The 72,089-nt window shown below is 43.5% G+C and overlaps 1 long non-coding RNA gene across 1 annotated transcript; it reads left to right on the top strand.

Moving 5' to 3' along the window:
• Positions 1-25,564: 25,564 nt before the first annotated feature.
• Positions 25,565-46,460, top strand: LOC142055784 (uncharacterized). The gene is made up of 3 exons (XR_012660048.1): positions 25,565-25,717; positions 38,942-39,066; positions 44,229-46,460. It is a non-coding gene; the product is annotated as an uncharacterized LOC142055784 (long non-coding RNA).
• Positions 46,461-72,089: the final 25,629 nt, after the last annotated feature.

Raw genomic sequence — 72,089 nt, 5'->3', positions numbered from 1 at the left:
ACTAATTTTGCAGGGATTGGTGTGCAAGCTGAACAACTCATGATCTGTTAAAAAAGGCCTTGTGTCCCTACAGAAACTGGGCTGCATTAGGCCCATGGAGCTGGCACACAAGCAGCACTGACCCACCTCATGGCTGGCAAGCCCTGTGGGGAGTGGGGAGAGTAGGCAGGTGAAGCGGGTTTGGGTGGGCACAGGTGGGCTTTTGCAGCGGTCAGAGCCAGCTGATTTGCTAGCTGGGGAGAGAGAGAACTGCAGAAATATTTGGGATGTGCAGGATAATAGTGAGTCTATCCTTAATCTCAGGTGCAGCTATGCTAGATCTTGCAGGTAGGTGTAGAGGAACTCCTGGGCTGGGGTTATGCTGTGGAACTGACGGTGCTGGGAGGAATGAGCTGCTGTGGGGTGGTGAAGTTTTCACTACATTCTTCTGGGGTAGGGCTGCCGCTTGGCTATGCTCCTGTGATGGGGTGGCCAGGAGCCTGTAGCTTGGTCCCAGGGGCTGCCCTGCGGTTCAGCATCCAGAGGGACAGCTTGCTGCAGTGTGGTCTTACTGCTCACTAATGTATTTAATCAATGATTGCTTCTGCCAAGGAGCTTGTGGTCGGGAAAGGTAAAGCCTTTGTGAGCCTTGTTGCAGGTATCTTTTGCCACTGGGGTGAAGAAAATGGTTATTCTTCTGCCTTTCCTGATAACAGGGAGGCAGTGGTGAGGCTGGCCACTGCTTGACCTGCTAGGGCTAGGGAAGAATGGGCATCCTCAGTGAAGGGGATCTGGCTGGTAGTTGGGACCTGGGGATTCTGCCTGCATTTGAAAATACAAACTTGTTTCAGTGTCAGAAAACTCTGGTGTCTCCCAGAAAAAGAGGTTTCTCTAAGAAGATGAAATTGGCTGGTAGCTTGTCTTAACTTTGGCTTGACTTTGTGAATTTCATGTTATTGAAGGTGGCTGCCACTAGTTATCCTGCACAATCATTGATGCTGTTTTGCAAAAGGTTTTGGCTTGTTGTGTTGGGTTCTGGGCACTGTACTGAACGTGTGCGACTTACTGCTTCATGTGTTTTGCCGTCCTTCACCTTAATGCAGCATCAGTAATAGTAATTGTGAAACTTTAATCATTCTGAGAACTTCCCACATGAAAACTTCTGTTTCAGTACACTAGAAGCAGTATCCCCTACCCTGCCTGAATTTATGCCCACAGGCGTATGGTTTGTGCGACATGCAATTGTAATACTTGTAACCTGGAATAACTATGTGTTCTGGCTGCCCCTCTCTTACTAATATATGGATGGCTCATATGAGTTTCCATCATCTGCTGCTTTTTTGCCCAGATATACGTTGACTATGGTGGGTGGGAGGGAAAAGACAGAAATTTCCACTCGCCCAAGCAGCAGGATTTTGCATTTCCTGTAGTTATGTCTCTACTAAATTAAATGCAGTCTTACCATTGAGGCCAGTGGAAACTTCTGGCTTCTTCCTGTTCCTTTGGTTTGGACACATGCAAAGTCTTAAAAAACCCAACCAAAAAAAACCCACAAAATAGTCATGGGCTGGATGCAGGTTTTTCTTATGCCCTTGGCAGCCAGAGAATCTGTCACCTTTTGGTGGTGCTTCAGCTGCTGTGCAGCTGCTGCCAGGATGCTTGCAGGGTTGGAGCTTGGGGATCTGGGTAAAGGAAAGGGGAAATCCAGGCTTAGGGTGAGACATGTAGGTGGAAGGGGAGCACTCAGTCAGGATGCTTGAGAAAATGAGCCCTGTAACATTTTAACATCTTTTATTTACAGGAACTTTCTTATATCTCTAAGTAGATTATTTGTAGTGATCTCCTCTACAGTGCATAAAGAGCATTGACACAGTGTCACTAGGGTTTGCACGGTGCAGATGTTAACATAAAATTAATGAGAGTAAGTGTGACTACCCTAAGCTAGGGTTATTTTTTAGCACACTAAAAATACCCAGCAACTGGACACTAAGTTGAATATAACGCTAGTGACACCTTCCATTCCAGGATGTGTAAAAAGAGATGAACTTCGGCAGCTGGCCATGCAGCAGTCTCTCTATGTATTTTTTTTATTTATTTTTTTTTTTACTTACAAGCACATTTTTCTGTGTAGGTGAGGAATGGTGCTCATCTTGAAAGCACTTGCTTCTGAAAACCACAGAGCTGCTGTCGGAATGCCAGGGAATTCTGCAAATACGCTGACCACCAAAAATTGGTAGTAATTAAACAGCCCTTGAAAAATTGCCTGTCAGAAGACTAAATTTGTGTTTTTTAAACTAACCCGTGACAGCAAACAAAACTAACTTTTAATTTTAACTTGCTTTTTTTTTTTTTTTTGCTAGAGAATAGATGGCAGCATTCCCTCAGCCTGCTAATTAGTGAGTTTAAGGAATCCCTTTCCTTTACTGTTGAATTTCTGCTGCTAGATAATTAAATAAGGCAAACATCTGCAGTTCGTTGAGAGCTCCAGAAGCTGGTTTCAGCAGACATCCAAGTTCTGGGGTGTACCTCTCCCTTATTCCTTGTATGAATTTGCCCTAGGGAAGTTTGGCTGATGACATGTACAAAGCCCATGCTCAGAAAGGCTGCCAGTACAGTCTAATTTGCTTTGACAGATTTGGTATCAAATGGTTGTTACTCCTCCCCAGTTTTATTTCAACTCTGATTCATGTGGTTGTGGTGGTCCCAGTTAATCTAAGGGTTGAAACTTATTACTGAAATGTGCATTTTCCCCCTGAACCTTGAATTTCTTAAATTAGTGCAGAAAAATATTGCACACAACTCTATTTTTAAAAGAAATTTAGACTCTTACAGATACTTTCTTCTCTGCTTTAGCTCTTGCTCTGCCCCTATGGGATGGGTTACAGTGTGTTACTGCCAGTGAGATGGTCCCCCTAAGTGTACAGGTGTGTGCTGCCAGGCTCACCCTATTCTCTCTGCCTGCAAAAGCATCCATGCTGCTTTCTAGTGCATTGCTACAGGGGAGTGATCTCATGAAGGGACCTCCTTCTGCAGACTGCATTACCCTGAAATGTTTGTGGAAACACTTTGCTCTTTTTCCTTGCGGTGAATTTCTGTAGATACCAGGATGCCACTGTTGGCAAGCATTTAGAGTCAGTAAATAAGGCGGTTAATGTGGAAAGGGTAGTGTCAGGTGAGATGCTGATCCTGAGATAACAGAAAGCTGGAGGATAGTCTTCCCTCAATGAGGATTCCCCACTCCAGAATCCCATCTTCCTGTGTGGGAACGAACTGACTACACAATCTCCATGTGTCACTCTGAAGTTGGGCTTCAGGCAGCTGCAGAACACCTTTGTTGAAGGATGGAGACCTTCCTGATGTGTGTAGCCTGCACATTGTCTGGGCTGTGTCTAGCCCTATCTCTCCCCGTTCTGGAGGAGGGCATGACATGTCCAGGTGGTGCCAGCACATGGAATCTCAAGAAACATCTTCCAAGTGAAAAGTCACATTGCTGATCACTAAATATTTTTAAAAATTTTATTATTGTTGTGGGTTTTTTTGGGTGTCCATGCATGTGTAATGAGCTGAGGCAGAGGCTGAGAAGAGGCAAAGCCCCTTCGCCTGCTCAGCTGAAGACTCCTGCTTTGGGAGAACATCCTGGCCCAGGAGGAAGAGGAAAAGGTAGCAAATCCCAAATGGGATGTGCTGACAGGTCTACAGCTCCTGCTGGGGGCAAATAACTGACTTGTTCTAAGCACAAGTGTGGGTGCAATGGCAGAGCCAGGCAGGAGCAGCCAGCTTGCTCCTGTTGCTGGGGAATGCTGTGCTGATGTGGAAAAAACTCAAACCAGCGTTTATTAATGGGCCTGCCAGCCTGTGAGGAGGCTGTGGTGAGGTTTTTGCTCATCTGTGTGATAAGGTTTCAGAAATGAGCACTGCAGCTGAACCCCTCCTTGGGCTGCCACACCTGAGTGGGTGGTCAGGCTGCAGCCTCTGGCACTGGCTCTCCTCAGGTCCATGCTGCAGGTGTAGCACAGGTGCTCCCTGAGGCACAGAAGCCTGAGTTTTTCTGGCTGCCAGGGGTGTCAAGGTCCTCAAGTGACCACCAAACTGTCACCGTAATTTCTAGAACAAGACCGAGCAGGTTGCTTGTGACAAAGTCCCTCTCATCAGACAGCAAGCAATGCTAATAAAAACATCCCAGGTATTACATATGGAGCACAGACAGTTTCTGTGCTCAGACCTCTGTTAGAGGCCACTCCAATAAGAAAATACTCAAAAATAGATGGTCATTCTTTAGTATCTTTCACTTAATATCAAATGCTTTTGTCTGATAAACTGCCCTGCTGAAGCATCAGGCCTCTTCTTTGGGCTACTGCTACAGGTAATTTCACCAGCCATAGCTAAAACACCTCCTTTTTGCCTTTCTTCAACATAATCAACATTTCTTTTGCTAGACCAAATACTAAAAAACGCATCTAACAAATAACTATATGTTTGAGCTAAGTTTGTATTCACCTGCTCAGTTTTTTTCCCAGCTTCAGAAGTTTGAAGCAAGCAAGTCCATGGGCTACTTCATCACTCTGTGAAGTGCTCCTTCTCCCTTTCCACCCCCTGTAGGGCCATTTCTAGGTTGCAGTGCAGGGGAGGGAGGAAGGGAGTGTGTGGAGGGAAGGAACAGAGCTCTGAGCCTGAGGCTGTACCAGCCTGTTAGTTACACCTGTAACAGAGCACAGGACTGTATTATTGCTGGTCTGCTATCTCCCTCTTGTGGATAGATTCCTCTTTCCTTCGTATAAGCACGTAAAATCATAGTGGTATGATGTGCGGCTCGGCGCAGCTTGCAACTGATAAATTAATTCCTAGGCAAGCATGTTCTGTGTACTAAATATTGAAACACGCTGGGTTACCTTCCCTGGGGTGTAGCTCTTGTGTGAACCAGCCTCAAACTGGCCCCATGAATAAAGGCTGCTGCAGAAGAAACCGACCATTGTATTTGGCAGAGCAGAGCTAACTTTTAAAAGCTGCCTTTCATGTTTCGGCTGTCCCTTGCTACTTTTTTCTGTTGCTAATATTTTGCTTTGTAGCAACTGAAATACTACTGATTCTTACAGTGCTGTGTAAGTTTTTGGATAGTTTAACAAGGAGGAGAACAAAGATAAAAGTTTAAAAAGTGCATATATGAACACTGCAAAAGCAGTAACTTCATATTTGCCTGCGCCACGGTCACTGTTTTCTGCTTCAGCTGCCGTACACATGATCAACTGCAATAATCCCTTGGTTTCTTCTTGTACAGCTGCTCTGCCTCTGAGGCAGCACTTCCAGGATTGCCTTGATGAAAGCCTTGTCCTTTCTAACTCTGCTTTAATGGCATCTATGTTTGTTTTTCTTGATCATTTAAATCTCTTTCTGGAGTTTTGAAGAGAAGAGCTGAACCGAGGACAGCTGACAGCATTTTGCTGGGTAGGATTTCATAAACACAGCAAAGCATGGCAACTCTTGCATTGGTTAACAGTTGAGATTTGGTCTCATCTTTCTGGATCTTAAAGTCTGTGAATAAACACAAATGTTCCTGCTTTAGGTTATTTACTCTAAATCAAGCACACTTAAAATAAGTCCTTTCTCTTTGTATCTCTTAGCCTGTCTGGACTGCAAAACGCTATGGGAAAAGAGACCATGAAGCACCCCTTTGGGCTGGGACGCTCTGCTTTGGCATTGACAGTGGCAAGGGGTTTCCCTGTGGGGCTCCTCAGTGCTACACAAGAGGATTTTCTAGTTTGGAAAGAAGCATCTTAGAAATTGTTATTTTTAATTATGATTTTTTTTAAAAAAAGCCTGTAGGCATGGGGAGGACAGTGTGATGGATGAGAAGAGAGTGGTCCTTAGCCAGCTCAGCCCGTTGCGCTGCTCCAGCTGGTTCCTGTTGCCCTACAGGATATAGGAATCCTTCTCTGGTAAAGGCAAATGCACCACCTCACCGAACGATGCCACACTGAGACATGAGGCTAGGGGGCAGTGATGAGTCGTTGCAACGACAATTTCCACGCTGCAGCGAAGTTTTCTAACGCGTTACCTGCCTCTGAGAGTGTATGAGGCTCCCTGCTAGCCCTGACAGCGACGCTTATGAGCAATTCAGGGGAACGGATTTTTGCGGCCAGCAAATACTCTCTTCATACAGGGCTTGACCATGAATAAGACTTATGAATGTGTTCATTACTCACTGCATATTAATGCAGTTTTTACCTCTATTTTGGTAGGGGGAAATACACCGGGAGAGAAATAATTTCCTCTGTGCAAAAGCTGTATAAAAATATACCCTGAGGCTAAGCACTTTTTAAAGTACGGATAGCTAATCAGCTAAGGAAGATGAGACATGCTAGTTAAAATACTTCTCTAACTTAGGTAGCTTTGTGTTAGATAAGCGTGTGGTTAGCTTAAAAGCTGCTTCTTTTGAAATTGGCTCAGGTTTTCAAAAAGAACATTTTGGCAAAGGGGCAAATCCTTCTGGAAGTCTGGAATATGACTACGGAATCTAATATTAAACTTTGTAATTGCTTTTATTTACTGTTTAGAGAAGAGAGAGCTTCTTTTGCTGAAGAAACTGCCCTGGGTATAATTTTGTGACCTATGATAGAGGAGGGATTATATGAACTAAATGGTCCTAGCAGCGTTCAGTGGTCAGGTAACGAGTACACACAAAAAATCTGTATCAATATTGTTCCTTCCTTTTGTGTCGTTTCCTTAAAGTGGATGATCATCATACCCAGTGTAGCTTTCTGATTCATGCTTTCACTGCAGCTTGTTCTTGTGTCATGCTCGGTGCTTCTCCAGCCTTCTGGGCATTAGGCTGTTGCCAGCTCTAAAAGCTTATTGGGAACAAATCCTCAACCCTTAGCACTGTGTTTTAAATGGGAAGAGGTTGGAAGGTGGACCAGTGCCGTGTGAGACCTACCACAGGCTCAGGCTTAGGACCAAGTTCTTGACTGATACTGTTACATTGACCTCCTGGTAGGAGAAAAGGGCATTGTGGGGATAAACTGCTGACACCTGTCTTGGTGGTCAGATGGATGCCAGCAGCAGGTCACACTGGCACCTGCCTGCTTAGGGGTACTCTGTGCTCCTCTGGGCTGGGTGGGCAGTCCGTAGCACTGTGCCACTGGCCCAGCCTCACATCCACCCCACAGTGCCCCTGGGCTGGGCTTGTGTGAAGTCCCTCTTTCCTCCTAAGGTGGAGCAGCCCGAAGTTCAGCATAACCTCCTTGCCAAAGTGAATACATGACACCACTTCAGTGCATCTGCAGCACATGGTGTGGGTATCGCTTCATTCTGACGCAACCTGGTCAGGTCAGCCGATCTCATGTTGAGTGGACTGTGTTGGTGGCAACCTGCCAAGGAACTGCTGTTTCCAGCCTCTGCAGCAAGAAAAGCAAAATCAAGTTTATCTTAGGCAACTTTGAAACTGTGTGTTGTTCTTGTTCCACTCCACAAGCTGTTAGAGACGTGTTTGTTTTATTTAATTCACAAAAAGCCCTGTCTTCTATCTGTAATGGTTACAATGGCTTTTTCTTATCCCTGCTTTGCCCCCACTTCCTCCCAACACCTCCCCTCTGCACAGGCTCCATGTGCTTCCCCCTGGACAGGGAGCCCTTAACTGCTGTTCCATGGGGGAGAGTTGTCCATGAAATGGACAACTAAACACCTTTTCCCTGGAAAACCAAGCTAGAATTTTGAAACAAAACTAATTTATTTGGCAATCCTTTTGTCATAATTCCCAGGGCAGGCTTTGCCTTTAGGGCTGGGGTAAGAGCAAGGCATGTCAGAGAAAAATGTTTCTGGAGTGAGATTTACTTATATTCACAGTGAGCAGGCATGTATTGCTCTTGTCTCGTGCGTTTTGGTTTTTGGTTTCTTGGCTTTTGTGTTTTGTTTTTTTTAAGGGCAGGAAAGGATTTTGTAACCTTCTGTGAATAATAGCCTCTCCTTCTGGAGCTTTGACTCACAATGTTTGAGTTTCCTCCCCTGAGCTTCCTCCAGGAGTTGTTTCAGACACAGATGCTTTACATATGTGGGAAAAGCATGTATGTATTCAGGAATGGAGCACCTTGGCCTTCAAAAACTTTAATTGGCTTTTTATTGGCAGTGCTGCTTATAAATTTATTGTTCCTCAGATGACAGGGTATGAAACATAAAAAAATGTGAATTTTCAAAATTAGTAAAAGGGTTACTCTAAGAAACATGTATGTTTAGCAGCAAGATCAAAGAACAAAAACCGGCCCTCAAGCACATTCCTCCCTCCTCCTCTTCCCCATCAAGCGTTGAGGTTCCAGCCATCCAACACAACCTTTCCCAAATGTTCATTCTCATTTGCTAAGGAAACAGCACTGGTGGGGTTTTACTGGCTGCCCATTGATCTGCTGATCAGTATTATCCTAAAACCTTTTGAACCTATTACTCGGTTTGTTGCATGGGAGCAGGAAGGCAGAGATGTCCTAAAGGTGAGGAAGCAACTGAGACGTGAGGAATGGTCTCACTGGGGAGAAGACCTGGAGTAGGTATCACCAAGCAGCTGCGGCACGCCTGTGAGAGCCACCCCTCTGACCCTGTGTGTGCTGACCAGGTGTCTTAGGGTGTGCTGGAGTACGTAAGCAGGAGCATCTGGTGTGATGAGAGGGTGTAGGTGCACAGGCTTGGCAATCTGTCTGAAACTGGGATATCTTAGTTCTGTTGTGCAGGGAGCAAGTTACCTGTGCTGTGTGAAATGCCTCTTTCTACCCCCACATGTGCACTTCTGAAGTCAAGAAAACTGTAAGTAGAGAGGATGTGTGGTTCTCCCTGTCGGCAAAAGGGTATAGACTTCACCGAAGTTGAAGTAAATAGAAGGAAAATCAAAGGCCAGAGCTAAAGCTCAGGTTTGTTTTTTTCTTACATGAGTATTACTAAGACAGTTACCTACTTCTTTCTTCCCCACAAAGATTTCACCTTGATAGTTAATCTTTCACAATAAAGCCATAATTGTCTCATACAGCTTGAGGAGAATGCTGATCACCAGGTTGCCTGTGAGTTTCAGAAACTACTGCAGCTCTTGAGATTATTTATCCCAGCATGAAGTGATGGGACTGGTAAAATTCAGACTTGTCCCAGGTAAGGACAATGCAAGCTACTTTTTGAGTCTTTCCATAACATTAATAATAATCAACAGACACTGGGAAGAGCCTGAGGGGGAGAAATTTCTCCTGGACAAGTATCTTTGGTTTAAGCAGTTATGGAATATTCCTAGCGCTGCTCTGCCTTGCTTTCTGCATCACTCTGGAGCTTCCGTCTGTGACCTTTTCTAGGCCCTTCAGTGCTTTGTTATGGGGTTGAAAGGCCCTTGGATGGATATCTAATGCTTTGTCATTGTTTATATACTACTTTCTTCTTGGTGAGACAAAATGTCTTAATGAGGATTTGGAAGTTACAAAGCAACTTAACTTGAAAGTTAATAATGCTTTTAAACTCCAGCTAAATAGTTGTTCATGAGGGCCAGGCTGAGGGGATGGAAACTGGAGTCAATAATGGGGCTGGGCAGGAATTCACTGATAAAACAGCTTTTGCTTGTGTGGGAAATGATGTTTTGTCAAAATGGAGGTGTGTGGATGAGTGGCAGGTAACGCCCTGGGAGGGGAGTTGTGCCTGGGTGTCCCTGGGGTAACTGCCTGGGAGGGTGCTCCTGTGCTGGGAGTCTCACAGCTCCTGACTGCAGCACATCCAAGCCCCATTCCAAGGCTCCTGTTTTAGAGCTGCTAAATTTTGGACAGAAATGCTTAAAATTATTTCATGGATATCTTCTGCAGCAGTTTTGCTTGGTTTGGATTCTCACTTTCATGAGGAACTTCTGCATTCCAAAACTGAACGAAAATGTAGTTTGACAAGTGGAGTTCCTCAAATGAAAGGGCACAAATCCTGGCTGTTTAATGCAGTGGGGCCTATGTCTGAAGGAAGTGCTAGAAAATAATATGTCATAATAGCAGAAGAAATAAGACATCTTAGTTTTATTAATACAGGTATCATACAAAAGTTGAAGAAACTTTTTTTTTTGATTGAGCAACATGGCCTGTATACCAGCACTAACCATATACATTACTCTGACAGCCCGTAGCTATAGCTGTTGACCTAGCCAGGTAAATATTGCATCTAGGAACCAGATTATGTCTCCATGCAGAAGCCATACACATGAATTGCCAAGGATATGTGTTTGACAGCACCATAGCCTGCATAATTCAGATTACTCTGTAAATTAATCTTTCGGAACGATATATGAAGTCACTAAAGTAACTAAACAACACCCAGCTACCATGCTGAGGTTCAACATAAAATGCAAAGTGTTTGGTATGTCATAAGGTACCAGTGTCCTCTGTATAAGAAGACGTCCTTGCTTTGAAGAAGCATTGATTTTACTGTATGCAGCCTGGAATGCTACAGAGGCTGTGGTAAAAGATCCGGAAATAAGTCTGTGGAATAGCAACTCCAGTCTAACTCTTTTTAATTGAACCAGGTTAAAAAGACCTACATGTGGTAAGTAACAGGTCCCAAGGTACGCAATGGTCATGCTCTGAGAGCTAGAATGTCATTATCTTGTGAAAATAAAATCTGGTTTGTTGCTGTCCATCTGATCAGATGCAAGCGAGTACTTGTTTAAGCAAATCCTCCAGGAAGTTCAAAGCTGGAGCCCAGCCAGCCTGTGCTTCCAAGGAAGTTCATAAGAAAATTCAGAGGAAGGAAATGTGAACTCGGGTATAGCAATGAAGTTGCTTGGTAGGTTCTAAACCTACCTGAAAGTAAATGGTTATGTAATGCCCGGTATTCAGTGTTAAAGCAGATTTTTTGCAAAGCTATTGAGAGTTTTGACAAAACTTGAGAATAAATCCACATGTAGCAGAAATGCAAGCCTCAAGATATGCTTGAGGTGAATGGCTGTGATTTCAGCCAAGATCAACTGATTATTCAGCTTCACCTATTGCAAGCTATTTGTCAGCCAACACAAATATTGTGATAGTATGTTCAGAAATACCTTGGATTGTTCACCTGAACAAAATGTCAATTATTTTTTTTTTTCTGAGGGATGAAGAAAAAGCCAATATTTGGGTAGCAATAGCAATCTACTGGAAGCAAGCATTGCTTTAATCCACAGTGAGGCAGTCATGGTTTACCTAGTGTGTGGCTTGTTTTAATCTCTCTAACATGTATGCAGGGATGAAATGGAAGTTTTGCAACATGTATCACTATTCCAGAGAGATTCGTGGTTTGGAACTTTTTTTCACGAGTATAAGTTAAATCTATTTAGTAGCGCTGAATAAGCTTTCTGTCCATTTTATTAGGGAAGTCTGTTAACCACATGTTTTTCCTCTATTAATTGTGGGGAAATATTGATTATGTGTGCCTTGTTAGGGAATTACTACTTACACTAGGGTTTCATTTGACAGGATAGCTGAGCTGGGACATAAAGCAATGCTTCACTTAACTGTTGGGCAAGGATGAACTCTGCTTTCTGGGGTGTATTGGCTATACGATGTGCTGCTTCAAAGCAGCCATTTGAAGGTACGGCTCCAGCAATGTGTACTTAAGGGAGAAAGCTTTCGGCACAGTTGCTGAAGAATAGCTGGCCTGGGAATACTGTGTGGTTTCCCGTGTCCCACAGCACACGACAAGGTTTTTAGGAAAAAGAGAGTCAAGGGTCTTTAAAGGAAAGACTTAGAAGGACAGGGACAAGGCTTCTGTAGATAAACTTCGATCTCCAGGTAGTGAGTCAGTATTAGCATCCTACCGAAAAATAAGTATTAATGGGAGAGGCTGCTTGTGCTTCCCAGAAGAGTGGGGGTAGGAGAGACTCTCTTCTTTTAGATGAAGGCTATGTCCAAGAGCAGTGAGGTGCCCTGACTTGGTTACTTGCTGTAGTTTAATTTTGGCAGAAAAGAGTTGTCTCACTTGCTGCAGACTCACAAAGCATCCTTTAGTACTGCGCCTTCCTCACATTAGGCCTTGTACTTGCTATTTACTCATGCCAGCGCATACTGAAACTCGTCTGGTTTTACTGCTGCAAAGAGACTCTTCGGTTATACAGCCCTGGTTTGAGTGTGTTTGTGCTTTGTGGTGCTGATACCTCTCTCACTTCACGCTAGTTGCAGAGCTTAGAGCTGTGATTGGCCTTCCTCCAGGAGCTCAGCTATCCATATTTTAAGGGTGGACATCCAAATGCGTGCAAGCTGGAAATAATTGTTGAAATGTTTTTCCAGTGAAAAAAATGGATGCAGCATAAGGTTATTTGCCTGCAAAAGAAAATCAAAGCATTCAAGTGGAGAGTTGCTAAAACTACCGCCTTGTAACGTATATTAAATATAGCATGCTGAATAGTTTTAACTTGCTTGAGTATGAATTATGTCAAATTGTTGCCTCATATTAAAAATATTCATGGCATGAGATATCTTTTTCATGAGACCATATGTCTGATTGTTTGCCTCTTCCAGGTTGTAGTCTGTTTACGCTCCAGCACCTTGCTGAGAAGTGTGCAGTTTCAGGTGCCCACGTTGAGTCGTCTTCAAATAACAGTGTTTCTGGGCAAGCAAAATTTCCCTGACACCATGCACAACACGGAGCTGAGGTCTTAAATTGCTTACTCTTTGGAGGAGAGACTTGTTCCTTCTATTTATATCTAAGGCATCTGTTGACGTAAAGTGTCTGCTGAACTACTGTGTTTTACAAGAGGACCTGGCTACTCAAATCTAGACCTGGGACCTTGTGATGTCGTGCGAGCAATATGAACTGGTTACTGTTCCAAATATTCATAATCAAATATTAAAAATATAGTGAGTTAGGAGAATATCTGCTCACCAGCGTGGTTATTTTATCACTGGAACACTAGAATAAATGCCCACAGAACTTTGCGATTTAACAGTGTCTGGCATAAAGAAGCATGTTAAAGAATCTGTTTTCTGCCTATAAAAATCAGCTCTGTGAGTCAAAGTACTACAGTGCTGTGTCTTGTGAAACATATCTGTTCTATTAATACCTCATTTTAATAAAGTGGAAAGCACTGAAAACTGTCAGAAGGTCAAATGGGCTGGATAGCTGTCATATTGTTTATTGGTATTTACTCACTTGACTCTGACATAGTATACTTCTAATTGGCAGGCAGGCAAATGAATTGGCTATAATTCTTCCTGCAATGTTCTCAGCAGGATGCAAGGGAACAGGAGAGAAAAGGAGAAGCTCAAATAGTATCATGCCTAGGGGGAAACTAACAGGACAGAAAGCCCAGAAATCAGAGCTGAAAGAGTAAAGGAAACTTCAGAGGAGGGAATACTATGCGTACAGAAAGTTCCATTGATCTGATAGCAGCTTGAGAGGAGGAATTGGGAACAACATTCCCTGTTCCCCAGGGGACTGACTTTTGTAATCTCTTTTGTGTGGGGATCTCTCACAGAAAGCAGTGAGGAGCTCTCTGTGCTAAAAATGGCTCTGAGCCTGGAGCTATGATGGGTCCAAGTTGTGGAAGGTTTATTTTATTTAGTATTTTAAATTGTCCTCAGCGTTGTGGCAGACCCATGCCAGCCTTGACTTTTTTACGCTTGGATTAATGTGGAGCATGAAGAATCCTCTAAGCTAACATATGGTACAAGACAGTCACGTTGTCTTTTGTGTGCATAGATACATGTTGTGATTTAACCCCAGCTGGCAACCAAGCACCACACAGATGCTCACTCACTTGCCCCAGTGGGATGGGGGAGAGAATCAGAAGAGTAAAAGTGAGAAAACTCATGGGTTGAGATAAAGACAGTTCAATAGGTAAAGTAAAAGCCGTACACGCAAGCAAAGCAAAACAAGGAATTAATTCACTGCTGCCCATGGGCGGGCAGGTGTTCAGCCATCTCCGGGAAAGCAGGGCTCCATCACGCATAACGGTTGCTTGGGAAGACAAATGCTGTCACTCTGAACGTACCCCCTTCTTCTTCCCCAAGCTTTATATGCTGACCATGATGTCATATGGTGTGGACTACCCCTTTGGTCAGTTGGGGTCAGCTGTCCCAGCCATGTCTCCTCCCAGCTTCTTGTGCACCCCCAGCCTACTCGCTGGTGGGGTGGGGTGAGGAGCAGAAAAGGCCTTGACTCTGTGTAAGCGCTGCTCAGCAGTAATGAAAATATCCCTGTGTTATCAACACTGTGTTCAGCAGAAAACTAAACCATAGCCCTGTACTAGCTACTGTGAAGAAAATTAACTCTATCCCATCCAGAACAATACATGTCCATGTCTCTTAATTAAGCTGCTTTTGAGTTTTGAGGTATGCTCTTCAGTAATCACATTAAAATCAAAGGCGAGAATTTGATAGTACTGGGATGCAGTCTTAGACCTAGGATACAAATTGCTGCTTCCACTTGAAAACTGCAAACCAGCAGCATTTGGCAGTTGGCTACTGTGTCTTACTGGGTCTTGGAGCATGGAGTGATTTAATGTGAATGCAGTGAGTGCCCATGGGACACCCAGTTGCTTCAGCACTGGAGAGGCTTAATGGGACCCAGCCTTCCTTCCTGGAAGGAAAGGCAAAGAAACTGAAGACAAGTTCTGCTGGTGATACTGACTTTTTTAAGACAGAAAAGAGCATAAAGAAAGAGACCAGATCCTGCTCTGTGGGTAAGGAGATTGGGGGGTGGGGAAAGAAAGGGAAGCACAAGAGGGTTTTAGGGACTTTCCAGAAATTTCAGTTAACCACCAGAAATCCAGATGTATATCAGCACTGGAACCATGTGCTAAGGAAAATGTTTTTTTTTTTTTAAAAAAAGAAGGAAAGTAAGTGGTTCAAATCAGACTCCTCAAATGATATTAAATGTTCAACTTCTGGTTCCAGCATTTGAAAATGACTGCCAAAACCTTGTAATGCCGGTCCGTTATGATGGCTACCACCTCTATTAACCATTCTCTTGTTCATTACCCTTTATCTCAGAGGGGAAAAAAAGAGCTGTTTCATTAGTGGCATTTGATGTTATATTCTTTGTGAAAGCAGCAAGCAGAGGCGGGGTGGGGGTGGGGGTGGGGGGTAGGATGGGGGGTGACCGCTGTATTTACTGCCTCAGACACTGCTGCTTGTTTATTTCATGACTAACAGACTTCCAGAAGGGAAGCAGGGCTTAAGGAAAGAAATAACTTCTCATAGACATAACAGGTCTCAGAAGATTAGCCTGTGTTACTTTAAATTTGATTAAACTCATGCCAGGATATTGCTTTCAGATACTCTGTTCAAGGGGAAAGTGGTTTAAAAAGTGTACGGAATTTGGGTCACAAATTAACAATTTTTCCATTGTTCTCCTTCCTGTCTGGTTAATAACTGTAGCATGATTTGGAGAACTCATCATGTACAACAATTGCAGGAATAGCCCATATTACAATCTGGTGACTCTTCCATGCAAGATGCATGCTGTTTGTGATATTCTTTCTGCTTTATCTCAGTCACCAGCTGTGTAACCTCTATAAGAAAGATACTCTTACTGAATATAACTCTACAGGTGATGTGCTCATTTCCACTGCCGTTCCTCCCCGATTTTTCCCAGTATGATCATCACTAAAATATATATCTACATAATGTCGGCTGCCATTTTAAGTCCGAATCTGCTTTGTTGGGAGAAGTTTATTTTATTGCCATCTTCTAGCATTTTTTGTAAAAAGCTTGGAAATTGATTCTCAAAAATGTGCTAAGTTATAGTGGGAAAATGCTTATGATGCAACATGGCTTCACCCAATATCTTTTTCAGGTATTTTATTCTCCCAATACCTCTGCAGAAAAATTGGACAAGAATAGGCTAGATGAGTCCTGCTGAGGTTAAACTGGAGGCTTGTGGCAGGGCATAAACTAAGCTCAGGTATCTCATAGTAGAAGCAAGCATCTTTTTTTCTAGATTTTTAACAAAGTTGCAGAATTGCTTCTTGTCTTTTAAAGGTGCATCTTCGATGGTTTCCATTAGGCAAAAGCACAAGCTGGTGTTACAGTGTGGGAGGAGTGTAAGAAAAGGAAGAAACAAAAGACAATTTTCACAATCCCTGGAAAGCTTTCAAAAAAAAAAAAAAAGTATTAATGCACAAGGGGGAAAGTATGAAGAAAGCACACACAGCTGCTATCAAGTAAATTATGCAGGGCTGATCAGATGACAAAAATGTTGGAATATGCTTCAGGGACTATAATTGCATGGCCAAAGGAAGTCTGGTAGAAGTTCCATACGTAAGCAGGAGTTTTTTGTTGATTAAAAAACTCTTCTGCTGATGTACTTTTAGTTATAAAATGAATTCAAGCTCTCCCTGCTGTAGAAGGAGGCACTTCTACACACCTGCTAAGCTAAGGAAGTGTTGCGGAAGGTGTGGCTTATCTGTTGACACATGGACAACTGTCACCCAGAAATGTGAAGAGCCTTTCAGAGGTGGGGCTGAAGATAGCTGTTGCATGCAGGTCATGACAGGTCTGCAGCAGTATTCCAGGGGGAAAGTCGTACTGCAGTGTGTTTTCTGCAGTGTTGCTGTGCATAGCTTTCAATGCTCTCCTGATACTTACCTCTCCAGTACCGAGGCCCATAGGAGGAACAGGCAGGACTTTTCGGTAGATGTAAGCTTTGACTTGGTAAATTTACTTATCTGAAAGAAAATCCATAAGCCAGGAGGAAGTGGGCACAAACTGAAATACAAAGTATTCCATTTAAACATAATAAAAAATATTTTTTTTTTGTAATGAAGGTGGTCAAGCAGTAGAACAGATCATCCAGAGAGGTGTTGTACAGTCTCCATCTTCAGAAATACTCAAAAACAGTCCTGAGCAATCTGCTGTAGCTGACCCTGCTTTGAGCAAGAGGGTGGGACTAGATGATCTCCAGAAGTTACTTCCCAACTCAAGTTATTTGATTTTTGTGAAGTAGGATAAGGCCTAAGCACTTAGCATCTTATTCATCTATTGAATAACCAGTCCTGGTGATATTTCAACATGTCAGTAAGTGGAAATAAACAAGAACAGCTATTGGCCAATTTCCAAGTGACTAATGTTGAGGTGAACAGAAACATAATACTTGCCTTAAAGTCTCCCTCTCCAGTGACAGATTCTGTGAAGTGAGTTTACAGGAAATGGAAAAGCCCCATTAATTCACAGTTCTTGGAGTGAGATCCTGAATGCTTGTTTTGACACCAAAAGCAGGATTCCAATGCTATTTAGTTGCCTAGATAAAAGACAGCAAGCTAGACAGTGCACACTCAGTGGCTGCCTAGCTAGAGATGTGTAAAACTAATGAAGCTCTCTGGCCCAAAAAGTTGTGCATGTAAAGTTGGATGTGCAAACACACCCTCAAGTAGTCAAGCGTGGTGAACTGGGTTGTCCCTTGTGACAACCTGGGTGCCTTTATGACCTACAACTGAGGTAGTGCCTGTGACTGAAAGCTCCTGAGGAGTTGGCTCCCCTTGATATGCTCAGAGTACACCTGAACGCAAAAACCCAGCTGCCCATGCTACTCCCACTCAAAAAGGCAGAGAAGGAAGCAATGTTCACCTCTTGTATAGTGGCTTGGCAGCTGCTTGCAACCCCTCCCTAGAAAGTGATAGCTCTGTGTTCAGCTATTTCTGCGGTTTATCTCCCACTTTCCAGCAACATCCCTAACTCATAAACCGGGAAACTGTCCAGGCTGGACCTGGACTCTGGACTAGTCTTGCTGCAAGAAAGTAATGAGATCAAATGATGGCCAAACAAAAGCAACATAACTCTGCAGCCTAGTGTCAGTGGTAATTTCCAGGGTTATTTCAGCAGCGTAAAATGTGCATTCAGCCCTGGAAACACCCAGTCAAATACTTTAACCATAGGGCTGTCATGCTAAAGTCAGGTTCAACTGCTCTGTTTCAACAAGATCAAGACCAGCAGAGATGAATGCAGAATCCCAGAAAAGTACTTGCTGTGTTGGATGTCAGGCAGCTGGAAGTGCCTACACTGTGGGTCTAATACAATTGTTAAGTCCAGAAAGAATCTAGATATATATCACCACATTCACTATGGGCAGGTCCAGTAACTTGCTATTCTGCATATGCACTTTCTGGGTTACTCTTCAGAGACTAGTTTGTCTGTTGACTCCCTGAAACAAATTATGCAGTTGTGAGCAGACACAACTAGAAAGAGACAATCTGAGTCAGACCTAAATCTATTGTGTTTCTAACTGTAACTAACAGCTGATGCCTAGGAAATAAGGATAGGAGCAAGGTATAGATACTGCTTCAGAGTGCCCTCACAGAACAATACCTGGATGTGTTTGAGTGCTCATGTCTCTAGTGAGATATTGGATTAAGAAGTTTGCAGAGATGTTTTAGTTGGATTGCTCTCAACATCTGAGACAAAAAATCTTTGTTACCCTAGGAATCCTTACAGGCAAACCCTACGTTCTGTGCAACACTTAGAACCTCAATCATACAACTCCTTCCTCATCTGTGCAAGAGGTGTTGCCTTCTGCAAATGTATTCCAAATGAGCCACATTACTCTTTAGTAGTCTGATTTCAATGGGTTATATGCAGGGTTTTTGTGCTACTGAGGTACACTGGAAAGATTTTTATAGGTTTTGATAACAGTAGGAAAGTGTTTCAGGTTTTGGCCAGAAAATCACAGGCTTTGGTAACTCGAGGGAGCTGAAGCTTTTTATAGCAGTGAGAATAAAAGCTTCTCTTTCCCTTTCATTCTCTTGGCTGGGGCAAACGCAACCCATGTGGCATCGCACTTTGCAATTTCTACTCACTATCCAAGCAGTCATGGTTGTAAGCCACCTTGTCACGGCATTCATCTGTTGATCACCTGATTAGAACAGACACTTCAGCCTGATGTTTCTGCTGTGCACACTGGCAATGAAATAACTAAGACTGCCATAATAGCAAGGACCAGCAACCTCATAGCCACGTTAAAGTGTGAGGCAGCAGGTCCCGTTACAATAAACTATTCTGCAATTTGAGCTCACTGGCTGCAGTTTTGGCCTGCCATTGACTTTCAGCTGATCTTTGGTGTGTTATCTGTCATAGTAATAGGAGCTGTATATATTTTTTATATAGATTATTAACATCAGAGTATAGATTTTGTGGATTAAATTTCCTCAGTAAACTGTTCTCAGCCTTCCTCACTGTGCTTGAAGGACACCTAGCTGATGGGTGCCTGATCCAGGACTGAGGTTTGCAGGCAGAGTTGCAATCAGGTCAGCAGCTCTGTTTTCAGGCAGAATTTGATCATACTGGGTGATGTAGGAGGGGGTTATCCTTCACTGCTTTCCCACAGTGCAGTGATAAGGATAAATCAGTTAATGACAGTACAATGATAATCCCTTCAGCAGGTAGATAGGCTGAATTCAGTATTCCTGTACCTGTTATGTCTTTTTTTCAACTGCAAATAAAAAACCCCAAATGAACACCCCAATAACATTCTCAGATGCTTTTGTAACTGCTGACATTCTTGAAAGAAGATTGATAAAGTTGTGTCTAGGCATAGCTTAAGGTTCTTCCATTGACACCTATGAAAACTGTCTAATTTCAAGGTGGTCTGTAATACCCACTCTCGTCGTATTTCAGGGCTGACTTGTAAATTCAGTAGTGTAGCAATGTGTGTGTCTAGAAGTCAGATCTGGCTGGGATTTTAGGTAGAAGTATGAGAGCAGCTATCTCTTTGAAGGCACGAAAGTGCCAGCAATTTAAAAGGAGACTGTAACTGTAAAAGGAGACTGTATGAAGTGGCATAAAACCAAACCTTCCATGTAAGAGGTAGAATGTCAGATCTGTGGGTCATTCACTAGTATCAGAAGAGCTGTGTGCTTACTTATGTGAGAATATAACTTACAAAAACACAGTACAGTTTGGACTTTATTTTCCTGCATGACTGCTCTTCACTTTTTCTTACAGTCAATGCTGGCTTGCATTGACTGTAAAATAGGGTCAATTGCTTTGTGGTATTCTGGTGGAATTCACTTTACCATGTGTGTTCATCTGATGACCATCACCTGTTACCCATGAGGACTGAATAACAGAGCCACAGAGCTAAACACGTTAATTTTTGCATCTTCAAGTAAGAATTAACAGGCTTGCTTCCTGTGCCATAGGCTAATCTTTCATTCTTAATCTGACTTTAAAAGAAACTTTAAATATACATTTTTTTTCTTTTTCCTATTGGGTTTTACAAAGCTGAGCATTTGAAAGCTGTGAGAGTGGTTTGGATGGGACGTGAGCTAAATGTTAACTGGTGTCAAAAAGAAATAATCCAGTTAAGAAGTTACTTCATAACTGATTATTGAAGCTTTTCTTGCTTCCCTTCAGAAGCTGATGGGTCTGATATAGGGTAGAAATTATTGTGTATTTAAGTTCCTTAATTGTAAATGTAACTCTTCTCATTTCACGTTCCAAATGGACACTGCTGACTTTGTGTAATACTTATTCTGAAAAGAAAGCAGTCAGGTTTCATTTTCTTCCAGAAGAGTTAAAGAAAAATGGGGCTTTACATCAAGAATATTCTAATAAATATTTTGTTTGTTTGACATTTTTCCTTGCACAAGCATAAAAGCTCTTCTAGATTTAATACTCCGAATTCCAACATTGCTTTTCACCCTGGTGCCTGAGTGCTTCTAAGGACTTGAGCGTCAGAGCTTGGCTTCAGTCCCTGTTTGCAAATACTAAAATTTAGTGCTGAAACAGCAGGTGCTTTCTTCCTGAGGCAGATTCATTGACAATATAATACAGAATGAAAACTGAGCTGGATAACCCTGCAATTGTGACACAATAGAGCAGATCCTGCACTTCCTGAGTGCCCTTTATGTAAAATACTGCAGGCAACTTGGAAGTTTCAAATTCGCCCAGACATGGTGAAGCTAAAATGAAACTATTATGTTTTATGTAACCACTGTGTATGCAATTTCTTTAATGAGGACTCTGTTAAAATTTGTTTTGTTGAAGTAAATGGTTCAGTGTATCTTCTATGAAATGTAAATAGAAAATGACAAACTTCTGAGGGCTAATTTGCACTTAGTAGCAAGTTTTTAAAGCTGGATGATAAGCTAAGGATAGAAGAATAAATTTGATAGTCTATTATCTAGCACTGTTTTGAGTGTTGCTGAACAAGGTCCTTTATAAAAATGAATCATAGAATGTCCTGAGTTGGAAGGGACCCACAGGGATCATCAAGTCCAACTCCTTTCCCTGCACAGGACAACCCCAAAATTTACACCCCATCTCTGAGGGTGTTGTCCAAGTGCTTCCTGAATATTGTCAGGCTTGGTGCCATGACTGCCTCCCTGGGAAGCCTGTTCCAGTGCTCCACCACCCTCTGGGTGAAGCACCTTTTCCTAATATCCAACCTAAACCTCCCCTGGCACATCTCCCTGCCATCTCCTCGGGTCCTATCATGGGTCACCAGAGAGAAGAGGTCAGCATCTATCTGCCCCTCCTCCTCCCCTTGTGAGGAAGCTGTAGACCACGATGAGGTCTCCTCTCAGTCTCTTCCAGGCTGAACAAACCAAGTGACTTTAGCCTCTCCTTCATATGGTTTCCCCTCTAAACCCTTCACCAACTTCGCGGCCCTCCTCTGGACACTCTCTAGTAGCTTTATATCCCTAATGTACTGTGGCACCCAAAACTGCGCAGAGTACTTGAGGTGAGGCCACACCAGTGCCAAGCAGAGTGGGACAATCCCCTCCCTTGACTGGCTGCAATGGAGGGCTTGATGCACTCCAGGACTTGATTGGCCCATGTTCAACTTGCCATCAACCAGAACCCCTAGGTCCCTCTCTGCAGAGCTGCTCTCCAGCCTCTTGTTCCCCAGTCTGGCTGTACAGCCAGGGTTGCTGTGCCCCGGGTGTAAAATCCAGCTCTTGCCCTTGTTAAACTTCATATGGTTGGTGATTGCCCAGCTCTCTCATGTGTTCAGATCTCCCTGCGGGGCCTCTCTGCCCTGAGTGACATCAACTTTTACAAACATGGAAGTGGTACATGAAAGTTTAAATGAAAATCATATATGCCTTTAATGACAGAGCAAGGAGTGAAACTTGCATCACAATTTCTGGACCAAAGCAGGAAAATTTGACAGTTACACGAGTCTGAACCTTCATTTAATCTGGGGTGTGGGGAGGGTAAATTGTTGTAACAGATGGTGAGCTCTTATTTCTTGCTTGTGTGCTAAAGTTGATAACAAACTCTATGGGTTTGGCATACAGTTATTCCTAATACCATTAACTTCAAAAGAAGTTACTATTGGGGATGAGCAAGTACTCATTTGTTTAGGAGATCTGGCCCCATTCACACTTTTTGTAATGGCAGAAGGAATTTTTCATGCTCTAGCAGATTGAGCCAATCAGAATTAGCCATGAAGACACATTGAATGTGATGAATAGCTTCTATTCTCTCAAAAAAGGTGATAAAGAATTCTGGAAAGGACTGAATTTTCTATTTTAAGTTTGGGATTCTTGTTTTGTTTCAGAAATACATTTAATCAAAAGCAATCAGGAAAAGTAAACCTCTCAAAATGAAGAAACAGTGCATCAAACAATTTTTTAAAAAAAAAATCCAATTTAGCAATAAATCCCAGTCCTGCTAACTTGCCCGCTACCTCTAAGTTAGAGATTTGATGAGCTAGTAATTTATCAAAAAGGCTAGGGCCCCAGTAGTGAATACTGAGACATTTACACCCTTATGTGAATCAAAGCCAGACTTCTCAAAGCCCAATGCTCCAGCTGTGTTGAAGGCCTGGAAAACATTTTTCTTTGGCATCTAGCACCAGTGAAGCCCCTTACAGTAGAATTGTTCCAATTAATGGCCATCCTGGTGGATTTGGACTGCCTCCACCTGAAGCAGGGTGAAACAAGGGACACTTGCAAACTGTGAGCATTTTTCTGTCTTTGCTGAGAAGATCATTCTGATTCAGATTAGTTCCCCCTGCCCCCTGCCAGCAACTGGATCATGTCAGAAAGGAATGCAACATCTCTGGTTGAATTCAGTGGGTAATCTCATTGGGTTTGCAGAGTTACTTGGAGAACTGAGAGCTTCAGTCTGTAAGATGGACTAGTGCCCAGTGTGGCTAGTAAAAGTAAGAACCCTGTTAAAGTCATTACCAGAGAAAAAACATACCAGCCAACTTCAAATAGGCTGTTGGTTTCTTGAGACAGGGCCAAGCTTCTTTTGATACTGAGAATCGTGCCAGTTATCCACCCTTTATATATACGTATATATAAAATGTTCCTTTTTAGCCTGAACTGCTAAGAAAACAAGACATATGTGAGCTCACTGTCTGTTTATCCAGCCCCATTCCTTTCCATCCCATAGCTTTTAGCCCCACTGCTCAATTTCCACCAACTTGGAAAGAAGGTTTCAACAATCACTAAACTCCCACTGGTTTGGGGGACACAAGGAACTGATTTGAGGAAAGACCTATTACTGCCCCTCTGGCAGAAAAGCAGGGACAGCCCAGGACCCTGTGTGGCAGCAGGCCAGTCAGCATGCTGGTCACCTAGAAGGTGACTGGGCACAGCGTGGGCTGCCTCTCACCCCACCGGGTGCTGGGTGGATGCTGGGGGAATCTGGGCTGTTGCCAGGAAAGGTGGTTGAGAAGTAATGCTCACAGTGTGCCAGTAGGAAACCAGGCTTTGCTAGCTGTGCTGCACGCAGAACAACTTCTTAGTGAGACAAGGAATGGAGATGCATTGCTCCTGACTTTTTCAGTTGCTCAGTCATTTGCTGTGCCTGCTTTGTTGCTTCTGGTTGTGCACAGGGCTGCACTCATCTTGCTGTTCAAATAGCTCTCATGCTCTGAAATAACAGCAAAAAAAGTCTTGGCCACACTTAAGCCAACAGCAAGGCTTTGATGGCCTTCCCATTGTGTTTGGCTTCACCTGAGGGATTATTCATTTAGCCGTTGAAATTGTTGTAGATAACATCAACTGTCTTGTGACAGGGATGACTGGATTTGTGTTTAAGGGCTCCCTTTTCTGATGATGAGGTCTGAGAAGGGGAGATTTCAGGTGATGACAAATTGGCGAAGGTCTTGTGGGTAGAAATCATAGGATCTTGTTTGGTTGTTGCTCCCTCCTATTCCCTTGTATGTATGACAACCCACTTGAGTGTGTAACTTCTGGTCTGTAAAAATTATAGGCCACGGGTTTTCTCTTCAAAGGTGTGCAACTTCAATATGTCTCTGAGTTTTTGATTGTGGCTTATTCTTACTGAATGTTGCCACCAGAAATTATTTGAAGAGAGACCATGTTCTGTGAAAGGCTCTGGTCTGTGAAATCAGTTTCTACTGCTGGTCTAGCAATGGGAGTGTACTAGTCAGGGCAGACAACAAGATGACATATCTTGCCTGATGTTACTTATCTGACTCCTTATCTATCAAGGAGAACCTACTGAGATGATACTGTTTTCTCTCAGCTTCTGGACAAATATTTGTCTGGGTTCTTATTTTCTATAAATTTTCATTTTTTAAATATATATGAACATTCTTCCTTCATTCTCTTGGAGCAGAAGGACAACAAACCAACCAGCAATTTTCTTTTTTGTTGTAGAGATGTTTACATGACTTGCAGTCTCACTGTAAGTGGGGTGGAAAGACACATGTTGAAGTGATTATGTATAAAGAATCTGTTCCAGCATGTAATCCCTACACTCCTTTTATAAACAAATACTAATTCATGCATTCTGTCTTATGGAAAGCATTGGTTAGGATTTAACAGATTTTGGGAGGAAAACTGAGTGGAAATCTAAGAAGGAAACAGTAAAGGAACTGGATCCTGACAAATTAACGTGAGAGAAAATGGATCATGAAATGTTTACTGGAAGAACAATCTTCCAAACTAAAATGACTTAATACTTCACCCTGGCAGTCTCCACATGGGCCTGAAATGAAGCACTTTGAATTGAAGATGTGTGTGTATGCTTTGAAATGAAGAAATTTTATTTGTTGCTACCAAGCCCACAGCTGTAGTATCACAGAAATAGTCTGCTGTAACTGGTAGAAATGGCTGCAAATCAGTAATTCCATTCAGAGGGAAACTTCTGCTTCAACACTTGCTTTTTCACCTGTCTGTGCCTGGCTCAGGCTGACCACACGTTGCACCTCTCTGCACCAAGGTGTCATACCACAACAGTGGCCCGTTTCTGGCAAATACATGGACACAACACCCAAAAATGTACTTGGGATGCATTATCCCCTTCAACAGAAAATTAAAAACCTTAGAATGAACAACATTAAATATTTTACTTCTAAAACAAAACTTTTCCCAACTATAAGAGGAAATTCCTGTAACGTATTTTTGAGACATGCTGGGATGTTCAGTGAAGGTTTTTGTTGGGTTTTTTTTAAGTCTTCAAAGGGTCTTTCTGAGGGTATGGAGGGACTGTGCAAGTACTGTTACTATGTTAAAGGTGAGTTGTGGAAAAAGTAAGGGATTCAAGAAGTAACATCCTGGCATTTAAATTTCCAGGCAGCTGTGTGAGCTGCTGTTTCTTCCTAAATCAGCAGTGTCTCATGGGAAATTGCTGGGACAAGCTGCTGGGTGTTTTTACGTCACTGTAGTGAATCTGCTCTTCCTGAAAAGCTGGAACCTATTTATTTTTAACAGCCCCACTTATTTCCCAAGGGTCAGCATGTTTTCACATGCTGCATTTTAAAAACTTCTGAAGCAGAAATGACGATTAGACCTGTCAGTCCTTTCACAGTGGGAAGATTTTGTTTTCTGCTGGCTCCCTCGCCTCCTTTCAGGCTGGTAAGCCATAAGGTTTTAAGATGAGAATACAGTAAGTGATGTATTTCCACTTTTTGACACTTGTTCCACTTTGCTGTAAAAACCCAGTTCTAATACCCTCTTGTTTGAGCTAATCTGGCAATAGAAGTTAGACGGTAGCATATACAGGGTGAGTATGTAGATAGAGAGGTAGTGCAGGCAGTCTACCTCAGTATCAATTGCAGGTTTCTGGGCTTCTAATTAATCTCTTATGTGCTAATTGATTTCTTTTGCAATTGGGAGCCCCCCTTCTTCCAGGGGCACCCCATGCACGGTGCTCACTGGTTCTCCTGTTGTGGGCACAGGTTGCCATGGCATGTGAGGAAGGATGTAGCTGGGGCTCGGGCTGTAGAAGAAGAGAGGGTTAAAGGCACCCAAACTGCTGTTCCCATGAAACACAACAACCAACCAAGGGTATTAAAATGAAATGGAATAGAATGAGCTAGTTTGCTCTTTCAGCTGACTGCTTTCACAACTGGATTGTGAGAAGATCTGCAGTTGCGGTTGTTTGTTGTAATATGGGACAAAAATGCATAAAAGGATTTTCCATAAGACTGAAATTCTAGTTTGTAGTCAGCTCTAATAGCATATCTTCTGTTCTTTCTCTGCTGCATATTCTTGGCGTGCAAAGTGTGGGCTCTCACTACAGAGATGTTTATCAGTAACTGCGCTGGTCTTCCAATATGCATGGATATTTCCATGAAACTGTGAAAGTATGTGACAGTCACTATTTTTCTTCTGTCTACATCCTACGGGAATTAAAGCTTCAGCAAAGTACAGTGTTTCCTAACACCATAATGAGGTATCCATCTAAGCCTGCTATGGAAGGAAGTAGTCTTCATTTAAAAAAACAGGTAGCAGATAACTTTCCCGACTCTGTCATTATTGCCTTTCTTCTGAAAAATCTTATTTCCAGTTAATTGTAAATACTTTTAAGGTGGTTTTCAAGCTTTGAGTACAACACTTACTCCTGCCCACAGAAACATCTTTTATATGTATATCTTACTAAACAGTTCTAAATATTTTCCCATTTTAATTAACTGTTCTTAGAACTATATTCAGGACATATTCCCTTCTGCAGATATATTAGGACATTAGATGAGTATTCCAGAAGGGCAAATAAAAGTGATTCTAAAGGCTGTTTAAAATAATTTGTGGCTGAAGTGAATTAGGAGATTAGTAGTATTAGTAAAAGTGGGAAATGTTTATATATTAAGAGTGCCTCTACTGTAAATGTCGGGCTTTTGAAAGAAGAATGAGTTCCATCGCAACCCAGATCATGGTTGCTTTTAACTTATTACTTCAGGAAAAGAGCTAACTGAAGTACTTTGCTGCAGCAAGTAAGTTGAAAGGTTAGGCGATTGTTTGGTGTGGGTTGTTTTGGTTTTTGTTTGTGGGTTTTTTGGTTGCTAAGGGTGGCTTTTTGTTGTGTGTTTGGGTTATTTTTTTAGGGGGGTTGGGTTTTTTGGTGGTTTGGTTTGGTCTTGGGGTTTTTTGGGGGGGTGTTTGTGGTGTGTTGGTGGGGTTTTTTGGTGTTTGGGTTTTTTTTAAACTCAATATATACATCCTGGCTGGATATCTACAGGGAATAGACAAAACACCCAAAATGTCCTGTTCCAGAAGCAGTCGAGTATAGAGTAAAATCTGGGATGGATCATTTAGGTTTGGTCTTTGTTTCTTTGCTTTGGTTGTTCTAAAAGCCTTTCTGGAACACAGGGATTTTTTTTCCTCCTCTCTTTTCTTTTTTTTTTTAAAAAAACCAAACCAGTGGTAAAAACAGAGACAAAGGCTCCTATTCTTGTGTTCCTAGCTTTAGTAAAACACCAAAACAAGTTATTTCAAAGACACTAGCACACTCCATCACTGATAAAAACAGTTCTTATATGAAGTCCCAGCCTGGTGGCTCTCTTCCGTGACAGTCAAGAACCCAAGGTAAATGTCTTCTTGGAAGATCCTGTTGATTACAGACTTCCCAAAATTGGAACTAGCTCAGAACTAGTTTATAAAGCAATTTCTTAATTGAGATGGGACAAATTATGAGGTAGATTTATAGCTCCATCTTTGGCCCTTACTGCCATGAGAAAAATAAAGCTGTTCTTTGGAAACTTAAGACACTCGAAGGAATTTCATGCATGAGGCTGAATGCTGTTTTCATACACAGCATGAAAAAACTTCCTTAATTTCATTTTTCAAGAGTCTTTTATGGGGAATCCTTCACTGGTAATGGCATTTTGAAGGCAATAAGCGAAGTATCCTGAAGGCACAAGCACTGAGTCAAAGTCAAGGCAGTGGTAAAACATCATTCCAACACCCTCCTGTTGCTACTGTGGGCATTGTCTCTGTTACAGTACTGTGTTGCACTGGATTAAGCTTGAGTACCCTTAATTGTCACAGTGCAGTAGAGCAGGTACAGGAAAGAGCTACTGCGAATTCAGTCAGGTGGTGAAGATTCATTCATAGTACAATAGACTTTGGTGGACTTGCATGTGGCAAGGTAGTATACCAACTTTGAGACTCTAGAATAACTTGACTGCCTAGATCTGAATTTCCTGCAAAATTTCATTTTCCGCTCTCTCAAGAGCAGAAGGAAGGCTTGTGCTTTTAAGTCAGAAATGTCTGCTCTTAGCACACCTTGCCCCAGACAACAGACACAATCTGTGTAGTGGTTTTAGTCTCCTCTCTTGTTAATGAATGAATGGGCAAGATTGTTCCAGGTGTGACTCAACCTCAATTAACTTCAGTGATCAGGGATTATGCTGGTCCATTGAGTTCCTCTCAAGTTTGGTGGGCTGCCAAAATGAATCATGGCAATATGAGGGATTCTTACAAGTAAGGCTTGAACTCTCATTCATTCATTCATTGATCTTTCTTTCACTGGCAAACCACACAGTTGCTTACATTGGCACCTGCAAACAGAATGGTGAGAATCCTCCACAAAGTGTTTCTCTCCACGGCTTTCTTGAGAATGTATCCCTCAATTTCTTATTGCCCTAGTCATTGGGAGAAATATTCAGTTTAAATTTTTCCAGGTAAAGCTTAGTCTTATGTTCACACTTCCCTTGCAGAATAATGACCTTCATGGTTAGCTCACTTAGTGATCTGACAAATTTAGTTCTGGTTAAAAGTGTTAAGCCTCATTTATATTACAACGAATACACCTGATCTTGGAAGCTAAGTGGTTTCAGACCAGTCCAAGGCTTGGGGAGACACATTAAAACCCCAGGGGCTAAAGGCGCACGGCAGAAAGTCCTAGCCAAGCTAGTAGATCTCATTCGGCCCTTTTGCTACTCTTGGGCTGATGCAAGGAGGAAAGGAGAAGGGGGGAACAGCAACTAAATCAACATCCCTGGAGACTGAAGTCTTCCTTCAACAGAAAAAGCAGTGGATACTGCAGTGCAAGCTTCCTTGCCTGATATGATGCCACAAGGCCACACTCAAACTCATTGTCAAGGGAGCTCTCCAGAGGAGAAAAGTACTTGTTCCTGCACCTGTGACCTTGCTGCTTACATTGTCAGAGACAACTGCAAACTCAACCAGTTTTGAGGTTGAGGTGCCTTCCTTAGTCTGAATTGTGGACCTGATGTTGCTCCTGACAGAGGTACAGGCCCTGGAACACAAGCTACCTCCTCATCTAACAAAAAAAATAACACTGCAGATTTCCTTCTGCTGGTGATATCCCTTCCCTAGGAAAATCGAAAACATTCCTCTGAAGCGGCTGTTGTTTGGGGCGCATTAATGTTTGGTACGCATTAGCATTTGAGCCTGGGCCAGTATTCTTATTATCGTTCCTTTGTCGTGATGTCCTAAATCTCCTGCTTCATTGTAGATGCATGTCATTGTCTGAATACTGGCCTTACCTCCACAGTCACAGGGATTATTTTGTTGTGATTAGATAGGTGTAACTAGTACAATCCCTCTACTTTCTTACGTAAAACCTGTTCAGATCTTCCCAGTTCTTGTCTCTCCTGGAGAAGCATATACATGGAGTTGAGTGGCCTTTGTTTATTGGGTGATGGTAGGGAACAGCTGGGCTCCAACTGCAATTTTGGATAGTTCCCCATCTGTAGAGTCATAATTTGTGAGTGTAGAAAGTCTGGTTACTGCTGGAGCTAGCATGTGCGTGTGTTTATGTGCACTGAGAGCAGGCACAGGCTGAAGTTGGAAGGAGATGTGCTGAGAAGCTGAAGAAACAAGGCTGTAGCCTTACTGCAATATCCTGCTGCTGATTGCTGCGGTCCCAGAGATTGTGACAACTGGCTGCAGGAGCTAGGAGCCGTACAAAATGGGGGGTGCACCTGATGTTTTGAAGCCCTCAAGTACATATGCAGCAGGTCGTCTTAGTCCTCAGTCCCTCAGCTGATGGTGTGTTTAAATCTATGCTTGCACACGTGGATGTGGTATTTCAGCAGGCTCTAGTTCATGGACAAAGCCCCAAAGGTATCTCTGCAGAGCAGGGTACTAGGCAGCTTGCTGTGCCTCTCCTTGTGGGGATGCAGGTGTGACATGCTACGTGCAGTCCCATCTTGCTGTGGAGCCTACGTGTTTGCTGAGCCTCTGGAGATGTACAGGCAGGTTGGAACTGGCTCTGCTTACAATGTAAGGGAGAGTATACAGCAGTAATGACATATACTTCCCCTTTTTCAGACTTTCTAATTAGGGATGGGGTGCAGCCTGAACAATAGCAATCAGGCTTATTCACACTGTCTCCATCAGCGCACTTCAGTCCTCTTCAGTTCTGGATCAAGGAGGTATTTTCAGCATTGTTTCTCAAGGCAATTTGCACGTTCAAAGCTGCTTTTTAAGACCACATAACCAAAACTGCCAAAATAAAAAGCTCTCTTAAGAAACCAAACTTAAGGAACTAAAGTTTGGGGAAGGCTCCAGAGAGAACAAGGGGAAATGTAAACAGTACATACAATCTCCCCTCCATCCCAGTTTTGTGTTCTATTGTGGCAAGGAAGGGCTTGTTCACTTTCTCTTAAAGTTGTTATCTATAGACTCTCTCCAGAGCCAGAATTTCCTGATTCACATATGCTGTTGGTAGACAGAAGGCAACTAGATGTCTCCACTCCACTGCAGTTCTCACCAGATTTTGCATGGGTATTTCTTTGGTTTAATTCCACCTTTTTCCTAATCCAGCAGATGTGAGGGAGGACTGCAACAAACCAAGGTGAAGCCACTCCCTAGATTTTATGTTGTTTTCTCTCTCTCTCTTCTCCTGTAAATTTGGTTTTGTGTCCAACAACCTACAGCTTTCTTGTGATAAAATGACACTGCATGATTTGATAGTTATTTTTAAGATCTGCGTGCAAATCATATAGCTGCAAATGTATGCAAAAGAAATTGAACTTTGCTCAAGGGAAACCTTACCTAAGAAGTACAAGAGTAGACTAATCTACACTCGCTGTTCACCAATCATCAAGGTGCCACAGGTTCACAGTTAGAAGGACCATGAGGATAACAGTCTGACTTCCCAAACAGTGGGGCCTAGAGAATCTCAGCTAGAAACTTCTGCAGCAAGATCATAATCTCTAGAAGGATATCCAACCAGTCTTGAGTTAAAGACTCCAGAGTGAATTGTGCCTTGGGGAAGCAGTTGCAAGGCTTAATTAGTTACTCTAAAACACAAAAGATTTTTGTTTAGCTCCATTTTTCAGACACTGGCTCCCAGTCTAACTCTTTAATATGTGTTATGCTGCTTAGTGTTTATGGTCAATTTTTTAAATCAGTGTCACATGGAACTGAATCCAAAAGACTTACAGAAGCCTGATATCTCAGGTTCTATTTCAACAAATGCATTTATAAACTGAAAGAAAACAACAACAAAAAAAAAAATCAAGTATTACTTATGAGGCCTGTTAGGCTGTTTCTAAAAAAACTATGGTAACTGGCATTGATCATGTTACTCTCCTTTATTTTCCATAGTTACCACATCCTAAAATGTTACAGTTGTGCTAGGTGAGCTATAGTAACCATGTGTACATGCTCTTAATCAATGGCAAATGAGAAGGAATACTGGCTACGTTGGCCAGCAATGAGAAAGAGGTAAGATAAATCCAGTTATTTTCTGTTTGTTGCGGTCTCTACCGATTCACATGACAACTATGACAATTCCGGTGGCATGTAATCGATGACCCTGTGTCTGCTCCTTTGCTCTTCCACGGTTTTGCCTGGGATCAGTGCCAAGCTGAATGACCAAAGGCTACATCCTGTTTATTTTTTTATTTTTTAAAAAATATTGGCTCTGCAGTAGCTTTTCTCCAGTAATCTGGAACTTCCAATTGACTTTCCATTGACTTCAGTGCACTTTGGATCAGATCTTAAAATGAACATCTGGTTGCAAATTCATTAGCCAAGGCCTTACAGGACAGCCGCCGTGAAACAAACCCCTTTAGACCTTTTGCTTTGATGATCTTTGAAAGTCTTACTGTAAAAATCTGGTGGTCTCAGGAACTGTAACGCAGTGGCTCCAACAGCAACATCAGCATGGCGTTGACAATGTGCTCACCTGCTGTTCTCTGATCCTGTTATTTCCTCTTCAGAAGTACAGCTCAACATATTTCTGGCTCTGCTGCCCAATACATAGGATTTACAGCTCGGCTGAACTAATGTTGGTATTGGAAGGTTACCTTCTTAATTTCTCCCATCCCCTTTCCATTTAGTCAAGACATTGTGCTGCACTTTTCTGTAACGATTCCAGGCTCTCAGTAGGTGTTAGGAGGAGAGTTCCCTTGCTCTCCCCCCGCCAACAGGTTAGCAGCAGGGGTTGGCACCATCATTTTTATGTAACTGTTGAGTCCTCTTTTAGAACTTGGAAGGGATCTAAGTGGTATTTTAGGCTTTGAGGGCTCATTTCATCCACAGAGGAGCTATTTAGCTTTCTAAAATTCCAAATAAATGGGAGTCAACCTCAGCTATATGTGTTTGTATTTATTATTATAAATACACAGGCTCATAAAACTAGGGAGAGTAAAACCTGACCCACTTAATCTATCCTGTTTTAATTTGCTTCCAGTAGTTTACACAAGCAGGGAAATACATGAGGACACAGGGGAAAATAGGCTTCTAAGGAGGTTGCATTAATCTGGGGGAAAAAAAAAAATTTAAAAAAATCCCAATGCACATTAAGAAAGGCAAATTTGATAGCTCATTTAGCAAAGACATCAGTGCCTGTAGACACAGAATTTTTACAGCTCTGCAGGATTCCACCCTTTAAAAGTTTTTGTTGTTGTTGCTGAAACCATAAATTTATAAATGTTATTCTTGTCCTTTTTTGGACTTTCTCTATTTAATCAGTTTAAAGTATATGCAGATCATCTAGATCCCTCCTGGTGTGGATTTTTCTGACTAGCAGTGCGTTTATAGTTAAACAAGTGAGGCATTTGGACTGTAGTCATTTTGATTTATAGCAGCAGGAACAAAGCGAGAGAGTACAGACGTCAGTGCTGCTGCTGCTGATCTGGCAACAGAGACTTCCTAATGTACAAATTACGTCTTTCACCACACAATTCCCTCTCTACCCTAACTAGAGACAGGGAAGCGTGCTTATTTAATGCAGTGTGTGCAATCTATACGAAGGTGTATGTACAGTACCAAGTGGATACTATATCGCTCATTTTAGGCATACATTTTATAGTTCATTGTGCTTTTGCATTTTAAAATGAATTTTCCATAATGGCAAATATGCAGTAACTTAGTTTTCTTGCCTCTTCTAGACAGAACAGTCAAGTGTGAGTTAAAGCCAGTTGTGGAGGTGGTTGTGTTGCCTTGCCCCTACAGAGAAACTGCAGTGAAATTATTAATTCATTGTCTATAGACCACCAAAACACCATGGTGTTTTGTCCACATCTGGCCCCAGAGGCCCTTGAATGACTACCCCATGGGTGAAAGGCTCCAGATGTTCACGCTCAGCTCCCTGCACCACCAAGCGGAAGGAGGACTGTTTTGATAATTAGTATTGAATATGGGTGGGGGAACAAAGCAAGTCTCTGGAGAAGATCTTGTCTCAGTGGTGGCATTTCGAATTCCAGGGCTTAGTGTAGCTGTCTATACCTACTTCTATTCTGTATGTAAAGATCCTGCCAGTTTTCCTTTTCAAATGGCATAAAGTATTCCACTAACCAAAAACCAGACTCGGCTCAGCTGGATAAAACAAAATCTTCTGGCAGTCATCACGCCCAGGGACCAGGCATCACACGGCTCTGGTTAATAGGTGGCTGCATTTCATTAGTGCCTAGAGTGATTCCTGTGCATATAGCACCATAGCCTGTATATCTGCTAAGCCTTTAAAGCACTTCGGGATGAAAATAGCTCAATGCAAAATAATGGTCTCAATTTAGCACTGCAATCTGCAGCCAAAGACTTGGAGCAACTCCCAAGGCAGAGCAAAGATTGACTTGTTTCAAACCTGCTTCTCTGAAGGCAGATCCAGTGAGTGCAGTGCCGTATTCTGTGCACGGGCAGGGAGCTACCTCCCCCCCTCTTCCTTCCCCTCCCCACCCCCCCAATAGGCAAGCACCGCTCCCCTCTGCAGCCCTGGCAGGAAAAAGGGGCTGTTCCTGCACAGACAGCGAGGCCACCTCCTGCTCCGCAGGCATCATTCCACCTTCACTATCCTATGGCATACACTGGCAACAGGGTACCCTTGTTCTCACAAGGTCAGCTTCTAATGTGGGGAAATAAACAGTGAAGTCACCCTTATTAATATGTCCTAGTGCATGCTATTTGTCCCGTCTCCCATTTAACATGCTTGGATACTGAGAGTTGCATCATTCATAACATGAAAAACAGGCACAAATGAATCCCGAGGTCGGTTTTGCCAGACTGAAATGAAATAGTAAAAAAATTTATAAGAAAACGCAGTCACAGTGGTAGAATGTAAATGACCGCGGGTGAAGGCGGGCCATTTGCCATCTCTGGGACTCTGCAGGAGCCTTTCCAAAAGCCTGCCTTTCCTCCCTCACGTGTCCCGCGAGTAGGGCAGATTGCTGAGCTGCTTGCATGCTTGAATCATATCTGGTACGGAGAGTCAATTCCCTGAAAACCTCTGTCCTGCGTGGCTTTGTGGCCTATCTGTTAAATGGATATTTACTGAGGAGAAGCCCTGCTGATACAGTTAAGTAAAATATAGCTGAACAAAGAGGTAACATAAATGCAGTTTTATGCATAAGCTGGGTATTAAAATAAGTAAGCGTGTTCCTGTTGTCATAAGGTTCCCTATTGCCACCCAGCATTGTTTTTATGATACTGGGTTTGTTTCCCTTTTTTTGTCAAAAAAAATGCAAATAACAATAAGTTTCAAATGCACAGTGAAGCCCTTGCTGTGCACAAGTTATTCAGATGTTAGATTCCTTTTTCTCTTCAGAAATCTAGTTTGTGGTGTAATTGCTTGCCCTTTTAAAATTTGTTTTCCTTGTATTTTGAAGAAAAATGGTTATTCAAAGTAGTTGGCGCTACAGAACCAAACTGTTTCTGAAACTGTTGCTTTTTGCATCGACAGAAAAAGAGATTTGCTACCATTTGGTTGTTAATACACCCAAGTCCTGAGCTGGAGGAGAGCAGGGATATGTGCAGCTGGGAGGATGTAAAAATGGCTGTGCCTCATACCACTGGGACTTGGACGGCACCAGGCTCGTTTGCAGTCTAAATTAATACAGTCTTTAGGCTGCTCTAATTTACCCAGCCAATCCCTGACCTCAAAGGACCTTTGTCTGCTGGGGAGGAGGTGGAAGCTAGTTTCGGGTTCCTTGCATGGCGGCAGCAGGGAGATGCAGGATCTGTTCCAGCTGCTCAACGTCACCAAGGATTCCTGTATGGGAGGGCAGGGCTGCGCCAGCAGCACAAGCCAGCTTTGCAGCAGCCTGGCACGGCTGCTGTTAAGCTGAATTGAAACGGGGCAGGGTTTGGCCGGAGCGTGGCTGCATGCTCTGCCAGCCAAATCCAGTGACGCCTGAATTCACTGATTCCCATTGACTTTAATAGGACCGGGATATCGTCCTCTCTGCCGAGCTAAGCACGGATACGTCCTGAAGTAGGGCAAGGCCCGACCCCACAAAAATCCGGGGAGCTTTGCCATCAGATTCTCCTGAGGAAAAGAAAAGGGGTGGAAGGAGACAGGCGGGGAGAAAATATAAATAAATACGTTTTGGGTTTAACTGTGCCCTTAAGACTTCCCTCTGACCTTGACGAGCAGGAGAGGAGCACGGAGGGGAGGCTGGGGTTACGCGTGCAACCAAGGACATCCACAGAGCAACCATTTTATAAACCGTTACTCCTTAGAGCCCACGACTTGGTGATTAATGGGGTGGGGGAACACGGCAGTGGGAAAGGAAGAGGAGAAAAAGCGGTGGGTGTGCAGATAATGCAGAAATGCTGAACGAGTAGGCTATTAAGAGGGAAAAAAAAAAAAAAGGTTGCTTTGTTGCTTTTCTGGTAGAGAGGGAAATCCGTTATAATATAGTAAGCTGAGAGTGTGCTGGGTACGGCCTCCCGCTTGCAGCCTCCCCCTGCGCCGCAGTGACAGGGAGACCGGGGGGGTGGTGTGTGGGGGTGGTCGGTGCCCGGGAAGACCCACGTATGCGTGTGACGTGTGACCCGTGTGAAATAAATGAATGAAATTGTCATTATTGATCAGAATTATTATTTTAAAAAAAATTTAAAAAGGGGGGGAGGATGGAAACCCACTCCCCAACACACAAAGGAACGGTTAAGTGTAAACGTGCCAACGGCACCCGCCAGCCGGCCTGATTTATAAGCGGGATCATTAAAAAAAAAAAAAAAAAAAAATCCCATTAAAGCGCCTCATTGAGGGGAAAAAAAGGAAAAAAAAAAAAAAAGGCAGAAAGGAGGAGGCGGTTGGGGGTGGGGGAGCGCAGAGCCCCGGTGCGTGTCACTGAGGCAGCATTGACGCAGGCAGCTCTGACGGCAGCAACCGCCGCGGCGGGGATGGCGCGAGGCTGAATGGGAGCGGCGGGCGCGCGCGGGGCGGGGGGGGGGAAGGGGGGCGCCGGGAGCGCGCGCTCTCCCCCACCCCTTCCCGCCTCACCCGCGCGCACGCTCGGAGGGGGGTGTGTGTGTGTGTGTGCGCGGGGGGGTGATTCTGGCGGGCGTTGCTGCGGCGCTGATCGGTGTGCGGGGCACGGAGCGGCGCGGGGGGGGGTGGGGGCGGCTCCGTCCCGCCGAGCGCCGTGGTGGGGCGGGTCACCTCAGGGCCGGGTGAGCGCCCCCCTCCCGCCCTGCCACGCCACGGGCAGGGGCCGCGCCCTTCCCGCTTCGCCCCGGGGGTTGCGTGGGTGGGTGGCCTTGCGGGCTCACGGGTTACCTCGGCACCTGCCTTCGCGGAGCGGGCCGGTGGAGGCTGAGCGCCGGGCGTAGGGAGCGCTGATTTTCTGGTCGTTACCGCTCGACAACTTGGGAAGCAAAGGTTGGCGCTCGCTACTGCAAACCGCCCGCTCGTCCCTTCCGTCCGTTTCTCGCAGCTTGTGGGGAGTTTGGGGACTGTGGCCTTTGAGGGGGGAGAAATTTAATCTTCCCTGCGAATTTCTCAAGGCTTTTCCCATACAGCCTCTCTGAGAGGCAAAAGAGAACGATGGTTGTACTGCCGATAATACAAACACTTAGGGTTTGCTTTTGCCTTTGCAGCTGACTTTTTTTCTCCGCAAAGAAAGGATAACTTGAGTCCCATTCCCAGCCTTTTCTCTGCAACTACAATGTAATCTTTTGTCTCCAGGACCTGAAGACTTTTCATAAAACGGTGAAAGGTGGCAACACTAAATTTTTTGCTGTGCTTCTCTGCCTTTGGTGTTCCAACTGAAAAACCAGAGGCCAGAGTCAGTGGCAGAATCTGTGGAAGGAAACTGAAAAGAAGGCTGCTGGTGGCTGTGTCCCAGCCCATGCCGAGCCCTGCAGTACGTTAGTTTTTCTTCAAGCAGGCGCGACACTGGTAGGAGCAGACATGAGCCCGTGGCATCTGGTTGTAGTCTCACATCTGTCAGAGCAATTCGGGGGATTTTTTTTGTCAAATGTGTAGAGTAACACTGGTGGAAGAGGGGAATCCCTTCTTTCCTCCTCTCTGCTCTTGTCAGGGAGGTCGCTGTCCTGTGTTCTAGCTCCTCGTTCTACCAAACTTGTGAAAGCAAGGCTCCTGCAAGGCAAATTCTGTCTTTGAAGAAACGAGGTTTGCTGAAGGTTTTTATGGAGTTTTCAAATCAAAAGTGCTCTCTGGAACATCTCTGAGGCTTGGGACTATGAGTGCTGGTGTTGCTGTTCCCACCTCACGTTTTCACTTTTGCACAGATGCAAGTAGTGAAGTAGCACAAATTGCCCTAAGAGGACCAGTTCCTTCAGCCAGATACGGTTTAGCTGCATGGTCACACAAAAAGTGACGGCATAACATTTTGATTTGAAAAAAACCCCAAACCTCCAAACAGTATGTTTAAAAAAGCCTGAATCTATTCCCATTAAATTCACTGGTGAAGATACAAGTGAAAAGAATTTACAGAGCAAGATTATATGTTCAGTGGGTGGGGACCTCAGAAGGTGTCCAGTCCGAGCTCCTGCTCAAAGCAGGGTCAGCGAAGAGGTGAGACCGGGTTGCTCAGCTCACCCTACCCTCTTCTCTCATGCAGAGTAGTTTTAGAGCACGTCTAACAGTGCTGCCACTGGTCATAGTTCTGAACGGTAGGAGCCACAGTCTTTCTTCTCTCACTTACACTAGTTTCATACTTTCTGGGAGCAGATATACTTACTCTTGCTCTATACTAGTATAAGGGCGAGGACAAACCAGTGCTATTGAATCAAAATGCACCTTAAAGCAAAAACTCTTCTTTGTGTTGGTCACTGAATTGCATTTTAAAGACTATAAATATTTTGTTATAACTACGCCTTTAAAGTTACAGTGTATTTAGACAGTACCCTACATTTGGCGTGTATTTTGTTTTTCATTTTTTCTTTCTGTTACCAAACATATTCAGATGGAAATACTAAAAATTATTCTCTGCGAGCCAAAATAGGAAGTAGGAAGGGTAGATGATTTGCTGTAGAGTAGGATTCATAATAGGAATTGCACTTGTTTCTGATGGCACTTGATTTTATTTGGAGTTCCTTAAATAAAGGGTTAAAAATCATTGGAAATATAGAGTACAGCATATCTTGCAGAAACATGCAGTTAGAATTGATTTTTTTTTTTTCCCCCTCCTCCTTCCACAGAAAACAGTGAAGAAAGAAACCTGTAGGTTGGACACCACGGCAGGGGTTTAAAAGCATAACTCCTGTGAGCCGCTGGGATGGTTGAGGAGATGTAGCTGGAAAGCAGAATGAAAGCTGAATGAACAGTAAGTGGAAACTGTGTGATTTTTCACAACACTGGAAGTACTCATTTAGACTAAAACATTGGTGTGCCCCTAGCCCCCCCCCACCCTTGGACAATCTCAAATGAAGGTTTTTTTTAACTGAAAACCAAGGAGAACCTGATTTTCAGTTGCTTATGCTTACTCCTATAACAATTATGCTTAATCAAACACAGGTTTTACCCAGGTGAATTTGAGAGGGTTTTACGCCTCACTGCTCAAAACATTTGAGCACCAGAGAGACTGAGGCAGGCTCTGTGCTGCAAAACAGGCAGGCCAGAGGAAGCGGGGAGGCAGAGCAGGTGAACCACCTCGAGGCACAACAGCTTCTCAAGTAAAGAGTGGCGCCAGTGCAGCCCTGCAGGCCCCAGCTGGCCGGCGCTGCTGCGGGGGGCCTCCCTGGCCCACCTCCCAGCCTGACATGGGCCTCCGTGTCTTGCCCTGAAGTGCAGACTTTGGCCTGTTAAGGAGGCTGTGAGGAAAAGGGCTGTAGAAGTAAATAAATTAAACAAACAAACAATCAAAACAGATGTTGACTGGGAGAAAGTATCATGGAAGATGGCAGGGACAAAGCCCAGAGCGACAATGTTTGAGGACAAGAGGCCTTTGAAGGCTCTTTTCTCCTATTCCAGCCTTTTTGGTTATCCAAGGTACCACAAACTGTTTTTGAAGCATATAGAGTTTCATATATACCCATCATGGAAACTCTCAGTATTGATGACCTTCTCATGCTGCGCTAGCGTTTAAGTACCTAGAAACTTGTGTGAACTGGACAACCCGCTATGTCTTCTACAAAACATAACATAGTTAGAGTTTCCTCTCATGTACACCATGGATGCTGCTAAGGCAGGTGCACACTTTCTCAGCTGTGTAGGGGACAGCGGATTTTACCTCCCAGGAGCAAGGGAGTTGTGAAATTCCTGCTATGGAAACAGAGGACGAAAGGAAAGAGCTGGAGCAGAGACAGGGTAGGGGAGAAGTGCTGGAGAATGAGAGTCGCTGCCACTAGGAGGTGGGGAAAGTTTCTGTACAGACACCCTCTCTGTCTTGAGCAGTAGCTGCTACCCTGAACACTTCCATCCTTCTCAACAGAGAGGTGTTTGAAAATCCATTCAACAAATTCACAGTCCTAAAAATTGGTAGTCTTAAACTGTGCAGAATAAGCCCCTGTATTTGTTACAATTAAAAATGCCACTAGAGGATGATAGCTAAGGTTTACAAGGAGACATGGATCAGGACTTGGTGGCCATAAGTGTTGGACAAATATGAGGTGTTTGCAGAAGGCAGAAGGAAAAGCGGACAAAATAACTTTATTATTGAAGGCGAGAACACCCTCTAACTTAACAGAGCAAATTCAGCAAGGCATCTCTAGATAGAACAGATCTTCACCTGCTCTGTGAAAATACAAAGACTAATGTTGTGAAATTAAAGTACACATTTCCTGCTGAAAGAACAATATAGAAAAAAAGTAAACAGAGACATGGCTTTGTCTCTTGAAACTGACTTAGTACCACCTTCCTGCTAGTGCTGAATTTCACGAAACTTGTAAATGCGCCTTTCGCCCTCCTGCTTTGAATTGTTAAATTACGAGGTCAAAAAGGTGGTCATTTTCATAGCATAAGAAATTGGGAACTGCGTCAGTCCTCCGCGTTTTCTTTGTGCGATGTGTCAACTTGCATTGTATGTAATGTCAGTGCGGTAGGGCTACTTGATCATTATTACTACTGTAAATTAGCTTGTGGTGTGGAAAAATGACAGATACAGTGGTAAGTTCTGGGTTTTGTTTTTAAATTGGGAAAGTGGGTGAAGTGAAAGAACATGTGTATCAGAGATACTTCAGTTCTAAACCTGCACTAAACCCTCCCCATGGCCTTGCTCGAATCACTTAGTGGAAGACCCCGTGATTTTCAGCCATATCAAACAGTACCTTACCGTGCAAGAATTCCCACCGAAAGCAGCGGAACCAGCCAGGGATTAAGGCAGTAATAAAGATGATAGAACAGGCTCTTCACCTCTCTGCTGCTGTTTCCGAATTTATAATATGAGGATAATAAAATTTGCCAACTGTTCTGGGTGTTGTAAGGGTACAATAGCTCATGCTAGCAAATCACTTTGAAGACAAAACCAAATGCTATACAAATGCTAAGTATTCTGTCAAGATGTGCAGGGGTGTATTCGCAGTTCAGGGACACCTACCAAAATAACTGCTTCGAGCGGGGAGAGGGCTTTTGCAAGAATTCGGCTTTGATGATACGGGTGTCTACAAAATCTGGAACAGTGTGTTATAAGTCACATTATAAAGACATACAAAGAAAAAATGACAAACTGCTCAGGAAAAGAGATAGCGTGGCACTGTACAAAGGAGGATTGATTCTCTCGTCATGCTGTTAAGTATTGGTTACGTATTGCTAGGTCAGACAGTTCTAAACTGAGTCAGCCATGTGAGGAAAAAGTAAGAGAAAGCAAACTTGCAATGTAAGACCTCTCTCTTACCACTGTTGTGTTTGATTGTTTGCTGTGCCTGTGTGGTGCGCGTTGGGCAGAGGGGGGTTTGCCTTAACCAATGCCATATCTATCTCCTCTGAACTTTTCATTTTATATCCCTTTAAAATATGCTGTATTCAGACTGACGAGTCACTGCAAACCGCAGTGAATGGTCCTTTGTGAACATGATTGACGGGGTAGGCTGGTAATGCTTTAAAAAATAAAGCAAAAAGTAAAGTGTTTGCAAACTGAGCTATATTTATTGAAGGTCTTTTGCCTGACGATTTCAATTATTGACTCATGCGAGGCAGATACCCAGTCCAAATCCAGAAGCCTGAAAACACTTCAAGTCTATCTCTGAGTACAACTGTGTTTAGCAGGGCTGTAACTCCAGGCTCCAAGGCCTGTTTCTGGAATCCCACCGTGATGGATCAGTGAGCATAACGTAGGGATTCCTATTTACCTTCACAAGTTTTGGATCAGGACCACCTTCTCTTCTCATGAAAAGCCTTCAGATTTGACATACGGAATGCCACTTGCTTAAGTTTGGTGACATAAGTCCACCAAAAGAAAACAGCTCATGTAATTCTATCCAAAAGAAGTCACTGAAAGTGGGTAGCATTTAAATGAGTCTCTCCAACGAGACCTGGACAGGCTGGAGAGCTGGGCTAAGGGGAACCTGATGAAATTCACCAAGAGCAAGTGAAAGGTCCTGCACCTGGGGAGAAACAACCCCATGCACCAGCACAGGCTGGGGGTTGACCTGCTGGAAAGCAGCTCTGCTTAGAAGGACCTGGGAGCGCTGGTGGACAGCTGGCTGACCCTGAGCCAGCACTGTGCCTTTGTGGCCGAGAAGGCCAAAACTATCCTGGGCTGCATTAAAAGGAGTGTGGCCAGCAGGTTGAGAGAGGTTATTCTCCCCCTCTACTCTGCCCTAGTGATGTCACACCTGGAGTACTGTGTCCAGTTTTGGGCCCCCCAGTTTAAGAAGGACAGGGAACTGCTTAAGCAAGTCCAGCAGAGAGTTACCAAGATGATCAGGGGGCTGGAGCATCTGTCTTATTAGGAAAGGCTGAGACACGGGTTTGTTCAGCCTGGAGAAGAGAAGACTGAGAGGGGGGATTTCATCAATACCTATAAATATCTAAAGGGTGGGTGTCAGGACAATGGGACTAGCCTCTTATCAATAGTGCCCAATGACAGGACAAGGGGCAATGGGCACGAGTTGGAACACAGGAAGTTCCAGCTAAACATGAGAAGAAACTTCTTTCCTGTGAGGGTGCCAGAGCAGTGGCACAGGCTGCCCAGGGAGGGTGTGAGTCTCCTTCACTGGAGACATTCAAAACCCACCTAGCCACGTTCCTGTGCCCCCTGCGGTAGGTGTCCCTGCTCAAGCAGGGGGGTTGGACAAGATGATCTCCAGGGGTCCCTTCCAACCCCCACAGGTCTGTGGTTCTGTGAGTAACAGCACAGAAATTAGTTCTTTTTCAGAGCATTAAAAGTGAACCAATAGCAGAGCTCTCTGTACCGTATTAGACTTTTTTCCTTGAGGTCTGCCTGAGTTACAGGCAATCACAGTGCCAGGCAGAGGTAGAAATCAGCATGCATCTGGAAGTGGGAGTGAGAAGTGCTAGAATTCTTACATGAAAAAAAAAATCACTAAATAATGATGATACACCAAGAAACTCCAAACTCTGGTAAATTATTTCACACCGTTACTACCCCTACCCCAAAAGCTTTCTCTTTACTTTTCTCCTCTGGACCATATCCAGTCAACCAGCAACAGGCCACCTTCTCCCCTTGTTCTGTTTCCCTCTGAGACTGTCCCACAACGCTTTAAAGTGCACAGTCACTTCTGGACTGTGAGTGAAGACAGCCAGCGTTGGTACAGAACATGGAACCTGGTACCGCCTTCCCTTTTTTTCTTCCTCCTTCACTCCTACTGTACGTGTCAAAGGGCTTAACTACAGAGAAGGTAACTCCTTGCGATGGTCCAAATCTTGTTGTGTGTAGTGGGAAGGAATTGAAAAAAGAGTGCTTAGGAGTAACTGGGTGGAAAGCTTTCCTTTGGCAAGATCTGTTAGAGAGGGTGGAATACAATTCCAATGGGAGTTAGACTTAAAAGTTTGGCTTGCTACAGCCTCAGAGATTATTGTTTATGGAGTTATCTTGTTAGCCCCATATCGTCCCCCCAGGAGATGATCTATTCCATATTCTCATCCCTGATTTCTCTGATATGATACCATGATGAAAACCTGACCCGTCATTATGTTAATAACTCAGTGGAAACTCTTGTGCAAAGGCAGACCTTGACAGGAACTTCCTAAAACACTGATGTGGGATAATGCGATGTCTTATATTGTGATAGATATATTGTGATTTCTGTGTGCTGAACAGGTGGAAAAAATACATTTAGAAATGTAGTACTTAAGATAAAGTGAAATACAGCATAGCAGAGGATTGCCCCTAAAGCTTGACAAGTATATTCAATTCTGTTCCCTGTAAATTTTTTAGGCCATCTCTCTGAGGGAAAGGGGTGTGCTGCTAGGTACTGAGAAGCTCCACTAATCATTCACAAAAATGAACGCCTTGCTAAACCTGACTGCGTAAGAGCGCAAGCATCTCCTGCTAGTGATCGGAAATTCTCCTCTTTTACTTTGCAGCCAAATGTTACCAAAGCCTCGTGTGGGAGATTCGGAGGTATCAAAGGCCACCACGAATGCCACACGTCACGCCCATGCCAGGGAGAGAGTCTGTATGCTCCCTCTGCCCGCTGGGCGCTCCGGGGCGCTGCCTTTCCCTGCTCACCAAGGCAAACTTTGACAAGAGGAAGAGCCCGGCACCTTGTGGGTGCTTCCAGCGGAGAGTGAGCCCGATTCCAGCTTGCAGTGGTAACCACTTACATCACCAGCATCTAAAATTGTTCCAGCAAGGAACTGGCTTAATGGTTTGGGCAAGTAGCCACGTACTGCATGCCGTCACTCGGGGGCCGGACACACCGTGCCCCAGACCCGGCAGGACGCCGAACGAAAAAGCAGGGCACTGCGCCGGGGCTGCAGGGCGAGGGCAGAACCCCGCATTCCCGGAGCACCCCGGGCAGCGGGCCCAGCCACACGAGCTGGGCCACGCACCGCCGCACGGCTCCGCGGCAGGACCACGGCGCCCACCCGCAGCGGGATCCCCGCCGCCCTGCCCCGCCCTGCCCCTCCCTTCCCCGGGGCCGCCCCCGCTCCGGCGGGGACAAGGCGCGGAGAAGGGGCTGCTTGCTTTTCTCCGCGCCCGCCTGCGGCTGCGGCTGTGACTGCGGCACGGCCCGCGGGCGCGGCAGCGCGGACACGCGTGGGCCGGAGCAGCCAGGAGAGGCGCTGTCCCCCTCCCCCCCCCCCGCGGCGGCGGGGCCGGGCGCGCTGCCCGCAACGGGAGCGCGGTGCTGGCGTGCCCGCTGCCGCCGGGGGCCGCCCGCTGCTGCCAGGCGGCGGCGGGGGGTTGGTTAACACCCGGGCTGTCATTTCTAGGCCGGCAGCTCACGGGAGGGGGCGGGGAAGGGTCGTGTGAGTCTCCCCCGTGTTTGCGGCGCCCGCGGGGACCAGCAGCCCTGCGGAGGCGCCGCCGCCCCCGCCGCCCCCGCGCCCAGCGACCCCCGCCGCCGCCCCGGTTTGGCGGGGCTCGGAAGCGCGGCGGCCGGCCCCGTATGCGGTCAACACCGTGACAGGGGACTGTGATCCCGCATGGAGAGGAGCCGGCAGCTTCGCACCGCCTTCCCCCCCCCACCCCCGTAAGCATCTACCAGTGCTTGGAAAAAAAAAAACCCACACAAAAAAAAAAGAAAAAAATTTGCCGCCTATACAGCAAGAAATTGCTACTTCAGAAGATCTAGCCGTACACCAGGAACACTTCAGCATGTACCCGAGCCGAAATATATTTGGAAAGATGGGGGGAGGGCACTTTTACCCGGCTTTCGTCAGTGCCAGCTTGAAGATAGACAGAAATAATTAAGAAAGAAAAAAAAATCCCTCCCCTCCCCCCGCCCGAGCGGTCGTAATACATTGAAATTTCCCAAAGTCTAGTCAGCTGCAAAAAATAAATGTTTCTGGAGCTAGAGGATCGTGTTGCAGACGCGTGTGACTGCGAGACCTAGATTCCTTTCCCCGCTCCCCCGTCTCTTTCCTTAGGTGTTTTTTAGCATTATTATTTGTTTTGGGAGGGGAGAAATCATCTTCGCTTCAGTCTCTTGCTAGAGGTCCAGACTGCTTACGTCTGAGCGCCCCTTATCATTTCAGTGAATGGCAATTGCAGCCTTGGTGCTGTTATAGCAATGAAGCTACAGACGTCATTGCCTCCTGTTGGACGTGAGATGTGTCCAAGCATCAGCCCCTTTTGCTTAAGAAAAACTCTTTAACTTCCACGCAGCCGACAGGCAGGCTTTTCTAAGATCCTGTGGACCCAACCTTGTATTGATAGAGTTATATCTTTTTATTTATATATACATATGCACATACACAGGTGTGCGTGTGTATGTGTGTCTGTACGTATGTACATAGAGAGACAGAAACAGATAAATTAAAGCTGCAGCTCTATTGCAAGCTCCTCCAAAATTTCCTGCTCGTCAGAGTAGCGCTCTGCATCGTTTTGTTAAATACAGCCCGGCGGGAAAGCCATCATCAATCAATTTCGGGTAACAAGGAAGACTTGTTGAACACCTTGTTCTCCAGACCCCGGGAAGATGCTGGGCTGCTGGAGCGTGGAAGAGCCAGGATTGTGCCCCGAACTTCACCCACTTGGCAGCCGCTGTTACTAAACCATTTCCCCTCTCCTCCCCTGCCTCTTTGCCTCCCGGACTGAGAATCTGCTCTTTAAAGTTGATCTGAAGGGGAAAGCAGAGACGAGCTTGTGCATAGTTTGGAGGGTAAGTTGTGTCCTCGCCCCCCCCCCCCCCCGCGAATTAAATACCCGCTAGCGAGCCTTGAAATCCGCCAGGAAAGGGGGCAGGTGTCGGGGAGGGGGGGACGGGGCTCCCCCGGGGAGCGGCACATCTTGCACCCAGGACTGAAAGGGTTACAGAGGGAGCGAGAACGACCGACCGACCGACTGCGGGGGTACCGACTACACGGCGGAGTTCGCAAGGTGCGAGTTGTTCGTGAATATTCCCCGCCGGCCGCGGAGCCCGGCAGCGCCGCTCCCGCAGGTGCCGGGCGGGGTGGCCGCAGCCGCAGCCCCCGCAGAGCCGAGCCGCCCCCGGCCCCTCGCGCTCGCCCGGCCCCGGCAGCCTCCGGGGAGCCGAGGATCCCCGGCTCCCAGAGCACATGACCCCTGCAGGGAATTTAGCCTCCCTGCACCTGCAGGCTCTTGTCATCCCTCCTCCTCTGCTCCAGGTTTTCTTTTTAATCCTCTCATCCCCCCACCCCCCATCCATTCAGCTTTTACCTTTTTTTTTTCTCCCCCCCTTTTTAACCAGAAGGAATCCCAACAGGGAAAAATAATATCAATCATCTCCCTCCTTCTTCCCCCCCCCAACAAAAAAAAAAAAAGCACCACCCGCTAACATTTGGACAAACAGCAGAGGACTGTTGCCTCTCTCTTTAATTTTCACTCGCACACTCGGATGAATGAGCAAGGAAGGGGGAGACCTCAGCAGCCCCTTTAGACGTGGGGCTGAATTGATGGGATTGTGATTTGTAGGATTTCTCCACTTAGTCCCTGCCTCCTACTTGCTCTCCAGCCACTCCAAAGTCTCTTCCCCTCTCTTTAAGCAGCGATTTCTTTCAATCTCTCTCTCTCTCTCTCTCTCTCCCTCCCTGTGTCTCTCCCTCACACTCTCCCTCTCTCTCCACATACACTCATCTCCCCGGAGAGAGAGGAGAAACTCAACTCCCAAACACCGACCAGATGTCGAAGAAACGCAAAGCCCTGGAGGGTGGCGGAGCCCGGCTCCCCCCCGAGGACCCCAGGGCCCGCTTTGGGGCCGGCGAGGAGCAAGGTAGGGCGGCGGAGGCCTGCAGGTGGCCGGGCGGTTGGCAGCCGGGAGCCCACCGCAGGGGCGCGTCAGCCCGGCTGGCCTCCCGCAGCCCACCGACACCGGGGTGACTTTGGCGTTTAGGCCAGGCTGCTCTCACCTCCGGGCTGGAAACTGCAGGGCTGGTCCCACCGCACCGACAGTGAACTTCTGAGAGGGGAAGGGTTAAGGGGGGCAAGGGGAAGGGAACAGGGAAGGGGGTGTGGGAGGGCGGCCGAGGGGGGTGGTGGGTCTGCGTAGCGGTCCAGGCTCCCTTCCCCACTGCAGTTTGTCACTGGCATGGGCATAGCCACGCTGCCTCATTGATTTGTAGCTTGTGTAAATCTCTGCTTGCAGGGCGCTCCTAGCTTGGGCAGCGAATGAGCTATAGGCACCTAATACATACGTTGTGGTTTTGCGTGGGTCCAGTTTCCTTCAGCAAGCCCCCATCCCTGGTACGATTTCGGTTGCGTCATGTTGAGGCTTCAGATGCTGCACTTGCAGCGCACTTTGCATCCAGCTAAAGTTGTTTTTTCCCCAGCCTTGCTGCTTTGCTGTAATTTTCAAGCTCCAAGTATTTGTGGTGAAAGCTGCTCTGTACTTTTTGACAAGATAATATCAATGTAGCAGCCGAGTGGTGTAAAACCAGCTATGCACACAAGTGTGAGGGAGTGCTGCAGCCGAATTTCTTGTCGTTGTTCAGCCAGCCCAGTGGGTTCTCCTCCTTAGTGTTTATTTTTACTGAGTGGGCCCAGATGAACCAAGCTGAGCTACAGGGCTCTGGGCTTGTGGCTGTAATGCAGAGAAGAGAGGAGAATTCTGGTTGGATTCAGAGCAGTGTTTCAGGCTGTTGCGAATGGCTCTGGAGGCTCCGGTGGGAGATGGTGGGTGTGTGGTGGGCTCAGGTGACAATGTGAATATGTCTCTGTGCATGCTCGAATTCAGAAATGCGGTGCTTTTGCATGGGCAGGTGTACACAGGACAGAGAGGGATGGAATGAGTGTGTTCTCCAACATGGAGTCCGTGGCCCTTCTTGTAAAGGATGTGAAGGATCATAATGTCTCAAGTCACCCAGATCATGAAATTCACTCTCCACCATGGATGTTTATGCTTTTTGCAAGGAAATGTCTCCAGAACAGTGGCTGGTGTGCTCTTCTGGTTTCATTAGAAAGGAGCACTTGTAGTGATTCACCATCTCTCTCAAAAGATATGGTTTAGGGTTTATGTGGTTGTTAGTTTTAAATAGCTTGGCTCTCCCACAAGAAAATAAGACCCATGTTCATATTTTCTTATTTCTTTGCTTAAGATCTGTCTTTACATGGGAGGGACATTTTAAGACCCTGTGAATGACTTTATTTGCATGACAGCATTCAATGTTTTTGCAATGTGGAATTTTGCTATTACTAACCTGGAAAATCTTACCTCTTTGTCAGCAATGGAGAAGGTTAAACACAGAAAGGGCATTCAGCAGAGACCTGAAAGTTGGCTATAGATTACAAGTAATTTTAATTTAAATGTATGCCAATAGTGGGTGTAGGAGCACCTTACACATTATTGTGATGCAGTGATGTGTGCTTGGTTTACTTTTTTTTCTTTTTTATACTCCACAGTAGTATTTCCTATATCACTTCTGGTTATGTAACAAGAAACAGAAAACAAAACATAACTTTAAAACAGGATTGTTTTTTCTTTATTTCAGTGTGTACAAAACAAATGATATGGAAAGTGAAAAAATGTTTAATAAAGCATTGATGTGTATCTAAAGAGAGTAAATAAGGTATCGTTTTCCTCCTAAGGGGACACAAGGTATTTTGTAAATCAAACTGATTGCAAACCTGTGCTTGCACCTAGGTAATCCAGGCTTATGTCGTCTTTGACACAGTAAATGATGAAATTAAATTAAAAATGTAGTCTTATTTCTGAGCTCAAAATTTCCTTGGTGAACTTTTTATTCTGTTTATTTTCTCCCTCCAATTTTACAGGAAGGAATGTTGCTTGTTAATTACATTGTCTGTGGCTACGTAACTGTAGAAACCATTAAGAGTGTGCAATGTATCACAATGTTGTAGGGAGTGTATTTTTGTGTGAGATGGTGGATGTGAAGCTTTCTTAAGGCATGAGATGTGCAGGTATTTTTTTTTTTTTGATTAGTCTGAAGTATTTCACTAAGAAGCACTGTGCTCTTACAGCAGGTTTACTACTTCTGTAGAGAAGGCATACTTGCTAGTTTGGAGGGAGAGTGTGTAATATTTGCCCAGAAGTATGGAAAAGCCATGTAACTCCTGGGTTTTAGTGTTAAAACGTGTGTGCATTGGGAGCAGGGAGGCGGGGAAGGGGAAATGGGCATTAGTAAACGAAGGGAAGAAAAATAGAGAGCTCAGATTTCTGGAGGCTGCCAAATCCTGTGTTCCTGCAGAAGTTGAATGCAGAAGCCCTGCTGTCCTCGGCTAACGAGGTGACTCCTTTCAGTGGCAGAAGCGCGAGTGCGTGAGAGCCTGAATCTGGGTCTGCCATCTTCTGTCACTGTGTCACCTGGTCAACTGAGGGCATGCATTGCTAACAGATGAATCTCTTCTGTTTTTAAATCTTAAGCGACTGCAGACTAGTTCTTAGCAGCACCAGACTGTGTTGGATATTTGGCCAACTGAAGTGTGTGCGGAGTTTCATTCAGCTCTTGTTTATCCTTACTTGGCAAAGCTGTGGGTGGACAGACACTATGTAGGCCACGATACGGATTTTTCAAGCTTCCCTGGCGTGGTTTTGTTTTTACTCTCTTTCAAAGTAGTTTAAGAAGGACTCTGTAATCCATACCGTAACCTTGCCTTTTATTACGGGGTCTGATGCTAGAGGTTTCAGGCCTCACTGGTGTGGAGAGGAGATAAGGGATGAGGATACTTAGCATCTTCCACCTTCTCCACAGTGAGAGCCTGAACCTGTCTGTCTAACTCAAGGCACTTCACTGCTTCACCTTATTAAGAGGTGAGCTCCTAAGGCTCATTCCCGTAATCTGTGGAGACATAGTGGCGTTTCCAAGGAGAATTCAGATTTTTACTTGGGCTGAATTGCCTCTTGGAGGTGTCCCTTTCTTTCCATTGACCTTGCCTTGCACAGAGCCTAGGTTGACTACACTGGTTTACTTGTGCCAGTCTAAATGGCAGAAACTCCAGCAAAGCTGATGGGGTATCAGTGGAGAAAACAGATATGGTTCAGTGTGGTACCCAGCATGGAGAAGGTGTGATTTGTCTGCTGAACCACAGCTCTCTGGACTCCCTTTATAGTCAGGAAGCACAACATTTCTAGGGAGCAATTAATCTGTGGATTAATCTGTGGAAGTCTACATTTAGTCAGCAGAATCAGATCTGAGAAGTGTTGTTTCTGCCAATTGAGTATAAAGGTAGTCCAAACATCTAGCATGGATGTAGACAACTGTATTTCAGCAGATGACTCCTCCTGCCTTTTGACCAGATCTTTCAGGCTTCAGTGCAAGTCAAATGGCAAAGATATTTTTCAGCTGCATTTGAAGCAGAGGTCTCCCTTTCTGGCAATAACCCTTTTGCTCAAAACCGTAGCACAAAAAACCTGAAGAAGGATTCTGTTTTCTGTGAATCGCTGTTTTCTATGAATGTGTTGGAAGCTAGTGTGGAAGATGTAAAAATGGAGGGTGTTGGTTTAAAAACAAACAAATGGAATGTGGACACTTTTCAGGACTAAATGCAACATGACATTGTGCATAAATGATTTAGTAATGCTGCTCACAATTATCCAGCAGTTCCTAGACATAGTATAATGTGGTATTTTGGAAATTTTCTTGCAGAGATTTTTGAGCATGATGGATTCAGGGAAGGAAGAATCTCTAAATTCTCATTGGGCTGCTCTTTCTCTCTTTGGATTGTGTATGAAGATAAAGAAGTGCATTTCTCCTTCCACATCTCCCTGTGGTCCAGTTGTTCAGTGTGCTGAATGGTCTCAATTGTCACAGATACGAGGGATAGTTGAGAGTTTTCTGCGCTTTACAAAACTGGTCTCTAAAGAGAGAGCTGCTGCAAAACTCTTTCAGGGCCAAAGCTGAACTCCTGTCTGCCCAAGAGCAACTTTTAAGATGCGATTATTTTCTTTGAGTTCGATGGGACTGGCCACGTGCATAAAAGGGAACCATGTGCATAAGAAAGTGTTTGCAGGATTTTGAGGGTCTTGAGTTATTATTAACAAAAGCCCTCTTGAGGGTCACTTCCACACAAAGGATGCTTCCCTAGTAATTACTAGGGGGAGCACTTTATACTAAGCTATTCTCCCTGACTAATACTAGATGATGCGTGTGAGCGTTTAGCATTCACGTTTATCTTGAACTTTGGTGTTATTGATTATTATTAAATCTTAATTTTGGTTCGTCAGACTCAGGAAACCAAGTTCTGTCCTGTTAACGCTATGTGATGTGATGGAAAACAGAATTGAACCCAACTTCTGAATTACAGTTTTCCCCCCCATACTCAGTCTTCATCAATACAATTAAAGTAACAGTCTTTACTCCATTTGTTGCTTTATCATGCAAGTGACTATTGGGATTGCTTTGAGCTCTGCACACTGTTGTTCATCTTCATGTTTCTCTGCTACAGGTGGAAAAGCAAAGCAGGTCTTCCCTTATGTGAGCAATTTGAGGCTTCAGTTTCTCCCACACTTATTTTCTCCATCCTCTGTGTTCTGGCCATTCTTTGCTTTCCACTTAGCTTCTGATCCCTGAAACAAACAAGCCCTCTCTGTCTCTGGATCCCACTCTGGAAGATCTGGCTACTCAGAGTTAAGGTGTTTAGCAACAGAGGCTTATGTGTTTGTGAGGGCATGGGAAAGAGAAAGAGAAGGGAATTACTCTACAAGTTGGGGATTTTGCTGATACTGTAATAGCACAGAAAAAAGCGATCCTTTTGACTATGTTCAGAGGAAAATGTTTGTGTCACCAAAAAAAAAAAATGCAGCAAGAGCTTTTTAAGGGCTTTGTTAATGGAAAAGAAACCATGCTTTCCAAAGCTGATTAGCTCAATGGTTACTGATAGTTTCCTGTGTTAGGTTTTGACTTTTTGATCTCTTTCTCCCAAGATGGTCAAGGTTCTGCCTTCCCAAAGCTGTGAACGATAGATGGGGTCTAACTTATGGGTTCAGAGGATAAAGTTTGATGGGCTGAAAACGAAGACAGTTTTACCAACCCACTTCAATGTAGGTGAAGCTTCAAACTGAGAATGCTGGAAAGATGTAAAGCTAAGGAAAATTCAAAATGCTTGGAAGAGAGCGTGGGGACAAGGTATATACACTGTGAAACAGTGTTGTAAGCACTCCCTGGAAAAAATGTCTTCCTTGGGTGTTGTGGCTGACTTGCCTTCCCATCCACTGTCTCATAAAGACTGTTGAGTAGCTTTTCCGTTCCCATTTGTTTCAGAAAGGTATGTTAGTGTGTGCCTAGCTGTAAGTTTATGAGCCTTGTTTGAAGTAAAATACAAAGGCTAACGCTAGAGTGTTTTGCTGAGTAGGTGTTTCCACTTAGGAGGGGACTTTTCTGTCCAGCAGTGCAGTACTGCCTAGCAGTTCTTGGTCTTGAGCTGCTGCTAGCAAGGCATGAGGTCAGTATCTGCATTCTAGGGGGAAAAAAAGCTATCCCAACTGATGTCATGAGGCAGAGCCATTTTAAGGCTCTGGTGACAGGTGACATTTTGAGTACTTGACATAGTTGCTTTGGTTGGAAAGTGTGACTTAGGGTGAATTACTGACTTGCCCTATAAATAAATTTATCCAAACATTTTAAAAATGGAGATGACTTTTTAATTATTTGTGGGCACTTAGACATTTCAGCTATGCAGGTCATGGGGCGTGTATGGTAATGCTATAAAAATGCCTAGTGAGTCAGGAATTGAAATTTCAGTGAAAAGCAGTGAAGTCTCCTGAGTGACTTTTAAAAATGGGGCTTTGCTTAAGTAACCAGCCTTTCCAGGAAAAGCATCTCTTGAAGCTTTGTGATAACTATTTGAACTATTTGAGACTCTGCTTTGGGCTCCATGAAGTTGTAGGTTAGTTACCATGATGAGGGTGCTGCAGCCCCATTTCCATCTGGCTGTGAGTGCAAGATGCTTGCTAGTCCATCCCTCCTGGCTGGCCCCAGCCTGCAGACAGCGATACTCCAGTGTACCAGTAAGCGTTAACTCAAGGTAGCAACTCCTGTTAAATGGAGTCAAGTTGTGCAGTTGGCCGAGTCTACACCTGGTGGTTGCTGTCTCCCTACCTAAAGCATCAGTGGGGAGAGAGTGGCTCTGAAAAAGATCTTCAATGGAGACATCCTCCTGATGGCACAGGGAGCCTGAGTGGCCTCCCAGAGGGGACTAGGACTAGTCTTGAGAGGGCCTGGCCTTTACCTGGCCTCAGGTGCTCCCCTGACTTGTAGAGGTGCTGCCTGGGTAATGGAGACCCTGGCTGACAGAGAAGAAAGGCTCTTGACTTAGGATGCCTTCTGAAATTTGCAGAAAAAGCTAAATAGGGAGGACAGTCATAGAGGTGAGAGGGTTATACAAGAACTGAAATTGAAAATTCAAAAACTTTCCAGGTTTCCTTTAATTTCCAGTAGAATGAAAATCTGTGTGAATCTTCTGGATTTACTAACCATGTGTTGTATTGTTTCTGTTTGTTTTTCTTAGCCACTCTTCCTCTTTCTGTAAATAAATAAATAAGTGAAGCTGCTTCCCTGTTCCTGGTTGGCCAAGGAATGCGTGTCTACCCTTACTCTGAAATGTATGAGGGAGAGTCCCAGTCTCCCTGTTACGGTGTCCACGTTCACCTGGTCACACAGTTTCGGCAGGAGGCTGTGCTTTATTGATGATACCACCTAATCATGGTTAATCACTGAACATATTTGAGTCCAGTGCTTCTATATGGGAAAGGACGTGAGTTGCACAAGCCAAGGGACATGAAAATCAGATGTATTTATTTTTTAAAGACATTGTGGTGTTAATATGTAAAAACAGAGACTCTAATCATCTCTAATGAAGCACTTGTTTATTAATAAAGTCACTTTGCATTTTCACCCTTAAAGTTTTTGTACTATTTGAGTGTAATTCTGTTTTTAAGTTACTAGTGATAATGCAGAAACCTTGGCAACTCAGTGAGCAACAGTTGTGGCTTTATGCTGGAGGAGGAGAAGAGGGACGCTATCTGGATTTGATGGGCTAGAATACAGTTGGTTTGTGTGCTTATCACTTCAGTCACAGTGGGATGGCTAATAATGTTGACATTTAAGGTGTGCCCACACATTGGGCAATTGAGCTTGTGTTCCTAAGCTCATTCCTAGTACGTCTGCTAACATGTGGAATAAGCAGCTGTATTTTGGGTGTCAAGCTGTATTAAAGACATCCACACTGTGTTTTAGTTGAGTACCGTATCTCAGCTGAGGGGCAGTCTGTAGTAGATTGATTCTTACATTGTTTTTCAGTTAGTGTTGGGCCCAGACATAGTACAGGAGAATTAAAAATGAAAAACAGTACAATACAGAGCAGAGGTGGAGTAGTATGAAATGATAAGAAATGAGAGGGGAAACAAAGATAATCCTCAGATTGTACTTGGAAAGCACTAACAGACATCTGGCCTTCAAGGGAAGGCTTACTTAAGTTTAGAGATCAGGGTAGAAAAATGGCAAAGCAAAGATGTCAAGGTACCTGGAGAAGGCAAGCCCTGCATGAGCATAGTCTAAATGTCAGAAGAACGCTATCTTCAAGAGTAGCCCTTTTCATAATCACTTATATGCAATTGTCTTAATCTTTATGTAGCTGTTAGGTTAGTGTAACAAATTAATATCTATGCAAGATAAGCAAATTGACTGTTCTGTCTCTGATCAGGTTAGCTTTCTAGGCCTTGCCCATGGAACGTCTGATTTATTTTTCACTTTTAGTCTTTATTCACCTGCATTACTTTTCCGTCATATTTCCTTTAGCATGGATACAGCCAAGATGGGCTTATGCTGTCTATAATTATTATTTAGGCTCTGCAGATCTGTTCTGTATATTGTTAATCACTTTCTAATGTTATGCTTTGTAACTAAGGATTGCAAATGAGTAGGATCAGATTGTAGGTCTCTGTTTTAACTGCCCATGCAAGCTCTCCAGCTGTCTTTGGGAAACAAAATAAGTTACAGGTGGCTTCAGCTTTGTGTGGCCTTGCCTGAAATGGGACTAGGAATACTCACATCTAGAGGCTGTCAAGAAACAATTGAGCAAGTGGCCTTCCTCCTGCTTTTCAGCTGTTTTTTGCCATCTCTATAAGACTGCATGAGTGCTTCTAGTCTCTTTCAAGGCCAAACCAAAAAATGGCTCACAGTCACATCATGGCTTGTCTGGGCAGTGGTAACTAACAGTTGAACGTGCTTGCAGGGCATGAAGTGTGTCCTCAGGTGTGGGTAGGGAACTGTGGACATTTTTCTCCACTGCGCCACTCTTCCTCAGCACAAGGAAGGCTTGGCTTCTTATGAAGCTCAGTACCTTCTTGGAAACGCAAGAAATGTTGCACAGGCCAATTTTTGCCTTGGTTAACTGAAGGCCCTTGCTGTCAGTGTTTTGGGGATGTTGGTGGATTTTTGTTTTTTGTTTTGCTCTTTTTACAGTATTTGAAGAACTGCAGAATTTTCTTGCAATGGAACTTCTGATTCCAGGAGACAGTGCTGTGGCCCATGTAGGGTTTTGAGGCTAATCGTGTGGATTGCATTGGGTTCTGGTCGTGGTACCTGAAACAGGCTAATTCTTAAGATCCAGATACTTTTCTGCAGAATGTCCTATTTGAACATTGGTTGTTATTATACCACTTGTCCTTTGACTTGCATAGCCTGTTTGTTTCAAATTGACCTTTGCATGAGGAAGTTTGAAAGTACTTGGGATTTCAGCGCCATATGCAAGAACCACATGCTGGGATTTAGGCAGGGAGTCGAAGGTGTGCATGAGACGTAAGCATTTGACTAGATGAAAGGCCTACAGCTGGCCAACAATGGCAGCATACAGCTCCACAGATTTAAAACTATGCAGGAAGACACCTGTGACCTAGCCACACACCTTCCTCTGCCACATCTGGGGGAAGGAGAGACCCACTGCAGTTAGTGTGCAGAGGTGGGGAGAAAGCTACAGGTAGTCATCTTTTCCTCTCTACTCCGTGAAATACAAAGGCACAGTCCTGACTGGCGGTAGCTAATACTTGCAGAGAAACCCCAACAAACACCTCTGCTAATGCTGCCCATGCAGCTTTGGAAAACATTTTCATGAAGATGTGAAGCTGCTAAATCCAAGGAATGGGTAGATTAACACTAGGAAGAGACTGATGTAGCTATACCTATAAATGTGTACAACATTTTTACTGGGTTTTGAAGGGCCAAAGCTTCTAGATAATCCTCTATCTTGGCCTTTGCGGCTAATGATGCAAGTGGCTTCTGGTATTCAGCTTCTTACAGGATGCTCTTGACAGATGTCATTCATTCTGCAATGGCAACTCAGGCCTTGGGTGCTCCCGAGATTTCCCTTGGTAGGACTGTCTTCTCATCTTCTCCTTGTATCACTCCTGGGTAAATGGAGAGTAATTAGGAATAGGCTGTGCTTCACTGGTTTTTAAAGGCAGAAGATGTGTGACAGTTAACCTTTTTTTTTAATCATTAAAGAATGATAGCAGTCATTTTTATCTGGGAAACTGCGGAATAAGCACTACTAATCTTAAAGCATTATATATTTTTAATTTGGGATTATAATAGGCTATGAAGGAAGGAGGAAGACAAAAAATGTAAAGCTTAACATGAAGGAATATTTAATTTTATTCAGGAAACATTTTGGCAAAAATCCCCTGGATCTGCACAGAACCTACAGATTTAAGATGTCTTTGCACAGCCAGAGGCTGAGATCATGGCTGTCTAACTACACTTGGATATTTTCATATCTGCCAAGTTTAGCCTTAAATAAATAAAAGAAAAAAAGGTCATGCTTCGTGCTTTGTTCAAACTCTTGAAATGGTTCTCACTTAATATTCTAGAGGATAGTGACCTCCTTTTGAAGATACTGTCTTCCTGCTCAAAATCCTGCATGAAACCAAATAAGTAGCTGTTTAAATGAAGCCGTGAAATGTCTGAAGGTACTTTCTGGAATCCCTTAAAATGACCCTGGTTCAAGAAATATGCCCTACTTACTGCCAGGAGTGCTGTAAAGTCAATCACTGGAAATCTATTAGTTGTGGGCAATTGCAAGCACGTTACCCAACATTAACCCACAAAAAGGAAAATTAACACAGTTAAGAATAGTTCTTGCCAGAGAAAGATGAACAAATAGGAGCAGAAGCTGAGTGGGAAGCTTCTAGCAGCAGGAGGGGGGGACTGTAAAGATCATCTGTTCAGACGTGCTTTTTTACTTCTCCCCCCGCGACTCCCCAGGTATCTTTCTCTCCCTCTCATTTTTTTTTAAAGACACAGATGCAAATATGCCTAATAGCTACTGTGAAATCTGTAATAAGGATCGACTAGCCAGGAGGCAGTTTTCAAGGACCACTGTGATCGAGGGTAATGTTTTCACAATGAGGTCATGTCCAAAGGCAGCCTCAGCTGATGGCAAGCTTGTATTTGAGCACTGAATAAGCACCTTGTCTTGCGTGGTCCCTGCTCCAAAGAACCTGCAATCTGATAAATCTGGCACATGCATACAGGGCTGTATTTTTTAAATTGCTCATTTTATGGGTTTTGGGTTTGGTTTTTTTTGTTTGAAGTCATTGGACTCTTCCTTATCTCCCTCTGTACACTCATCTCTTCTCTGTCTTAATACTCTAGCAAGCCAGTTCTGTGCAAAGTGTTTTTCTTTACCTCACAGAAATATTATCAAGTCCTGTGAAGAGAACCATGAGATCGACAGAAGGGAAGCAGCAAACAGGGCGGAGAGTGTTTTCTGGTGGCCTGCAAAGAGAGCAGGAAGGATAGGCAAAGGAAGTTCTCTCTGCCTGCTCCTACCTTCTCCTGTGCTTACAGCTTTCTGACTTTTCCCTTTTCCTCAGAAATGCCCATCCCTGTGATAGTCAGCTGCATCCATGCTCTGCGATAATGCTGCCGTTCAAATGGCAGGATGGAATGGAGCATGGAGGTGCGAGAAAAATGTCCAAAGTAAAACAAACTCAAGCAGGATTTGGCCAGAATTCTGCTTCAAGACTTCCAAGCCAAAAAAGCTTAGAAAAAATGTCTCGCCTTGTGCTATGTTCGCAGTTATGGCAAACTATGTAGTGTCTTACGTGGCATTTCATGACCTTCAAAGCAATGACCTCTGTTTCCAAATACATATAGACTGCTCCAGTCTTTGCAGGCTTGTCATGACTCAGCTTGAATGACACCAGTTAGTTTATACAGATTAAACAGTGAAATAGCTCATGGTTCATTCTGGTATGGTAAATTGGTCCTTTAGCACTGAGTTGCCATTTGAGGGTGACACTTCTTCACTGAGTTTAATATCCCATCTCCTTTTACTAAAACCAAAAGTCTCAGTATTTTTGAAAGCACTGATATTAGATATATACAAATTCTTGTTTGATCATCCTTTCTTTTATCAGTTTGAAAAGACTTTTCTTTAAAAGAAACGAAATGTTCTTAGCACTTTTTTCTGCTGTGAAAAGTCTCTTGCCAAAAAAAAAAGAGGAGAAAAGAAAAGGTTATTCACTCATTAAAGCACCTTGCTGGGGGTATTTAGAGATAGCTTTTGTTTACCATAAGGGAGTATTGTTTTAGGATGTTGGGGTTTTTTATTTATTTTCTACTGCCCGCTAAACCTAGTGGAAGGGAAACAAAACCCACCTGGTGATCAGGGAGAGTGGTTTTGATGTTTTTTTTTTTGTTTGTTTGGGGTTTTTTTGGGGAGGCATCATGCAGGGGAATTTACAAAATATAGTGGTCTTGGGTAAGCGTTACTGAGGAGGACACAGCAAAGGCTGTAGTAGTACAAGATTATTATAGAGTTTTGTTTGACCAGTGGACCTTTTGCTACTGGTTGTGGTGCTAGGTGAAATGGGGAGGGGTTTCAATATGTGTCTTGGAACACAATTTGAATTTGCTTCCTTACAATAAAGACACAATAAAGATTTTTACACAGATTTACTGAGAATGGAAATCCAGGAAAAGATTTCAAACAGGGAATGCCATGACTTTGTTTTACAGCTCCCTTCACCATATTTCTGGTGTTTCAGGTTGGATTCTTCCTTTTTATTTTTTTCCCTCTAAAATGATCCTCTAGATTCTCTTGCAGGACACTGTGTGTGCTCTCCTCCTTTCCAATTATTTATGCTTAATTTGGAAAACCTAAATAAGTGCTGTGATAATGTATAAGCTAATGATTTTCCTTAACCATTTTCTTCCATCCTCCAGATGTCTCTGGAGTACCACACGGTACAGAAAGTTCGTTTTGAAATGAGTGCTGGGCTGGACTACATAAACTCCATGACTGTTTGGATGTCAGCTGGAGGAAAAATCATGTCAGGTTTTTGGAAACTGCTGGCACAGCTCTGCTTTTCAGTAATTTTTAGTTCTCTTAACCTGTCTTATTTTATTAGAAAATAATAAGAGATGTTAAGTAACTTGTCACTACCTTATATCCTTGCATAAAAGGGAATGCCATGCTGCTGCTGTTGGAAGTGCTATGGAACTGTACAGCTGTGGTACTGAGGGTTATTAGAGATGGAATATGTTTGGAGCATGGTATTTGTAAAACTCCAAAAGTTGTTACTAAAGTCCTGCATAAGTTTTTAATATTTGTAATATCATGCCGACACAGTATTGGTACCAAGTTAGGCTTTTGGGTTTTTTGGTGGGTTTTGTTGTTTTTGTTTGTTTGTTTGTTTTGGTTTTTTTTGTAAGTAGCTTTTCATTCCTTAACTGTCAAGTTTTGTTTCACATGGCTCCACTTATTTTTATTTAAATGATGACCAGACATGGTGGGTCTTATGCTATCATGACCAGCCCTTTAGCTGACGTCAGAAGCTATGAACGTCTTCAGCTGTTTCATCAGCTCAGTGAGACTGGTAAAAGCAGACCTTCTCTCTCACAATTTGCTAATCACTGGAGAGCACAAAGACAGCAAGGCAGTGCTGAACTAACCCAAAGGTCTCTTTGTGCTGCCTACATGTCGCTGTAGTTGTATCCATCTTTGTTCATAATGCTTTCTTCTGCTTTATCCTCCTGGTAAAAACTCCTCTCCTTCCTTGTCCTTTCTCTAAATCTACTCTGCTCTGCTCAGAATAGCATGAATGATCTCCGTCTTGTCAGATCTGGGACTTGGTAAGGAGGGTGTTAGGGACTGAAGAAGGAAAAAGAGAAGAGTTTTTGTGTCATCTCCATCTCATTCTGCAGTCTGAATTGTGCTATTCCTTGTACTGGTTTGTTGCATTTGGGCACTTGTAGTTTAAAATAACTTAAACTTAGGAGTCTGTCTGTCAGGTAGCAGAAGATGAGAAGCACCTATTCCAAAAAAGCTAGCTAAATTATCCAGGTGGAGCAGATGATACTTAGTAAGAGTTAAGGGATGTACTGAAAGGACAGGGGAAATGGTTACAAGAATGGAGTGAGATATATATATATATTTTTTTAGTAATAATAAAAATATTTTGCTATACTTGCTAAGCCTGAAACCTCTCTGTGGAAAAGCTGCTTTTGTCCTTTTTTCTCTCATACCAGAATTTCTCAGCTTGGCTATTGACATTGGTTAACTGCAGGCCAGAATTTTCTACCTGCCAGAAGAGATACTTTTAGTTGCAGATTCCTGTAGAAATTTTTTTTCTTTAAAAAGATGACTCCTACCAGCCTACCAGGACTGATTTAAAATTGGTAATTTTAGATAATATATTGATATTTAGCTTATTTCCCCCCAAGTCTATGTTATTAAGTGCAATACTTTGAATTTGAGCATAGGTTGGAATAGAATTTTATTTCTGGAATCAATGTTGTCCTTGCTGACATGGCACAGAGTGTAGAACATGACATTAAGACACATCCTTATGTGGGGAAAATTGTTAAAGTTAGAGGTGTTGCATTGGCCAGTATAACTGGGCTCTGCTTAACTAGTCTAGAGCAACAAATGGATGTGGCTTAGGAAAGGGAAATTGGAATGAACATTAATCCACTGTTCTCACCCTTGCTTGAGCTGGTGAGGGGCCTACCATGAATATTTCTGATATGATGTTTGAGGTGATTGAACTGAATCTGGCATGAGACTCTAAGCAACAGTTCTTGGAGGAAATGCTCACTTTTGAATATAGTATGTGATAATTTTTTTAAATGTTTGCTGAACATGTTTTTCTGTAATAAACTTCTATGGCATTTGAATGTCTTCTGTTGTCTTTTCATGGAAGTTTCACATTTCGAACACCTTATGCGTGTTGTGAGTCCTTGCACCACAGGAGGTGAATTATCCGGATTATCCTCATTGTGAGTGGGCTTCTTTCTTTAGTAGGAGTTTCAAGCAGCCATGTTTTCTGTTTTGACAGTTCTACCTTCACATTAGTCTGGGGGCCAATTACTGTTTGAAAGTCTCGCTTTGGAGTTTTCCCAAACTTTTTTTTACTTGTCTGTGGGGAAGTTTTTTGCCTCCAATAGTGGATCATTTCTCTTATGGTAGCTTGAACAGATGTTTTATAGCAAGGTTACTGACTTCTTCTTGTCTAAGCGACAGGCAGTTAGTATAAACAACCCCTTCCCCTTGGAAAATCCTTTGGATTGCCTTGGGCTGGAAGGGAAGGGAGGGATTTTGGGGGGGCGGGATTGTTTGTTTGTAAATAAAATGGACATTTGAGACATGTCTTCTGTTGTGTTTCCTGGAACTGTCTCCCAGCACTAGAGTCTGCTGGAGGAGGACTATCATGGATTAAAGCACTGAGCTGTGGTTGCTTTAAGAGAAGAGATGGCCTGTATTGATTTTGTTCCCTTCGTGTTTTCATATCTCTGTAGGGATCAAAAGGGTAGGTTCTGTCTGTGGTTCATGGCAGGATGGCATTGGAAAAGAGACGACAAGATGCTTCTCAGCTTATGTTTTTTAGGTCTTTCTTATACCCTAAGACATCAAAGACAGCCTGAGAAACATTACCTGGTGTTTCCTGGCAGGCTCACTGAACACCCAAGTGCTAGGTAGAAGGGCAGGCTTCCATGGTGTTCCAACAAAAAGAAAGCCGAGAGCAAAGTTTTTAGTAAATTTGTAAAAAGCAAATGTTTTCCCTGCTTTTGCTAACAGTATGGCCCACACGCCTGTAATTTTTAGGCTGAAGCCAAAGAGCACACTCTTTCAGCAACCTTCACAAATGATCTCTCCACCTGGAGCAATCTGTTTCATTGAAAATAGTTCTATTTTGGCCTTTTGTGTTGGAAACATACACAATTTGTCAATGGAAGCTTTTGGGACATGGCTAGTAATGAAGTGGTAGGGCACGATCTGGGGATTAGCCACTGTCCAACCATCTTTCATTTGCTGATAGCTTTCCATGGAGAAACGCCTCTTGAAGATCTCGTTCCTTTCAGGCTTCTGCGCAATTAGAAATAAATGTTTATTACAATGGCTTAAAAAAAAGTCCCAGCTAGAGGGGCCCCAACTTGAATATAATGGAATGATATTTCTTTCAGTTGCTGCTAACAGTCCTCATATGATTTATTTCACTAATAGTTTTAATAGTCCTTGTTACTTGCACAGGTTTTTTTTGTCTCAAGTTAGTTTCTACTAGGGCACAGACAGGAGCTACAGCTAGGTGAGAGGTGCTGTGTGGTGTGAAATACGAAAGAAGCTTGAATCAAGGAAGAAATGGGATCTCCAATTTCACTGAGGTCAGGGGGTCACAGAGCAGACAGGATTCTCTGTCCTGAAGTCCGCTCGTGCTGCCGCGTATAGCATTTGCTATATGTACTGAAGACAGGCAGTCACTTCTAGGGGCTTTGCTTTCAGCAAAGTCTGGTACTGAGAGCTCTCTTACACTTCTTGAGGTTTTTGCTTGCCTAAAAACTCCCTGGTTTGCAGTAATGCCTAAAGGCTGCTTGCTAGTGCTGCTAGAAGTGTATGGTTCCCAGACTTCTGAATAACAGTATCCCCAGTGGGCTGTTTTTCTTTCACTCTTTGATGAAATGAGTTAGTTGCCTGCAGAGATCCCCAACTGTGACTCCGTTTCCCAAAAGAGGGAGGTGGCTGCCCTCCTCAAATCCTCTTGGGACCCCATACTCTTTGCTGTAAGTCACAGCCCTGCTAGGTGCCATTATCCCAAGCGCTGTGCAAATGGAAGTCACGTAACAGTTCCTTCTTCAAAGAATTTGCAGATCAAAACAAAGCCCCTGATAATAACGGGAATATGTAGGTAAAGCTAGATTCTGGACATATCTAAGCCTTTCTTACAGTGCACACCAATTTAATGATGTGAGAAGAAAGCAACAAAATATCCACTAGGAGTTGGGTCCTCTTTAGGAGTGGATGTGGGTTTGGTCCAGTCTATGCTAAGCAGAATCTCTGTGGTTTAATCCTGAATCTGGAGACTTTTCAGTATTTGAGATGCTGAGTTTTATGTTCTGGTTCTGTCTCCAGGTAGGAATTTGCACCAGTTCTTCAGGACTGGCGAAAGCTCCCATGTGGCAGTATCACCACCACTGGTACTAAGGGATTTCTCTGGTACGAAGGGTAGATGTGGACTTCTGTTCTGCATCTGGGGAGAGAAAGTGAAGCGGTTTAAAGTGACATTTAACTGGGAGACTTCTTTAATAAAGTTTAATCACTTTTGTGACTAATAGCAACCTTTGCACTGGTTGGGGGAGGGTACTCTAACATTCCCTGAAATGCCAAAAGTGCTTAAGCCTGGCTTTTGATCCTGCTCCTTCCAAGTCCAGCATGCTGCCTTCAGCAGCACTTTGAGTTCCCTAACAACAAAGCGGTCTTTCTTTTTTCTTCTGTGTTTTGGCTGGCCTATCCTTTACACACTGGAACGAAAGCTTTCGGGTCTGTTTTAGACCCCTCTGTCCTGAGGCTGCATTTTGAGGGGTTTGGCCCAAACGTTAAAGTTGTCCCTTCTTCCTTTTTTACCTATGAAATGGAAGTATAGTCAGTCAAGGTTTTGAAGTGCAGCTCTCTTTCTTTTATTCCTCTGATTACTGGATTTTAAAAAAAAGATTCTTTCTTTGTTCTGATTTGCCCAAACACTCATCAATCAAAGAACAGTTAAGTGTGAAGTTAATAACGAAGGAAACCTGTGGTTGCCCACTGATCTCAGTGGCTAGTTTGTGGTATGCTGCGTGTTGCAACACACCTCTTGGCCCTGGCTATGCTGTGCGCAACACTGGACTGCTTGAGGCCTGACTGCTGGAAAAAGCAGCAATATAGATCCTCCTTCTATGGGACACATGGCAGTGAAAGGAGAGGAGATGGGGTGGAAAACAACTGAATGTTAGGTAGGGAGTAGCAAAAAGAATGGTCTATTTGTGAGGAGTGTGTTGCTAGAAAGGCTGACTGGGGCGTCTGGGGCTGAGATGGGGCATATTTGGCTGACTTAGGTTGGGAGATTAAATAGTGACAGATGGTTCACATGGCTTTCTAATGCAGGAGAAGGTATGAAGCACGTCTGTGTTTGTGTAGAGAGCGCCAGAGCTTGGAGGATTGATTACGTGCGAGAAGCTTAACATGTGAGTGCAGTGTTTGTGTGCAGGCATGCAGAGGCAGGAGTGTTTGTGTCAAGGGACGGGTGTGTGAGAGAACTTGTCTAGCTGGTAGATGTATGTACACAAGGGGGGTTCTCATGTTGATGTTGTAGTAAGAGAGGACCTGAACATATTTGTGTAGGCTGCTAAGTTTTGTTGTGATTTTTTTTTTAGAGCTGATGTAGCTTGCCTCACTGTAAAACTATAAATGCTGCAAAGATGTATTTCCCTGTTGAAATGTTCTTTCCTGCAAATATTATAAGTTCTTGAAACCTCATTATTTTTAATAAAGCATTCTGTCATAGGACATAAAAATTGCTCTTCTGATATTTTGAAGTAGGAAGAAGCCAAGTTTTGCAGTACATACCTAAGTCATAACATATAGAAGGCACATAATTTGTGGACCATTACAACATACTTTAGGTCATGTTATGGCCAAAGGCTGTGACTTAATTTACCCAAAAAGTATTGTAATCACAATGAAATGCACTTCCTGAACTCTCGTACTCTTTTATATGGGATGATATTTTTTTTGTTTTACAATATTAAAATGGTCAAGAGCTTGCATTTATTGGGCATGATGGACAAGAATCTGATATTGCTGACAATCTGTTGAAATATTGGTTCTATCCAGAATTTTCCAGTCATGTTATAAAGCATAGCTCTGTATAGTAGTATTTTATTTAGCTAGATTACTTAATAAATAAATACAAATCAAGATTTGGCCAATACTGCTATGGCTTAAAAATAATTGTGGAGAATGGCCAGGATTGTACCAAAGCTTTACAACGGCCTCAGAGCTGGGCCGTTCATTCAAAATACTTTAGAAGAGCAAAAGCTAATATATCAAATTTGGACAGACTAAGATTATGTCTTAGCAAAAACAGTTTGATGTTATTCTATTTTGCTATAGTCTTTCTTGTGTGTTTTATCATCCTTTTCAGACCTGCTGAGTTCTTTCTCCTTGTTCATGGTCAGCACATTGAACTAATTCTGGGGAATCTATGCAGTCCCTAAATTTTTGTAGGTATAACACAACCTGTCCTTCAGAAATTGTTCTGTTTTCTTTTTTTTTCTGTGGTTTGGGTTGTTTTTTGTTGTTGGGTTTTTTTTTCCTTATTGTAGGGCAGCCTTTGGTGAATTTGCTCCTCTACGATCCAAGGTCATGGCAACAAACATGAAAAATTAAAACTCCATCCTAGTAGACAGAGTCTAGTTGCAGACATTAGTCTAGGAGAAGTTGGTTGGGAGTAGGAAACCGAACATTTTTTAAGGATGGCCTCACTTTGGCTCTCAGCTTACTGAACACATTGTAAACTTTTTAAATTCTAATATATATAAAAATAGCGTGCCAGGAACAGGCAGAGAGAGAGGTGTTGAGCATTAAGTTAGGCTATTCTTTTTTTAACTTATTAGGTAGTCTGACATGTTAGGGTAATATGTTCTGCTGCAGTCGTACTGCTTCCCCATCAGCTTTAGCCTGCTAAGCCGGGAAAACTGTTCACAGGGAAACTGCCAAGCTGGAGTTGAGTGCTATGGAGAAGTCACCTGGAGAGGTCTGTAACTTCCACTCCGTGCCACAGGAGTGCCCTTGCATGCTGCCAGCAGTGGTCAGCTACTGAAAGAATTGTACTGTAGCTGAGAGGTAGGAGGAAAACGCTCAGCTATTCAGGGGCAAAAGAGTTGATGCTGGACAGCCAATATAACCCTGCAGTCTCAAGTGGTCTTGGATGCTCCCGAAGGACAGGCAAGAGTTTCTTACGTGGGGAAATGGAATTAGAGAGGCAGCTCCTGACACCTGTCATAGGGGATTGATTTGTACTCTGGAGCAGAATGATTGCCCCTGTCTGGATTGACTAAATATTCTCATTGTTCACATTTAGTAATTTTGATTGATACTAAACTCTTGATGACCTCAATGCAACTGTGCGGGGAATAAGCTTGTGAGTTGGTTTGTGCTGGTGGGGGAGGGGAAAGGGAATTGGAAAAAAAGAAAAGATTCATTAAAGAAAAAAATAGCTGCATTTGTGGTTATTGCACGGCAATGATTTCCTCAAGATGTTTTTGCCCTAAAAATTACCTCTTTACTAAAACATTGCTGCCTTTTGTTCTGTCCTATCACATCACTTGCAATAGGCGCAAAATAGACTAGGTACGAGTGCTTGGCACTGCAGGTTTGTTGAGGCATTCAGCATTTCTTGTACTAGTTTATTACAGGTCTTCCACGAGGCCCCAGTGAAGCTTCTGTCTTCAGAGTCCTATTTTAAAAGGGGATGGGACACATGCTGCTGTCTTCCTTGTCTTCCCCTAACCATTGCTTTCTCAATGTCCCTCTGGTAACCTTTTTATCTTCATGTTGACAGAGACATAGCACCTGGCTTTTTGACAGAAGGTGCAGGTGATGAGAGTTGGCCATTATAGAGTGGATGGGGGTGTTTTGGGTGTGGTCCCAAACCCAACCTGATTTTAGAAGTGCTATCTGGTGCTGTGTTGTAAGTCACCACAGAAGGTAATCTCATGTACACAAAAAACATTCATATATTAGTTGGGAGGATGAGAATTCAATGTCTGCTTTAACTGATGAAGACTGAAATGAGTGCTGAGATTACAGTGGTTTCTAAGCCATTTTTTAGCTAGGAAGTAAGAGAGATTTTTCCTGTTTGTTGCTCTCAAAACTGACTTGTTATTAGCAATCTATCTGATAGCAACTGGCTTCTTCCTGCCTCCCTAGACTCAAAAGGTGCAATCTCCAAAGCAGGATGGAAGTGAGTATTTTTTTTTTCTTTTTGGGCGCTGAAGTTCATCTGTGCAGTTTTTTTTTTTTTTAAATATGAATTTAGTGGAGAACTCTTGTTGACTTCTTCAGTGGGCTTTGAATCAGACCCTTCTTGCTTGTTTTAAAATATTTGGGAAGGAGTATGTGTATTGTAGAAACTGTTATTTAAATGCTGAAGAGTGGGAGCGGCTGAAACATACACTGCAATTTTTGCCAATTGTCTTGAAAAAGTCCTGGAATATCTAATGAAATATTAAGCTGTTCCACTGTACGCATCCTGTTCCTTTTACAGCTTGCTTATAAGCAATTCAGGACTATTTCATAGAGTTTGTGGAATTCATATGATTATACATATACTGTTGCTGTAACCTTTCTTTAGGGTTTTGGATTGCACTAGTGTCTGTTACTATGAAAAGCTGCTTTGTCAGACGGTGCCTGGGAAATCTGCGGCTACTCATCGCCTGAGCTCCTCACTTGTTTTGTTACATGTTCTAACCTAGGCTTCAGCTTGTCTAAAAGCTCAGCTGAAACCCACAGGCTGAGATGAGCATGTTTAAAATCTTACACCAATGCTAAGCAAAAGTTTTACCCAGGGTTTTTGAGATGATTCAGCCCCCAAGCTTCAAAGCAATTGAGAGCCCATGTGAACCTGGCACAATGATGTTTTCATATATCTGTGTGAATCTGTAGTGTGTACTTGTCATATTGCAAGCCGCCTTAGGACATGAGAGGTGTCAATGAGCTGTCTTCATTTTACTCTTTCAGTGTAAAGTTACTTTGACCCATAATTGCTAAATTATTCTGCATGCATCCATGCTATTGGAAAGCCAAACATAACCTATAGGGATAAACTGTTATTCTGTTTTCTTTCTCTTCTTTTTTTTTCTTTCCAGTTCATTGTGTCATCCCTAGTATCGAAAACTTTAGATTGTTTTGTACCTTTTTGTTGTTTCTTCTGGCTTACAATCATTCTGGCCGTGTTTAGTTACTATGCTGTGATTAGTTGCATGCGGCCTGGGAGAGGGAAGTGATACCTTGTTTGAGTAATGTTTATAGTGTTCTCTGTTAGAAGATTAATGCCTTGTAGGGGTCTGACTTGTCTCCCTTTTTCCATTAGAAAGTATGCAAGTTTCTATTCTCTTAAGTTTTTAGGAGTGAATTTTTAAAATCAGACATCTGAAGGTTTTATCCCACTTACTCTGGGATTCTCTGCTGTAGCATTCTCCCCCTTTGTGTATTTGAAGATATGCTAAGGTTCTGGTGTAGATCTGAATTTGTGCAAAGTATGGGTGGGAGAGCGAGGGCTTGGTCTGAAAAATGCCAGAGCTTTTACTGAATGGGTCTGTCTCCATTTACTCACTTGAGCCTGTGCCTTCCAGGTGCTTTCAGTGTTTTATTATTTATATGTCAGTAGTGTTTACAAGCAGTGGTCATGAATGTCAATATGCAGTTGGACTTCATGCAGATTGGTTTTAACCCTGGTTTTGAAAATCTGGTGGCTCTTTTTCCCCTTTTGCTTATAAATCCTTATTTAAAAACATTTAAGAAGAAAACTGAAGTCTTCTTGACTCAAAAGTATTTTTTCACATTCTGAAATGCCTTCCTAGATTGAAGCTGGTCTTTCTGTCTGTGTGTTTTTGATAAATGGCAATTGTATTTACTTAGCTATTGCTCAGTAGAGTTACCTATTTTTCATATGTCTGATAAATGAGGTTTTCCATCACTTTCATGTTCCAAGGCCTGATAAAACAAATGTTTTCACTTTCAAATTGAGCCAATTCTTTTTGTCACAATCAGGACTAGTAAAATTCACTGAGGTAAAACAATGATGACTTTTATTTCAGTTATATCACAAACTTGTCCCCACTGGAGAGCAGGTACTGGGATCTTGCTAATGTTTAGCCATTAGAAGTTATAAGGAAGTCCTAAACTGGATTTGCTATTGATCTGTGAGATTATGATGGCAAAGGTTTTGAATAGCTAAGCCAGACAAAAGGCAGTTTCATATACACCTCCTTTCCTCCTCCTCTTTTTTCACAATTATGGCTAACAGAATTTTTTATTTATTCTCCCCCCGCCCCCCCCCCCCCCCCCCGGCAGGAACGGGGACTTTCATAGAATAACATAATACATGATGATTTTAACTGTTAGTTACAATGAATCAATTATAGCTTTCAAAACTTCAGTCATGCAAAATAGGATGGGATTTCAGGGTAAGACACAAAATATAATAAAGCATGAGAGCTGTCAGCACAAAGTACTAGAAACAATACAGGAAAAAAAAAATTTTACCCAGAATGTGGGATTAAAGCTGACTGCCTGAATGTGCTTGAGGATATTTGTAACACTACAACTCATTCAAAATTCAAAGAGCCTACCCCTGCCGTTTTTGATCTGGCCTTGTTATAGGAAAAGTATGGGCAAACTTCTTTTAAAACTGACCTGTTGCACACCTTTTCACATAGGAAACAATACTTTGTAGTTCCCAGTTCAAAAGAAAAATAAGGTCTGACAGTATTGGGTATGTGTCAGTATAGAAATCTTAATGCTCTAAAATAAAACTCAGACTGTGAAATCTTTTTGTTCATACTGAGTAATTTCCTATTTTGCAATTAGCCAGTAGAACGCTTCTGGAGTAAAGACTGGTACTTACTGAGAATAAGCATATGTGCATTGGTCTGTGTTAATTGTAAAAGAACGAAGTTTTCATACTTGCATAGCTGAAATGTTGAAAGTGCCAATGGTGGCTCAGAAGCAGCAGTCAAATATAAAATCTTGGGTTTGCTGGTTTTGTCATAGACTTCTATAGGATGGGCTTTTCTCTTAATCAGTGGAGACTGTTTTTGAACCTAACAAACGTTAACAGGTGGTGTTAAGCTTTGATTCAGCTTGTCCAGATTGTCATTGTCCCAGAAACTTAAAACTAAAAGACACTTAGGACACACTATTTTTTAGTGATGGCCAAGTCACGACAAGGCATGAACACTTGCCATTGGGTATATTCCACTGCCGTGGCAGGGAAGTAGTTACAGAGAGAGGCTGGTTTCTAAACTACCAAATAGGTTGCCTTGAGAGGTAGTGCTTGACTTGGGAGCATTTCTCATGTGGAAGCACATTGTCGGTTGTCTCTGTGTCCTTCCACTCCACTCTTCTCTTGCTCAGGAATGTGTGGAGTGACTTTCCAGCAGGCAGGGCTGGTAGGCGGACCTGTGACAGAGTTTCATAGACTGTCAGCTGCGTGGTGGAACCAGGATCGTCTCTTCAGAACGTACTTGCTCACATCCTGGCGCGCCTGACAAAGCCCATCTTTGTTTCTGCTGCCAAACGAAGCATACGTAGCAGAAGTTACTTGCTTGTTCTGTTCTTCCCATCCCCTCCAACCATAGTTTTCTGTGGTTGTGCTCTAATTTTGGGTCATTCTTTGTGGCTAGGGAACTTCCTCTCCTCTGTGTGATGTACCAAACAGCTGGGTGCTGGCTATCTAGGTAACAAAAGGGAAGATGGCTTTGGGAGAATCTCTGGAACATGGAGTAGGGAACTTTTTAGTATACGTAGGAAAAATGCCATTTCCCTTAGGAAAAAGTACGCTGACTTTATTAGCCATGTAAACAATACAGTTCTGTAGACATTGACAACGTTAATTGTTTAGTAGAAAATATTATTCTTTTTATGGCTTTTCTTTAATCTAACAGGTTTTACAGTGAGGATAATATTCTGTAGAAACTTCTGGCATGTGGGCCTTTCCCTGTAAGCACTGTCATGATTCTTTCAAAATGACTTTCAACCTTTCCATCATAAATACCTTCTCTTTCCCTCTGGGTTTGTTCTGGCAAAACCGAACTCCGTTTAAATTTTTACTTTTTAAATAAGGTTAATAGCTAATTCAGAAGTGCTGGCAGGCTGTCAGATGGGGAGCAAATTATGTTCTTTTTGTGTCCTGCAGTAAGCTCCTTGGAAGAGAGGAGTGCTGGACGAAGCTGAACATGTGTCTTGCAGAACCTCACTGTGGTTATCTGTCTTAATATAAAACTGACTTGTGAACAGGTTTCAAGTTTGGCTCCTCTTAATTCTGTCACCTT

This window comes from Phalacrocorax aristotelis, chromosome 3 (assembly GCF_949628215.1).
Source record: "Phalacrocorax aristotelis chromosome 3, bGulAri2.1, whole genome shotgun sequence".
NCBI classification, from domain to species: domain Eukaryota; kingdom Metazoa; phylum Chordata; class Aves; order Suliformes; family Phalacrocoracidae; genus Phalacrocorax; species Phalacrocorax aristotelis.
Note: the sequence above shows the minus strand (reverse complement) of the source record. Positions and strands in the feature narration are given on the sequence as shown.